Below are 72,089 nucleotides of genomic sequence, written 5' to 3'. Positions count from 1 at the left end.
AATACTTAAAATAATTATTGATTTTGTATCCAAAAATTTTAAATCAAGCCAATTGATATGTTAAGCTTAGGTATTCTGACATATGTTATTTAAATTTATAGGAAATATATTATTTTATTTATAGATTTTTAGAAATTAAAAATATATAATGATTTAAAACTTTAAAAATAATTTAAATGGATCCAAACTCGAACCAAACCCGCAAAGGTCTGAATCACACTCAAACCAAAATTTAGAAACATCCTAATAGGACTGAAATCTTTGACCCCAGAAATCCGAAACGCAAATCGATCAGAACCAAACTCGTATGGGTAACCGAAAGCCCATCCCTAGTCATTATTATGTATCGTATATTGTCATCATATAATTAATCATATTTATATGTACCATCATATAAATAATTACATATATTATATTTTTAAAACTTAATATGAAATATAAAAACCATAATTTGAGTTGGTATTTCAAATTGGACTTTGTATTGTATTTTTCTTATATATATGTTGACAACATTTTTTATAATGGTTATTGAAAAATAGTTTGGTAAAAATCTATTTTTGAATATATGTATATTTTTCAATCAATTTATGATATAAATCAATTTTGAATTATTATTTTGATTTGAAATATGTATATAAAGTTTAAATTTTGTTTTATGGTTAGTTTATAAAAAAAAGTTTTAGGCAATTAGATTGACTCATTTTAAAACTGGCTTAAATAGATAGTTTCTTATAATATGATGGACTTTCAATTTTTCTTAATAACATAAGCCCATTATTTTTTTGCTTAATAATACTATCCTTGTTTTCAAACAAAAGTAATGGTTATTGAAAAATTGTTTAGTAAAAATTTATTTTTGAATATATATATATATATATATTTTTCAATTAATTTATGATATAAATCAATTTTGAATTATTATTTTAATTTGAAATATGTATATAAAGTTTTAATTTTGTTTTATGGTTAGTTTTGAAAAAAAAGTTTAAATGATTTGACACATTTTAAAACTGACTCAAATATATAGTTTCTTATAATATGATGGACTTTTAATTTTTCTTAATAACATAAGCCCATTACTTTTTTGCTTAATACTACTATCTTTATTTCCAAACAAAAGTAATATTTTTTTAAAAGACTACAATCCATGTTACCAAACACTCTTATTTTTTAAACTCATATACATGTTTCCAAACAATCTCATTTTGTACTTCAGTTTTAATAAGATAGATTCCAACAGAAATAAAAGAATTAAATGACTAGAAACTTATGGAAACTAGCTCAAGTGGTATCTAAAGTCTAAACCCAAATGCAAATATATTGAGAAAATCCCCCAAAATTCCAATTTATTAAAACGATTTCTGATGATCGTCAGCTTCCCGGAGAATAACCAACATGTAATATTTAAATATGTTAAGCAAATCCCCAAATTTAAATTTATAAAAATGTTTTCTGATGATCGACAGCTTCAAAAGTAGGAAGTCTTTTTATCCACTTACGAAATTGCAATAAACCCATACAAAATTAAAATGATCGGATAACCCCATTTCGTCTACCCTTTTAATAGATTGACCTTTGATTTATTCACATTAAATTCATAAAAATTTTGATAAAAAAATTCATAAAATTTAAGTGCATTGGCGTCTGTAGTTTACAACAACCCGATATCATGTCTGAAATTAAAATTTAAAACCATTTTTTTCAGATATATATAGAAAATGTACAAGAAATGTTTATATACTCATCAATCTAAAATTCAAAAAAAAAGAACACAAATACAAATTCTAATTAATTAGCTTATACTACCTAATTTGGTAATTTTTATGTTTATATACACGATGAATGATATACACATTATGTACATCGTACATCGTGTACATAAATATAAAATTACTATACCGTGTAAGTTTATCCGATTTCTTATTGTCTGCATATGATCTAAAACATAGTTTTAATTCAGAAAAAGGATACATTTATGTTACTAAATTTAGTCTTTCAATGTTTGTAAATTGCACCGTACCGTAATTAATATTAACAAAAAATTTTACATATATTTATATACTTATATATTTTATTACTATTTGGATCGTACCGTATTTGTTTTGTATGTTGTCATTTGGACTCATAGAATTTAGCCAAGATGTGATCTTATCATGCAAATCCAAACTCCTTTCTTCAAAATGAAACAATTACAACAATTATTCAAATTACATTGATTTATATGTTTTGTTTCATGTGTAAGGTTTCGTCCCATGAACACAACGCACTAAAGAAAGTATACACAAACAACTAATTCCAAGAGAAATTCACGGAAGTAAATATGGATTCATGAACTATCTCTCTCTCCAGGTGTTGATAACAAGAGCGAGAGAGATCTTAAGAAAGCTAAAAACATGGAGTTTGAAAATTCCTTAAATCCCTAGAACTTTTCTCACTACGAAACAAGAGCCGATTTCATCTCAGATTTACTTCCCTTTAATCTCTCCTACTTTTAATGATTTTTTATTTCTTTCTCCTTTTGCCACATTTTTTTCTCCACCACTTTTGTCTTCCGTTTCTTATATAAGTTGTTATCAATCATGTCTCTCTGTTTAATATATGATACACTTAAACCTAGAAAGAAATAAAAATGTGTAGCAAGACGAGCATTGGAAACTATGGAGATGATTACTCAGGTTCGTGTCCCAAAAAACAGAAGAGTAATAACAATGGAAAAAGAAGAGTTCCTCGAAGAGGTCCTGGTGTCGCCGAACTCGAGAAGATCCGTCTTGAAGAACAACACATCTCTTCCTCCGCACCACTTCCTCCTCCTCCTCCTCCTCAGCCGGAAAAACCTCCGTCTGTGATTCATACGACCACCACCATGAGAGCCGGTCCGGTTTACCCGTTCCCGTCTTATTTTACAGCCGGATCTTTCCCTAGTGATCTGATCCCTCCGGCTCCAGTTTTCCAAAGGAATCACGATTCGTGTCTTCACTATCTCCCACCGGTAAATATTCAAAAATATATATTCAAAATTTTTAAAAATAAATCGATTTATTATTTTTGTTAGTGATTTATTTATTTTTGTGTGTGTGTTTACAGATGAATATACCGAATCCAGGGTTTTATCAGTTTATAGAGCCCCCTTCAAATCAACCATCTTGCCATGACAATGTCTCTCAATTTTCTGACAGCCAAAAGGCAATTTTATTAATTTTAATTGCGGTACGGTGCAATTTGATTTCAATTTTTAATAATTTCTTCTGAATATTATTGAACAGATCGTGGCGGTAAAAAGGCCATGGCAAGTTATGTCAGAGCCTACGAGATGTGACGTGGGACCGACGGTAACCATATCAAGGTCTGTTTTTTGGTTTAAGCTATACGTATCATATGCTTAGGAAAGTTCAAGTGTTACCTTAATTTTGACATTTTTTTATTTTTTTTTCAGAAATGGTAAACAAATCAAGCCCCTTGACCAAAGATTGAGAAATCATTTTCAAGATTCAGGAACCACATTTAGAAATCCAATCACCATTGATTCTCCTTCACCACCAATTATACCAAATTCTTCACTCGATTTCCCGCGCTTCATGCATGTAATGTAGTTTATTCTAAATGTTTTTATCAGTTTGGTTGACTTTCAGCTTCATTCTCATCCTCCTTTTCTTTTTAGTATGAACAGAAGGACGGGTTTAATCGTGAAAGCATGCCACAAAGAGGCGTTGTAAATGCTTCCTCAAACAGAAAACCGTTCTACAGTTTCCTGCCGGCGAATGAGCAGAGAAATGACGACCAAGATCTATCTATTAGCTTGAGAACCGAGAAATATGACACAGTCACTGATCATGGCATTGATCTTCGCCTTAAGTTGTAAGCAGTTGGTCTTTTAAGCAATCTATATTTTTTTTTTTGAAACTTCGAATCTTTACATCAGTTTGTTGTTTTTGGGACATTAAAACAAAGATCTGCCAAATATTTGGCTTTATATTTGCTTCTTTTTTTCCCATAATAGACAAACATAATGCAAGTGAAAGAATCTACACTACCTTAATTTCATTTTTGGCTAAACAGAGTTTCACAGGACTAAGCATGAAAAGCAATCGATTTGTATTCAGAAACCTTACTTGCATGAAAAGCAATCGATGTTCAATTAATTATTTGAAACTTTGAAGCATTTAGGAATTTATTGGAGTGTTTCTTGTCCCAATCAAATATTAAACCCAGAGAACAAAGTTGGCCTTCTTCAGTTATTGGAGTGTTCCCTTGGTGACAAGGATTAAAGTGAATCATTTGCTAAATTTCCGCAAACGTTGATAGATATTCATATCAACAAAGTCTGAAACATTATTCTATGTCGAAATGTTTTAACACCATAGAGCTCGTTAACATACAACGCAGACGGAACTTTAAAAATACTTACTGTGAATTTAAAGGGAAGAAAAGCACAAAATCTTCAGAGAGAGAAAAAACTTGGAAACATTCAGTGACTATATGTTAGAGGTGAGCGTTCCGTTCTTGTCTCGAGAATTAAAATGAAGATAGACGAGGACAAGTGAAAAGAAGTAGAGAGCAAATGCCAAGACACATATCCAAAACGGATAAGTTGATCTAACATAGGCCGGTACGCCTATTATGAGGCCAACTATCACAATAATCAGAACTTCAGTAGAGTAATCCCAAGTCAATCCTCTTGTGTATACAATCGCTAATATAATCGAAATTCCCAGCAGATTGTTCATCGTAACATCCTTGTATATCTACAAGAACAAACCACATGACTCATTTTATATACGGTTGTGTATATTGAAAAGCCAATCGCCATTGACCGTAGGCGTTACACATTTACTAGTTAATAATAAATGGAGTTTGAATGAAACTAACCTCAGAGAATGTATCTGATGTAACTCTAGCCTTGTCTTTCTTGCGACAGAAGTGAGCAGACAAAGCGTTTCTTAGGTTTCTTGCCAAAGGGATCACTACAAAGACAACATAGAAGGAAGGAACTCCAGCTGATTTAGACAAAAGCTCGATGTTCGCCATGAAAGGCGTTGCAAGAAATAGGACAATTAAAATCCCTACAATAACTTCAATTGTAGCTCTCATGGTTCTCTGGGAGAGCAACTTAGCTACAAGACTTTCCTTTGGTTGTTCCATCTTCAAAACTCTATCCTCCTGATGACAGTAACACTTCTTCCATTTTCTTAATCTGATCAAGCAGCTTAAATATGAAATGGGAAAAGTGTAATGTACTTACAGCTCGGTTATCTCTTTGACACTCGGTGCTATCGAAACTAAACTTGTACTGTTTGAGCCATCTTGAGATCCCTTTCTCGAATTCAATCTCATCTATCTCACCATCACTATCGCTATCGAAATCAGCAAGCAATGTTGTAGCAAGCTCATGTATGTCACACTTCATTCGTCCTAGCATCCCAAACTCCACAGTCAGATCCTTAAGCTCTGACACTTGGATCTTTCCATCTTTGTTTACATCTATCTTTTCAAACAATCTGCAGAACAACCAGTGACTAAGTAAGTTTCCATCTCAAAACCAATTAACAAATAGTCCTTATGCATAATATAAGGTCATAACTTAATGTGAAGCTAGAAATGTTGAGTTTCTTTTGGGCTTCTAACTTAAAATCAAATGGCGGTAAGTGCAGTAGCCCAAGTCTCTTATATATTATTCATGTCTAGCTAAAGTTCTTGATGTGGGAGGTTATATTCACACACTCTTTAAAGAAACAAGATGCTTATATTACTCATGTCCCACTGAAACCCTGATACTGGAATTAAAAGCTGGAATAAAAACCTGTGCAAGCTCTCTTTACTTAGTTGTCCATTTTTAATAAAGCTTTGGGGTGAAAAATTCTGCAAATGCTTATGTACTTCTGACATGAGCTCAAACCTTGCGCGATCTAAGCTCTTCTGTTGGTCTGCTGTATCAAAATACTACGGCAAAAGCGTGTTAGATTTGGCATTTATACTAAGATCATTTATAAAACATATGGATCTTGGAGTTTTGCATATACCGAATAAAGAAAGTAGACAACAGTTGCAGAACCAGAGATTATTAGAGTGATCAAAACTATACGATCTTTCCAAGATTTGGAATCAAATATCTCTGAAAGTGTGACCATGACGAAAGGCAATAAAGTCAGGAGCATGATCCCTGCCGCTTTCTTGTTCTTGGGATCTGCTTTTACGCCAGCTTCTGCATACAAAACCGCAAAACATAGTCCCCAAATTAGAATTTCCTGAAGAAAAGAAAGAATCAGGAGATTTAAAACATACCAGCAACGATCTTCATTATCAGTTGTCGTCTTGGCATCGTTGTGTCCTGTATGGAACGTCTTAAAAGTCATATTATGAAGCTATAGACTCAAAGTAAGAAGAAGAAGATCTTACAGAAGAGATTCTCTGGACTTCTCCTTTTCTTATGGACTGATCTGATCCCAAACCAGACAAACCAAAGACAACACAAGATCCCCACTGCATAGTCAAAGCAAAGACAGTGTATGCCACAGTAACTCCAACGTTATTATCCACCATTGAGTTTGCAATCTCACGGCTTCCCGTTAGTCCACTCGCTGAGATCAAACCCCAAAACAAAGGCTTAATCTTACATCATAGTCAAAAATAATAATAATAAAAGCTAAAGAAGAAAATGACTTCTTCTTACAGAGAATAAGAGCTATTCTTGTGAACATTGTAAGGAGAGGGAACACAATTCCGCCGTAGAAACCGACCTCGAAGATGACAAAGAGCTTAGTCCTTCCTTCAGACAAGAAGTTTTCGCCGATGATCAATAGACAACCAAAGGAGAAAACTTGGAAGACGTATCCGGCAACATTGTCTGCACATGGCAGAAACCCGTAGACATGAACACAAGCATTCTTGGAAAGGCGATTTGGCGGATCGAGAGTTAGAATTTCATAGCTGGATCCTTCTTGAGATCCATCGGAGAGCAAGATTGATTTATCCGCAGACAAAGAATTTAAAACACGACCGTTTACGGAAGAGATCAAAGCTGTTATAAAGAGAAAAGACAGAAACAGAGAAAGACGTGCCATGGAAGTAAGCTTGAAACAGAGTTTTTTAGTGCGCAGTTTGGTCGGATCCTTCTCTTCATACGCGCATATATACACACAGAAACTAAGTGATGGAACGTGATCTTTCTAGAGTGTTTAGTTGAGATAAATATTAACCATGCAGTAGTGGTAAGGATTGATTGGGACAAGACGTAAACCTCTCAGAATCCTGAGTTTAGTTTTATTGCAAACTAAGTTATTGCTGTTCAATTAGATGAAAATATATCTTAAACCTCATTAAGAAAAATTGGGACCGGACTAATCGTTGATGTTGTTCATCTAAGGATTAGTTAGGCTTCGATCCTGATACCCCGGGTCATTGAAAAAGAATATTAAGAAATTGACTTAATTAATTATCGAGTCTGAATTATAAAGAACGTGAATGGTACCACTCTTACTATTATTAGCGGATGATTATTATAAAGATTTACTCGTATGACCACTGACTTTTTAAGTTCTGTTGAAGTAACTTCTTCTTTCTTTTTAACGTGTGAATCATCAATCAGCAAATCTCATTTTCACAGCCTTAAATGCTAGTGCAAACACAGACCACTGCCAAGTTTGGTATATAAAAATTTGTTCATGACTTTTACTTTTAAGTTCGGTTGAACTAACTTCTTATTTCCTCAGCTCAACATGTGAATCAACCTGATGAAAAGTTAGCGATTAGCAACTTACGGGAATCAACGATATAGTTTGTTGTTTGTTTCTAGTCGCTAACAATAATGAAAAAAAGAAAAGAATATATTCAAAATAATCTTGGTTCACAAAGTGGAGGACAAATGTCGTTGTTACTAATTTTAAAATCGTTATTCTTTTGTTTTTGCTGTATTGTAAATGAAAGGAGGTGGAACTTAAAGAATGGGATAATGGCAAAGAAGGAATAAATACCTTTGTTTCCACTATATATGTTCTACTTCTTCCAAATTCTTATTCTGTGATGCTCATTTCTTTTCATCATACCATTTACTTTCGATTTATCTTCGCATAAACTGTAAAACAAAAGTCAAAACTCATCTTGCTAGGTTTAATCCCTTTATTATACCGTAATGTCTCACCAACTTAACGGCTACTTACACCTTATCAAAAAATGCATATATAAGACTTGCCACGTTTTAGTTAAATGATAGCTTGGTCAGAGGGAAAACGGCATATTTCACTATGAACTTGACATCTCTATTGCTCCATACATGAACTATTGGATCGAGCCAAAAGCACCACGAACTAACTTTTTTATTTTGAATTTCATACATGAACATTCTCAATCTGGTTAATTGCTACATAACCGGATCTGATTTCGGTTCACTTAGCTTTGGGTGCTGAGGTGGCACATACTAGCCTAGAATAGTATTGGCTGGTTTAAAAGCAGACCAAATTGATTTTTTTTTTTCAATTCGACTTGTCGTTTTGCATCATAAGTTTTGATAAAATCATCTTGTTGGTATTTTTTGCTTCCTCAACTCTGTCTTTCTGGAAGTACATTGTGAGTCCTCTTTTTCCACTCATACATACTCTACTTGGTTAAACTCATACACTATCAACAAAGATCCCAAGGAGAAGACATGGAAATTTGGAAAGCATAGCAGATGAGAATATCTGCACATGCAATGAATTCGTAAGGTGCAGACAAACATATTTGGTTAAAGTCATCTTAATCATGGCCGGTTCAAGAGTGAGTAACACTTGTTGCTTGTCAAAATTATCCGAGATAATTGTCAATATCGGGTTCTTCTTAGACAAGGAGTCCATGCCAACGATATAGGCTAGAAAGAGAGAAGTGGTGCAGGACCAGACGTGCCACTGAAAGAAATCTGTGTGACATCAAGTTGCAAAGTAGGATTCAGAACTATTTAAGTACGAGGAATCTAGCTAGGATTATATAAACCAAATGGTCTTCTCTTACTATAAATTTGGCATTACCGGGATCTAACTTTGTCGCATTAGAGTGTGACCGGCACCGGCTCCTCAAAGAGAGGTGCTTGTTACCAGTGGGGAGCTAGATATAGATTTTATAGGGGTCAAAAAATTTTATTAGACGAAAAGAGTCGTGCATGGGTCTTGAACTCAAGATATGGGGTCAAAGGAAGAAATTTTGACTAGTCCAGTGGAAGCCCCTTAGTCCAGCGGTTTAACTAAGGGTTCATTAATGTTTTTACACCATGAGGTCTGGGTTTCGAATCCCAGCAAAGTCGAATTATGCAGATTTATGGAGAAAAGCATATAGGATATCTTCGGCATGGCGCAAAGAGTACCGTCAAGGCATGGATCTCATAGGACGGTTCAGGATGATGCAGTCATGCGTAAATCCTCATAAGCCATGTAGAATTGCCGACTATAGAATCGTCTTGTAATATTTCTCATAGGAAGAAATTTTGACCATCTCACCACAAGAACAACACCAAAAACAAGCCTAAACCTAATTTTTTTTATAGATTTTCATAGGGGTCAACTGACACCCGTCAACCCAAAATGGCTCCGCCGCTGATTTTATATGACACAGATAAGATAATTACTATTTATAAAATATATAATAATTATCATATTATTTACTATTTATCAAATTTTAAAGAAAATAGGTGTTTTATTATATACTTCTTATGTTTCAAAATACTTGGTGTTTTAGATCAGTTCACAATTATTAAATAATTTTTATCTTATCTAAAAAGTAAGTTAAAATCTAAATTAAAAATTATTTAGTCAGTTACAAAATAGACCACAAAATATCTGGTTACAAAGATTTTTTGATAAAATTAAGAGTTATATTAAATGTATAAAAATAAGAGCTATTTTAAAACATCAAAAAATTTCTTAACCATCATATATTTTAAATATGGAGGGAATATGATTTAGTGTTTACCTTTTTTTATACAATACGGTTCTTTGTTTAATTGGTTAAGGTGTTTTTGTGTGACATACATTAACCGGGTTCAACTCCCAAGAATAACGAAATTTAATTTTAGCTAAATGTTGTCGCTTTGAACAATGATGTCATACTAGTTGTTTAAACAGTCGACTGGCGACTGCTATGGTAAATATAAATTTAAGCATAACTTCAAAAGTTTATATATTTTTTTGAATTTATCTTCACTTCGCAATAAAATATGTAATTCGTAAAAGAAAATACGACGAAAAAACTTCAGTTTGAAATAAGGTGTTTCCCTACTAAGAAGAACTATTCAGTTCATTTACCAGAACATCAAGGTAAATTTGATAGTTGAACTTGAACAACCTCATGTTTAAAAAATGAAGATTTGATTGCTAGATTCAAACATTATCTTAACAAAGATTCAAGTAACTAAAACAGAGTAGAATCTAATATCAGAAAAAGTTTGTCTGCAAGGCCAGGAAGAAACAAGAAACCATTAAAAATGAAAATGTTAGTAAGACTTTGGAAGAGAATGGCATATCTTATGTTTTTTTTTTTTTTTGATGTCATGTTTTACAATAAAAATATTTTTAAAATGTTATAAATATATTTGATGTGATATTAACATTTTGAAACATAATTATTTATATTGATTACTTTGTCTCTTTTGTTTTAGATTTGAATTTTTATCTTTGATTTTTTTTTTTTGCTGGCTTTATATATCTGGAATGATATATATAAACATTGTTGGATATATTTGCATAAAAAAATATATGAACCCCACAATATTAAGAGGACATCAAAGATCATTTTAATTATTTTAATTATATTTTGCTTATATTTTTCATATATATATATATATAGTATACTTGTTTTGCAAATTTTATGTCTTACATTAGCTTTTGTTATTTTATGCATATACTTATTTATCATACTTGTGTAACTTTTATATTTAATGATAAATATTTAAATTTAGTTGAGAATTATGTAAAAAATAATAATACTCTCTATGTTTCACAATATATGTAGTTTTACTGTTTTAGAGATAATTTTATTGTTTTTAGCATAGACTCAAATCTGAATCAAAAACAAACAAATTAATAAAGTACTTATAGCGATGCGCGTTGGAAAACATCAACGCCTTTCTCAAGGCGTTGATGTATGGGTCCTGATGCTATGATAGTTTCTGGTGCTATGGAAGCGTCTTCGCTAGAACCGTCATGAGTATCACATTACTCACGACTCCTAGCGTCCACCTCTTTAGTCCGCAACATCTCCTTCTCGGGGACTGGGTTGGTCGCAGGACCCAGTCCTGTTTCATCCTCTCGAAAGTTTCAGAATCGAACAGGATTTGTCTTCCATTTGCAAAAACAATTAAAGAGAGATACAAGACATCATAAACAATTTTGATTATTTTTGTTATATTTTACTTATATTTTGCATATATTTTTATATAGTATTATTTTGTAAATTTTATGTCTTACATTAGTTTTTGTTATTTTATGCATAGTTTTGATACTTGTGTATCTTTCAATTTTAAAGAGAAGTCTTTAAATTTAGTTGAGGTTTTATTTAAATAAAAGATAATACTTTCTACGTTTCACAATATATGTAGTTTTACTGTTTTAGAGATAATTTTATTGTTTCAAAATATATATAGTTTCACATTTCTAAGAACTTTTACTTTAATTAGGTATAAGGTGCCAATCAAACTGTATAGACTTATTTATGATTGGTTCAACTATATCTAATCTAAGAAGTATATATGATACATCGATGATCAGTGTCATTGTGAAATAAGTGGGAAGTTCTATCAAGTAGGTAAGTTGTAAATCTAGGAATGAAAGAATGATCCATGTGATCATCTCAAAGAGTGCTGAGACGAGACATGAAAGAGTTACAACCAAAACAAACACAGAGAACGATCTCAACTTGTTATAATGGCAAAGAAAACATTTTACCTAAAAAATAGTTTAAGGGATGTTCAAAAAACGACCTCTTTTGGTTCTGATTGGACCCTGCTTTCTCATGAAAAGTAAAAGCCAAAGAAGGTTAATTCGTTCGTCTAGTGTCAGAGGACTGAGGCGCCTCTAAAAAGCCAAAATAAGTATAGACAAAACAGAGACAGAAATACTCAAGGGAGGGTGTCATAGGGTATTTATCCACTGAAAGAAAATTACCCCAGTAGCCTCTTCCCCGGCTACGGCCACCACCACCACCGCGTCTTCCCTGTCCTCGGCCATGTCCTCTTTGACTGCCTCTACCACCACCGTATGAGATTCCTTCAAATGCTTTCTTAACAACCTGATGACTCGGCACACGTCCCTTCTTTGCGCCCACGTTATTACTTATTACCCGCTCCAGTTGCAGGCCGTTTTACTCTGTCGTTGTTAGCCAAATAAAACATACAAAAGATAAGATTTTCCACATAGGAAAAACAAGAAAAGAGACCTGCATATTGACTAAAAATATGACTAAATCTAAGACCAAAAGATGATTGTGAATTTGGTAAAAATAGGCTTCTACCCAGTTGTTGTAGAGGCTAACGTCTTGGTGGCTTCTTTCCAAGAAAGACTAACACTCTTGTCCCCTATAAACGAAGGCGCTTTTGCATGCAATACCTGTAATCATATAAGGACGGTTAGGTTTGCTTAACACTTCTTAATTTATGATCAGACTTTAAAGGTTACAGAGATTTGGCTCTGTTTTCACCTTTGTCATTGCCAATATGTTATTGCAAGTCCTAAGTCCAGTTGTTGCATTTTGCTTCTTCGTTTTCTGATAGCAAATTTAGTTACAATAAACCCCGAAAGAGAGATTGAGACGGAACAGGAAAAGACAGGACTGAGAAGTTACCACGCTTGACTTCTCCTTGTCTGTCTTGGCAGCCGACATGGCTTTGTTGTGCTCAGACGTTCCCTGAATTAGTTTCTTCATTGTTGCCTTGGTTAGATCCTCAACGCTAGCCAATCTGCAACGTCCGATTATATTATAAATGTAAATCCTAAATAACTAATCACATACTGATTCTTACAAGAAGAAAACATACCTCTCAGTGAATTCCTTGTAAGACTCTGAGACGTCCTCCCCGAGTCTATCCGATGGCTGTTTGTTGCATTCGGAGCGTATATGTTCAAACGGAAACGCATAAGTAAAAGAAGAAAGAAAAAGAGACTTGGCCAGCAGCTAAGAATATACAACAGGCACTCCACATATGTGAAGTTCATCTCTTCCACAGTCTTCCTGGCAGGCATGCATTTCTAAAAGTTAAGCGAGCGTGTCAATCTTCATAAGATAACAGAAAAGTTAACTAGGCAAGTAGTGTTAATATTCAAAATATGAGCCCGGGGTAGAATATACATCAGAGAAATGACAACACTAACAATTAAATATATTATATATCCCATATAAAATATGTGAAGCCATCATGAGATAAAAGTACCTTTAGGAGTTGAACTATTTCGGGAAGCATCTGACGTGCTACCTGAGCGGTTGTGTGTGGCGAAATCTCAGCCAAGGCTCTGACCAAATCAAGCTTCCTCTGCTCAGGCAGATAATTAAAAAAAAAAGCATTTTGTCAGTATAAAAAAAGCATTCTGGAGTAGTAAAAGAGATTTTACCAAAAGAAGGAAGAAGATAGACACGCAGAAATTTTGTATGAATAAAAAGAGAATATAGAGATTATGGCAATAAAATTACTTTGGCAGGTAGGATATGAGTGTTCATGTATTTAAGAAACTTGGTGCCTGGAGCACCTCTTTGTTCAGAAGAAGCTGAAGTTAGTAAAATTCTTGTTTCAAAGCATCTTGACTACTCCCTCCGTTTCTTAATGATATACTTTTTAGAACAAAAAGTTGTAAACTTTTGTGTTTTCTATGAAAAAAAGTTTCAAAAAGATGTATTTTTTATGTTTTCTATGAAAAAATTGTAAACTTTAAAAAAATTAATTGACTTTATTGAATTACTATTGGTTAAAAGTTATTAAAAACTGAAAATTACAGAAAACGATACATTTATTATGCAGTTTAATGTATTTTTTTAATATGTGTGAAAATACTAAAAAATCTATGTTTGTAGAACGGAGGGAGTATATAATTTCCAAGTACTACACATCAGTAAGTGATTACGCGTTTAAGCACACACCAATTAACCTAATGTGCCAACAATACCACAATCGAATGGTATGTCATTGTAGCATTTTAGGATCGAATCCACAAGGAACTAGTGATCTATAACACCAAGAATACACAAACTTTCCTAATCTAAGCAAACAAGAAGATGGATGATTTGTAACAAGCTAATATCCTAGAAATATAAACAAGGTGATCTCAAATCCAATCAAGAAATAAGTGCAAGAACTTTCAAATGCTAAGGATTGATCCATGGGCAATGATAATTGATATAAGGTGATCAAAGTTCAATCTAGAATGTTCAAACAAAACAATCAACAAGTCTATAGGTCTAGATCTCATTCAATATAGATTAATCCACTCTCGTGGCAAAAACCCCTATGCTAATCATGAATTAAACATCAACTATCGTTGGCTAACGTAATCAAGCATGCATGAATCACAAGTCTACTAACCACTTAAACACCTTGGACATCAACTGTCGTTGGCTAAGCATGTAAAAGACAATACTAAGCTCATTCAAGCATTTTAACAAACACCTTTCGGGCTTAAAATAGCTTAAGGTCTAGATGAGAGTGATCAAGTCTAATCTAGCATTAAGTACACTTAGCAAGCATAGAACAATGTTAATCAAGCCATAAACATCCTAAATCTCCACCTAATCATCCTAATCTATCTAACCCATGAATCACAAGGTTACTACTCACTAATCTCCATAAGAAACCTTAAACCCATGTAAGGATCAAGGCTAATCATGTTAATGAGCAAGAGAAATACCAATATAAGATGAAGTACTTCCTTAGATTATAAAAAAGATTCAAGCTTTTACAAGTTTAGACAAAGTCTTGAGAGAAAATGAGATAAAATAGGGTTTTTGGAAGCTAAAACTATTTATAAGAAGGCAAAACTCGAACTGGTTTAATTAAATTAAACCGGGTCAAACCCGAGTAAACCGGTCAACGTCTCAAAATCGCATCCGCGGCCATCGCATCCCGCTCCACCAAGTCGATATTGGACAGGGACATTGGCCTTTTCCCAGCGGGTTCATCATCCCGTTTCACTAAGCCGCTGCCATCAAGCTCGACATGTTGACGAGCGGTGTCTCTTACCCGTTACCACAAGCCGCGTCAATGTCCGTATCAATTCCCAGCAGTGACCTTCGACTGCTGCATCAAACCCGCTTTGATTCTTGGAATCGAGCTCCACTTCTTCTTCTTCGCCTTGACCACGCCTGAGCTGACGTCTCTCCTCCGCCATGGCTACAACTCGCGGAGGTCGTCGCTTCAAGCTTCGTCGTCACTAAGCTCTCCACTGAACCGGAACCACCGAGCCACAGCCAAGCTCAATCCGTCGTTCATCCATCGTCAACACCTCGCGTTAACCGTCGCGGCCAAGCTTCTCCACCAATGTCGCATTCTTCTTCCTCGTGGTTCAAGCCCGAGATTGAGTCGAGGCCATCCACCACAGGATTCTCTCTTCCAGGCCGTCTCAGCTCCTCCACCGTGCTCTCAGATTCAAGCCGTGTCGGGATCGAGCCTCGCCGAGCTCCATCGTTGCGGCCATCCTCAGATCGTGAAGCTCGTGAGCTCCAATGGCGACTTCTCCCATATTTACACAACAGGTCCTCAACGTTTTAGTTCTTTTCACGTTGGCCCCAAGACTTCTGAACGTGCAATGATATACTTTCAAATCAACCCCAATCTTTCATCCGTGCGATTTAGCCCTCGTGTAATTGCAAGATGGTCCCTTGGTTTTGGATTTCGTTCAAATCGGCCACAAACTCCATGACTTGCAAGAACAGCCTTACGATTTCGCCCCAAACTTCTCAAGTGTGCACATTAGCCCCTATTTATGCAATTATGCATGTAAATGCAATATTAATACTTAAATGCAACCTAGAATGATCATAATGAGCTAAAATATGAATCTAAAACCTATTAAAATCATGAGATATCAACTCCCCCACACTAGTCCTTTACTTGTCCACAAGTAAACTTTCAAGAACTCATGTTGGAGAAGTTTTGAAAACGGAACTTATTAACCAAAAGAACACTCTCTAGCTTTCAACTTGACATCCTAAGAAAAACATAGCAAATAGCATGAGCAGCTCTCTTTGTACACTCTAGCTTCTCAAGGCCTATCAAGACTCTTATGCCTCAACACAAGTCAATTACTCATCAATCAACAAGTTTTTTAGCCAACCCTCACATTCATTTAACAAGCATACAAGGTGAGTTCTTGCAAATGGGCACATGATCTCAATCATTTGGTTTGGTGAGAGCAGATGGTCTAATGTGAAGAAAGATGGGTTTCAAATGCATTTTTTTATAGTGATTCACACTCAAGAATAGGAGCAAGATCATTATGCAAAACTTATCTAAGAAAAGAAGCAATTTATGCATACAATGTTTTGTTCTCATCATTCTACCTCTTTCCTAAATGATTTCAAGCTCTACCCTTCTTCTTTTCATCATCCCAAAACCCAAAGATACACTCAACTTCACCTCTCACCCAATGAACACATTATCATTTTTTTATTCTAACCAACTAGAGATTCTTTTTTTCTCTTTTTTATTCACTCAGCTTTTTTTTCTTTTTCTTTTCATGTTTTTTTTTTCTTTTATTCTAAAGGGGATTCTATTTATAAACACAAGAGCTTTTTTTTTTTTAATCTCTAGTGGCTTTTTTTTTTCTTTTCTCACTCTTTTTGGTTCATTTCTTTTCACTTTCACTCACATCCCTATCCCAAGATCAAAAGAATTTAAGCTCACAAACCCAACAACCATCCTAGAGGCTAGCCTAAATGAGGTCTTAATGCTAGCCAAAGATGAGAACAACTCATTGTCGCTCCTAATACTCTCAAAATTTTGCACATGACATACTATCAATAAAAGGCCTCACTCAAGCAAATTAATGTTGGTTTCAAAGAATGGTGAGGGTTAATGGGGATGGAAGTGCCATTTGGGTTAACAAAGATTGGTACAAAGAGAGAAAGATAACCCAAATGTGTATAATATCCATGATCAAGTATGCAAATGCCCATATGCAAGAGAGATTAAGTTCATTAAACCATAGTTCATTTGGAGTTGGTTTCAAGAACAATGTCAATCATCAAGCAAACAACATGTTTCAAGAAGAGTTTTCAAGGCTCGAAGCTTACAAGCTTTTTCAAGAGATGCTTAAGCTACTTGATATGTTTAGCTAGGATGTCAAATTGAGTTCTAGACATGTGTTCTTTACAAGGTTTCTCCCAATGCATGAATGCAATCTAAATGCTTCTAGACTCAATCCTAAAGATGCAAATGGATCAAGTGAAACTACATGAAGATTTAAAAAAAAAAATCAAATTTTTATGAATTTTCTATGCAAATAAGTATTCACAATGCAATGCATGAGACTCATGGCAAGTAAACAAAACAGAAAATGATGTGAGATAGTAGACTCTCCCCCAAACTTACTTCACACAGTCCCTTATGTGAGAGTAAGCTCAAAGAAGAGATCCAAGGGAAAGAAATAAACATGAAAAGTAAATATGTACAAGGTTGGAGTGACACTTACTTGGAGTTATTGGCTGAATTGGGTGGTAGAGGACCCTTGGCCTCGGGTTTGTTTCACCATGGACATGGACTGAAGGGGAGAAGGCAAGTGTCTAGAGTCACAATGCTTCACATCAGCCAAGGCAAATAAGACTTGACCTGAAAAATCTCAACCATGCTTATTAAATAACCTAAAAAGAGAAGATAAAAAAAAAATATATACAATGGATAAACATGGAATTTCCTCCCAAGTGAGCTTGTTTTAAGTCTCTAGCTTGACTTTGTGTGTTTGTTAATCATAGGTATCAAAAGGTTGAGCCAATGCACCTTTGGTCCTTCTCCTACAAGAACAAGGAACCAAGTATGCAAAGGAGCACACTACTATCCATAGAAAATAGACAGATTTTTCCTCAAAGAGCTTCACTAAAGATGTGACATGAATTATGAAATGCTCCTTGAGGTTCAGATGGTCATGAGAATCAAATGGATATGGTGGAAACACACAGTCAACTACAGGCTCAAACAAGGTTTTAACAAAGTAGTCAACTCTATCTCCATCAATCAAGTAATACACAATGCTCACATTCTCATGATAATTTTTGACAAGGGGGTTTTCTATCCTAAGCAAGAGCATATCCACATCAAGTTCATCCCCTAAATCAGCAAGTTCAAGAAGAGGTCTAGGTTCATTAAGCATCAAAAACTCATACTCAAGATCAATTGAAGCACAAAGATAGTTCTTGTCAAAACAAACTTCAATATGATCTCTAGCAAGCTTTTCTATTCTCAACTCATCTAGCTTCCTAGTTTCACATATTAGATCAAGACATTCATTTATGAGCACAAGAGAATCAAGATCATGGGCAATATTCTCACCACAAGGCAAGCAAAGTTCCTCAAGTTGAAGTTCTAGAGTGGAAATTCTTGTACCTTCCAGCTGGGATGGTGGAACCCAATACATTACCTCTTTAAGGTCATAAGCAACATTGAACTCATACTGTGTAACCTCCCTTCCTTCAAGCTCTGCTTGATCCGTAATAAGCTCCACCCGGATCCTTCGTGCTAGGGATGTCTTTGCTGACCCCAGGTACTTCTTCTGAAGCTCGTTTAACGTCACAAGCTGTGCTGGTGTGAGTATACTTGCATCAAAGGGTGGTGGCTCCACATACACATATGGCTCATCTTCGATGTGATCTTCCTCTTCTTGTGGCTTCTCAAAACAGCTTGAAGCCATCACTCAAGAACAAAAGCTAGAAGTAAAGGTTAGTAACTATACAAAAGAAAAACAAAGCAAGAAAATAAAGCTAAGTCTCAAGAAAGATTGAAATCCTAATGATAAATCTACTAGTTCCCCGGCAACGGCGCCAAATTGATTACGCGTTTAAGCACACACCAATTAACCTAATGTGCCAACAATACCACAATCGAATGGTATGTCATTGTAGCATTTTAGGATCGAATCCACAAGGAACTAGTGATCTATAACACCAAGAATACACAAACTTTCCTAATCTAAGCAAACAAGAAGATGGATGATTTGTAACAAGTTAATATCCTAGAAATATAAACAAGGTGATCTCAAATCCAATCAAGAAATAAGTGCAAGAACTTTCAAATGCTAAGGATTGATCCATGGGCAATGATAATTGATATAAGGTGATCAAAGTTCAATCTAGAATGTTCAAACAAAACAATCAACAAGTCTATAGGTCTAGATCTCATTCAATATAGATTAATCCACTCTCGTGGCAAAAACCCCTATGCTAATCATGAATTAAACATCAACTATCGTTGGCTAACGTAATCAAGCATGCATGAATCACAAGTCTACTAACCACTTAAACACCTTGGACATCAACTGTCGTTGGCCAAGCATGTAAAAGACAATACTAAGCTCATTCAAGCATTTTAACAAACACCTTTCGGGCTTAAAATAGCTTAAGGTCTAGATGAGAGTGATCAAGTCTAATCTAGCATTAAGTACACTTAGCAAGCATAGAACAATGTTAATCAAGCCATAAACATCCTAAATCTCCACCTAATCATCCTAATCTATCTAACCCATGAATCACAAGGTTACTACTCACTAATCTCCATAAGAAACCTTAAACCCATGTAAGGATCAAGGCTAATCATGTTAATGAGCAAGAGAAATACCAATATAAGATGAAGTACTTCCTTAGATTATAAAAAAGATTCAAGCTTTTACAAGTTTAGACAAAGTCTTGAGAGAAAATGAGATAAAATAGGGTTTTTGGAAGCTAAAACTATTTATAAGAAGGCAAAACTCGAACTGGTTTAATTAAATTAAACCGGGTCAAACCCGAGTAAACCGGTCAACGTCTCAAAATCGCATCCGCGGCCATCGCATCCCGCTCCACCAAGTCGATATTGGACAGGGACATTGGCCTTTTCCCAGCGGGTTCATCATCCCGTTTCACTAAGCCGCTGCCATCAAGCTCGACATGTTGACGAGCGGTGTCTCTTACCCGTTACCACAAGCCGCGTCAATGTCCGTATCAATTCCCAGCAGTGACCTTCGACTGCTGCATCAAACCCGCTTTGATTCTTGGAATCGAGCTCCACTTCTTCTTCTTCGCCTTGACCACGCCTGAGCTGACGTCTCTCCTCCGCCATGGCTACAACTCGCGGAGGTCGTCGCTTCAAGCTTCGTCGTCACTAAGCTCTCCACTGAACCGGAACCACCGAGCCACAGCCAAGCTCAATCCGTCGTTCATCCATCGTCAACACCTCGCGTTAACCGTCGCGGCCAAGCTTCTCCACCAATGTCGCATTCTTCTTCCTCGTGGTTCAAGCCCGAGATTGAGTCGAGGCCATCCACCACAGGATTCTCTCTTCCAGGCCGTCTCAGCTCCTCCACCGTGCTCTCAGATTCAAGCCGTGTCGGGATCGAGCCTCGCCGAGCTCCATCGTTGCGGCCATCCTCAGATCGTGAAGCTCGTGAGCTCCAATGGCGACTTCTCCCATATTTACACAACAGGTCCTCAACGTTTTAGTTCTTTTCACGTTGGCCCCAAGACTTCTGAACGTGCAATGATATACTTTCAAATCAACCCCAATCTTTCATCCGTGCGATTTAGCCCTCGTGTAATTGCAAGATGGTCCCTTGGTTTTGGATTTCGTTCAAATCGGCCACAAACTCCATGACTTGCAAGAACAGCCTTACGATTTCGCCCCAAACTTCTCAAGTGTGCACATTAGCCCCTATTTATGCAATTATGCATGTAAATGCAATATTAATACTTAAATGCAACCTAGAATGATCATAATGAGCTAAAATATGAATCTAAAACCTATTAAAATCATGAGATATCAGTAAGTCTGAGTTCATACCACAAAGATTGACAGAGCAATTTGTAGGCATGATAGATATCTGTCAATATGATCTGAATCTAAAACCTGCCAAAATAATATTTGAACATCAGAGGTGATTCCACGTAATTGAGGTCTACACGAAACCTTCAGAGACCCAAACTTCCATGACTACTATCATCACCATCTAAGGGATGGAATTTGCTTATGTAAATTTTTATTACTCGCTTTCTACAGCCAAATTTGCATCAAGACAACTGTTGACCTCTACCCTGTGGTCATTCCTAGACTGTGCTGTATACTGGAGTTTAGAAAAGTAAAACCTGGCTTCATTAAACCATTTCTCACATAGCACGTACTACCAATGAGCCCTCACATCAAAAGTTCACGTAAGATTATCAACTGAAAGTGCAGCACACCTTAGAATCATAAATGTAACGCTTATATATCTTTAAAAAGATCTTTTCTGAGGGGTGAAGTTTAAAGCTAGGACAAGTATCCTAAAATCAAAAACTTGCAAACGCTACCGACTTCTTCATTCCCAGATGACAACTACTTGTGCAACTAAACATCAATAAACATTTTGGAAGAATAACCATTACGGTCATCAAATTAAAGCAAGAAACTTATGTTCATCCCCCATAGAATGTGACACAGGAAACTCACATTGAACTTTGAATTCAAATCAGCCTGTCTCTTTCTTGAGGAGCTTTCCCTCCAAATATACTCAAAGTTCGCAAGAAATCCATAAACATATTGAATTCTTCTCCAGATACATCTCCTAGGCTCTGGAAACATCAGAAGAGGCTATGATAAGAAAGCAAGACAGAGAAAGACCAAAGATATGATCCAACCTTTTTAATCAGGTCGGTCATATGTCTTTCTATTTCTTCTTGAGGCTTTAACAGTTCTGCTTTAAGAGGGAACACCTACATAGACATACAAATCTGTTAAAATAGTACTATAAGATATACAAAAATTTTCCAAGAAATTCCTTGAAATATTCCTATTAGCTTTGCATTATCAGCATATTTTCATTTCACTTTTTTCGAAGATAAACAAACTCTCTCAAAACTTCAGAAAATAATCAAATAAAAGCCACTTTACTATCTATGTGCTTATTTTGGATTAAGCATCTTAAGTCATTTTAGGAGTATATTTTGAACACGATATTAGCAATAGAACCAATACATTATGTGCAATATAAGGCTACTACATTATTCATATCGGCAGATAAAAAGATCAAAACAGGTCGAACTTGATGGTAAAATAAAACAGAGAGTTATGAACTTCGTTAACTGAAACCGAGATAAGATAGAGCGAGAACCTCTAAAACAGAAGAAAAAAACAAAGATGTATAAAAAGAGACTGACCTTGTCTCTGATGAAGTTTAAGAAATTTTCACGAAGTAGACCGTCAGTAGTAAGACTTGTCCCAATATGCTTAAACGACGCAGTCAAAGATTCTACACCAAAAGGTGAAAATTAATGAGACATAAGTAGTTGCTATGGTGCTACAATAACCACCAAATATCAACATAACATATAAAATATACATGTAAGAATCTGAGAAAGCTTGAACCCAAGTTAGTTATTTACACACTTATTTTTAAACAAAAAAAAATGAGTATAGAAGAAATCACATTACCCTTGGTATCCAGCCGAAATAACGACATAATAAATGCCTTGTGCACAGCATCACGCTCCACCTATTCCTCTATTTGTATCATAATACTCCAATTCAGAGATGTTCATCTATCACATCATCTGTAGGAAGAGTAAGGACACATTATACCCCGATATCAGATTCTTCGAGAAGATCAATGTAGGCATCGAAAGCTTTGGTTGCGAGGCCAGTGAAGAACTTGAAGTAGCATGGAATCAGCTGCGCACCAAGCTGCTTGGTTTTGATGTTGGCCTTTGTCAACTTGATAATCCATTCATAATCTTCAACATTCTGCCAAGCCATGAGAGTAACCGATGAAAGCGAAATCAAGCGAAAACCAATCACAAGAGTATCTCTTTTCAGACCGACCATACACGGATCATAACCCTAAACGTAGCCGGACCTTAGACTTCTCCGTAGATTGGCTGAGGCGCTCGTCGAACTCATAAAGCTTCTCGATGTAGTTGGGGATAATGTTCTGACATTTCGAGAGGAAGCTGAGATTGAGAGAACGGATGCAGGTGAGTAAATACACAGACGAAACCTATTAGTCTATTACACATAGTAGTGAAAATAAAAAGCTTCCGGAGAAAGATGAAGAATAAGATGAGATTTTACCGAACCAGGATTCTGGAAGGTTGATACTTATTAGTAGCTTTTCTGTAAAAGGCCCTCACTCGGTTCGTGGGCCATCCTGTTCCATCTGTTAATTTTTCATATTATTGTTTGCTGACCATGCATTCACCACATGACCTTTCCTCGTACTTTGGTCTCAGTCACACGTATCGCGAATCATTTCCCGATAGGTCACCCATCCTTCCAGTACTTCAGTTCAAGCACATTTAACTCTGGAGTTTTAAATGGATGTGTGACGGAAAAGTTAAGTCAACTATGGTGACATAGGTAACCAAATCAATTCTCTTAATCTTTTCCGTATATCACAACTCGGGATGTTACATTTTCCTTAGTAAACTCGCCAAAGGGTTTCTGTGAATTTCAGTTCCCTTGACGAAGAAATAGTTGGATTGTGACATCCCCCTTAAATGACGTCCGTTTCTTTGAACGGTGAGCTTTTGACAAAACGACACCCTTGTTTATAATTTATTTCCAATTTGCCTCAAGTATTTAGAAAACTGCAAACTAACCAGCCAGATTTGGCCATAACTCGGAACGAGGAACTCATATCAGGACCACAGAGACGATTGTTCCAACAATACGATGAAGCTTCTATTCTCGAAATTAGCGCCTTGTGAAATTTAACCATGTGTTCTGTCTCTTTAAACAATTGAAACAGGCAAGACGTGACATGTGCGACCGATGAAGGCTTGTAAGAATGCAATTTCTTCCAATTTCTACCTTGGTTATCTCATACGCATTGGTATAGTGTGTGTTGGGTTTAATCGTACAGTTATTGAATGTCATCGAACCTTTAATTGGTTTTAGGTTGGAAGCCAACCATATATCTTATCATGTTAGAAGTTTCGATTCTTGGAGTTTCTTTCAAAGAAATGAAGTTACAGATTAAGCTTAGAATTCACCACCAGCTGGATCTGGACAGGGTCAAGTCTACTTTCCCCTAGTAAGTTCACCTCTATCATGATTCATGACCAACAAATTTGTTATTAGACTTAGAATGTCTCCTTTGTTTATTAATCTCTTTCTATAACATCACACAATATTAGTTAGACAAATTTTTAGGTTTTGTTTTCATCACATACGAAAATAATATAAAGACACTTTACAATCCACCTTCTTTTTTATGCTCCTAGTCTTCACTTAAAGACCACCCCCAAAGTAAAACTGTCAGCTTCTTTGCACCTCCAAGAATGTAATTACAGAACAAAGGTGTGTTTGCACTTTCTTTGTAAAGATGTATTGCTCAAATTCACATGGACAAAGCTGCGTAGAGAAGTTGGTTCCAAGTATCTGGCAACCCGGGAAGGCACCAGTGGCTGCAATCATTTCCTCCATCGCCACCATAAGTAGAAGGATGAGCATCTTTTCTCAGCTGAGACAGCGTGGTGATATCAAGCAAGGACACACGGGTTTTCATCGCTCCCAACACTTTTGACACAACTCCTGCAGATGCAGGCTGGCCACTTGGGTAATTTGATCCACCCAACGGCTGCATTTGCCCAGTACAACTTTTTCTCGGCTCGTTCCATTCCCTTCCCCTGTCACCCACAGGAAAGACATAACATCAATTTAGGTTTGTGTCTGAACGCTATTTTCTCAAACCATAGCTAATTAATGACACAATCTTTAGTAGCTAACATTGATTTAGGTTTTATTATGCATTCACATCACAATCTTTAGTAGCTATAACATAATTATATTGTTACACTAGCAAATTATTACATGCAGTGAGTGGCGAGTTAAATAGACTTACTCGTAGTGAGTGGGAGAAATGCCTTGGAAGAAAACTTTGGTTTTGGTGGTCTCGACGTTTTGGTCAACCCATCGACCCCAAGTGCTAAGTCCTTTGTAAAATGCATCAAGACGGTTCATGTCTCTCACCAAAGACGACCCATCTCTAATGTAATCCCACCTAAAAAGAAGAAGAAGAAAGATTCAACACTAAGAATGAAGGATATAACGGGTTTAGATTAAAGACGTGGTTATGTTCTTGGTGCGCACCCTTGAGAATTGCCTTTGTGAGTCCACCAATGCCAAGAATTGAAGACAAGAACGTCCATGTTTTTCCAAGCATTAGCACCTCCTTCAATAGCTCCAAGGTTAAGAACACGTCCTACTTTCTCTTTGGCTATATCCACTATGTATGGTGTTCTATATAGATATAACGTCACTCCATATTCCTGTTTTTATTTAAAATTTAAAAAAAAACATCAGAATCAGGGATTATATTTTTTTCAAAATAGCTATTTCCATCAAAAATATATATTAAATGAAAGAAAAAGGTTTTGCAGAACAAAGAGAATAGTAAAAAGTAGACAGAGGGAAAAGGAAAGAACAAGTTGGACTGTTGGAGTTGTTGTTAGTGTACTTACTTTACGTATTATGTCCTTTTGTATTTGTTTTATTGTTTCTATGGTCAAATTGTTTCTCAATGAATAAAAAAGAAATGAAATCTCATAGCACAGTGGCAAACAAGCTGGGTAAAACTTTCTCTAATTTTTTAAACAAATAAAATGGTAAAGAGAATGATTAAAATTAAAGAAGACATGTCACTTCATATTGTTTTCAGTTTTCCACTTGATGAATGATAAAAAAAACTTAGCACAATTCTGGTAAAGATGAAAAAAATCTTTCGAAATAATTAAAACAAATCAAAATTTCACTAAATAAGAAAAACACGATATGTATCCATCGAAAATTATCTATACCTATTTATACTCTCGTATGTAACACTTTTCTCATAATGTAGAATTGTAGATGAAGAATAAAATAAACTTTTCTATTAATTATAAAAGGGATATTAGGCAAGTGGATGTATGATAATAAGCATTTGGCACCAAACAGCTTTTTCAATTCTTTTATAAATAATATATAATATATAGTCCGTGACTAATAAGCATTCAGTAGTTATGACAAGCCAATTCATTTTCGTTAATGACAACTATTCCTCGTGGGGATTGGTAATTAGATTTTGTATTTATCCGAAGAACACAGTTTTATAATTTTATTAAAGAAAAAGAGACCTGGAAAGTGATAGTAGAGAGTGGGGTACGCTTGAGAAAAGTGTACTTGGCGTTTGGTACCGACGCATGTATCATACATCCTAACGATTCCCACATGTTAAGACTCAGTGAGTCTCCCACGAACATGACTCGCTTCCCTCTCCATCTCCTCAGAAACGCCGCACCGTCGAACCTAATCACGTAATTAACCAAAAACATAAGTAATTAATGTTAATCATCATGCGTTTACATTTTCCTATTACATCTCGTTGTCACTTTACACTATTCTTGCAAAAATACTCCACTTAATCACTTTTAAGATAAAAATACTTCTTTTTCATTTCTAAACAGAATATAAAAGATCTTCAATGAAATGCTATACAACACCAACTTCTAATTATTATACAATATATAACGTACATAGAAGATTACGTTGATTACAATTGTAAAATTTTAGCAAAAAAAAATTGTGGTAACTAGAAAAAATGTTCTAGACTGTGCATGTAATGAGATTATAGAAATACCCACCAATCAAATTCTTGTAAAGTAGAGTGTTTAGCTCAATTTTAAGGTTTCGTTTAAAACGTTGGACATATACAAAACTAAAAGTGCATAGTTAAGTAGAAACCTTGGGATGCTGCAAGATGCAGGTTGCCATGAGTACTTGAGGAACTGTTTGTCAGGTCGCTTGCCACAGTTAAACTCGCCGTCGATGAAAGGACACGAGGATGTATCATAGAAAGGGTAAGAAGCATCAAAAACCCATCGGCCTTGGAAAAGGTTACATCCACTCCTCTGCTTCTTCCCCCTCAGTGACGACAACCCACCTTGCGCCGTGCTGTTGCGGTGGTCGGTGTTCACGAGGAGTGTATTGTCCGAAGCAAAGGCTTGCTTGGATCCCGACAAGATAAACACTGATAGAAGTGGAAGAAAAAGGAGAGAGATGAAGTTGAAACCCATCTTTTTATTAAACAAGTGTCTTAAGGTTTTGGGTTTTTGTGAAGAAGCTTGTCGATGGGTTCAAGCTTTTATACACCTATATGTGTACGTCTATACAAATTATTATGATAAAATGTTTATATAGATAATCCTTAATATATGCTTCAATAAGTATCTATATTTTATTGTACACCATTATTCAAAAAACAAATTCCAGCCTTGCTGCGCGTTGGACTCGACTCTAATCTATCCTATTAAAAAAAAATCTATCTTAAAAAATCTACTTACAAAAAATTGTTGAACCTATTTATTAATTTATAAAAATCGTTATAGTTCCAGATTTAATTTTTAGCTGTAAAAGTAATGTATGTATAACTAGAGAACACCTATTTATTAATTAATTAAATTTTTGGTGTTACCTAATATTTTTTTAGTTATACTAACAATAATTAATGCTCTCTAGTTATACATACATTACTTTTACAGCTAAAAATTAAATCTGGAACTATAACGAGTTTACTTCCTAAGAAATTTGCAGCTAATCTCGACATGGATCCGCAACTACAACGAGTAGATATAACTGACTGGTAGTTCACGTTACTGGTAAAATCAAATCCGGGGGGGGGGGGGGGGGGGGGGGGGGGGGGTCAAAATCAGGTTCTTGCTAGTCACGGAATCTCCCACAGCGATCCATCAAGCAATTCGTCCCACAAAGAAAAAAGTTTGGACCGTGACAGTAGTGTGGTCAATGTTTTGTGAATTTTTTTTTATGACCCTGTGAAAATCATTTCACCAACAGAAAAAGGTCGGACACTTTTTGACAAAATTTGAATATTTAAAATTAAACATTAAAAATTATGCCAATTATTGATAAAATATTGTGTGTGGATGTAACATATTTTCCCTTACAATTAAATTCAAACGCATGCAAAAAAAAAATTAGTAAGATTTAGAGCGTTAATTATTTTAAGAATAAAATTATGCATCTTTAATGTAAATTTTGGCTTTTCCAATTGAATTATGGATTTGGCGTAGTTGGTATCCATTTCAAAAATGTATACGTAAATATTTTGAAAATATGTGTATAATATATAAATAATAAATAATAAATAAGTAATGAACTATCATACGTATAAATCATATAAACCACACAAAACTGAGTACATTATATATAATATAACATTAAAGATAAATAGTTCGAACATCTTTTCACTTTTATTTTTTCGAAAGTTATCAAAATACTGCTTCCAACTTATTTTCGAATAAAATATTTTATAATTTAAATTATCCAAAATTAATTCCTCTAATAATATTTTTTTGAAACACCCTCTAATAAATTAAATTAATCATTTAATATTTTAGTTAGACTAAATTATCATATATTTATTAATTATTTTTCTTGTTACGTTATAAACAAAATATGTTTCTCGTATTTCCTTGCATATATTTCCAACGTGTTTTCATCCCATAACGTTTTCAAAACGGGACAAACCTTGACGAAGTTTTCATGTAACCTAAATGAGAACAGCTATCTAGGAAGCTTCATAAAATTGCATAATTTGCTGCGATCATCTTTTATGGGTCTTTATAATATAGCTTATTGCCTGATAATGGAAAGAATATCTATTATAATACGGGATTTCAGACCGACGTGATTATGTCGTTGATCTCGTTTAGCAACAAAATTTAATCATTTTGTAGAGGATGACACTAAATAAAATATCGGAAATGTTAAGTCAATCTCAATGATTAGTTTAAGCGTTAAATCAGCGCTTTAAATGATACTTGATATGAGAAGAATGCAAAGTAAACTATAAACTAGTTAGGTACATACCATAGCATCTTTATGTGGTCGTATTAAATTAACAGTACATTATGTATATCTCAAGCTTTTAATACTAATTACCAAGATAATCAATTATTAAAATGTTACATGAAAAACTTCGAACTGATAGTCGGCATCGACAGCCCACTTTTTCAATCGGTGTAGACAGTTCATGTCAAGCTTTTGGTTAAGTTATAAAAAAATAGAAGCAAAGATGAGTTTTCACCGTCTTAGGTTCACAAGTCACATGAAGAAAACACGTATGCTGGGGAGTGTATATATAACATAATACATGTGAATGGTATGTGTATGGCAGAGAGAAAGATCGTGGAAGGATATGGGGAAGACTCATGAGTGGAAAGTGGAGCAGGCTTTGTCTTTCTAGGGAATCTAAACATCTTTTAATCTTTTTATCATATAGTACTGTATAAATTTTCTGTATGTATGTAACTTCTGTTTTCTTTATATATAAATTCAGTAACTCCAACCAAATAGCATCAAATATGGGTGTTTTGGCTTAGCATCAAATTTAATGTTCTGATATTTTTATCTTTAATTATAACACCAAATTTCACACTAAAAATAATAATTCATGTTGTTATTTTATTTTTTGGTTGTCAAAATATTATTATTTTTAATCTAATAAATACTAATCATTTGCTGACAAAAAAATATTAATCATTTATCATTGACTAATTATATTTCAAATAAAAGATAAACTGATATTTTTTAAAGTATTTTAAATTTGTACCATGTTTAAAAATTATTTATCACATTTAACTTATAATTGTAACTATTTAATAAATAGTTCGATATGCATATTATATTTAATAAAAATGAAAATATAAAAATATAATATATTTACTTTTAGTTACAATATGTAACTATTTTATAAGTATGTTTTACTATTATATTAAATGATAAATAAAATATAACATTTAATGTTGAGTTGTTGTGAAAATAAAATGTAAGGTAGAAAATAATATGATATATTCAAACTTACATTTTTGACCTAATTAATAACACTAATGTAAATGTATTATTAAACTAGGAAATATAAAGATATACTATTTAAATGTTTGGTATAATAAATAGTATTATACCAATTTGATGTAATATTATTATTCACAACACCAAATTTAGTAAGATTGTATTATTTTTGAAATTTTACTGAAATAAAATTATATCAAATTTGATATTTCAAATCGTAAGTTGACATTACAGATAAATTATCTACGATTAGATTAGTTTACACAAATATCTTAAATTCTAGAAGACTAATATTTTTCAGCCCAAAATCATTAATTTTTAAGTGATGTATAAAATTTTAGGTTTGGCGGTAGAAATCAGTAGTTTGGATGTGATTCTTATAAAGGTTTGTCTGATATTATTTTAAAAATAATTAAACATCATCACAATTTACTTTGACAACATCAATTTTTCCCTATTGTTACTTTGTAAGTAAAATTTCGAGGTTTGATATGCTAAATCTTTAGATCAAATATTAAATATGTTAGTTAAAAGTTTAAAATTATTTTTAATATTTATCCGACTAAAAAGTAACTAAGTAAGCACATTAATCAACGTATGTAGTATTTTCTTGGGGCACGGTTCCACGAACGAAGGTTTTTTTTTGTTGGACTGGACATTCTGCTGGTCTGCAGGTCACGGGAACATTTAATCATAATCATCAATCGTCACATGCTTTTTACGCCATCGCGTATTATTTTATTTCTGTTAAAACATTATGCATCATACAAGATTTGGACAGTATAAAGACAGTTAACATTTTCTGTTTCTTGGTATTTTAGTTGTTTCATTTGTCTTTTTTTTTCCTATTATTAATATGAAGTATCTCAAATCTATGAAATGATTCATATTAATCTAAAAAAAAAGTGTAGTCGATGGATTGCCAAAAAAAAAAAGTGTAGTCGATGGATGAATTCTCTCTCTCTATGTCTACGTAATCACACATGTTTAATATCGTAAAATTATTTCAAATTCAGATTGCTTAATTTTCCAAAATCCACCTACAACTAGATCATCCATGTGTGATTTAAAATACTGTCATAGTATCTTCTTCATTTGTTTTAGGTCTTTTGAAATACACTTCTTATATTTTATTTTTGTTAGTATTTTTAGTATGTCGAATTAGAAATTACCTTATTTACGCGAAGAAATTTCATATCACTGTATAAAGTCACCGATACTATATAAATTGTACCGTTAGTGTAGAAATAATATTACTTACAATCATTTCTAGATATATAAATAAATTTCATTTACATCAGAAAGTGCAAATTAAACACCTCCAAATAAAAACTTTTTTCCATTTAGGTATTGTCTGACTCGGTCATGACTTTCATGCAATATGTTACCCAAAACTCATTATAGGGGGGCGCTATTATATATTGTTGTTTTGATTAGTTATTTGATACACTGATTGATTATGTTTATATATAATTTATTCATATCCCCGCCAGTTTAATACATATACTATTATTGTGCGATTTCTGAAGGTTATAAAACACCCAAATATATTTTTTTGCTGTCAAGCAAGTAGAAATTTGTACCAACCATTTATTCCCCTGTAAACAATCATATCTCTATATTGCCTAATAATTTCGACTCTAATTCTCACGCAATGTTCTCAACTTTGTTTTATTAGCTCTTGAACTACACCAATTATTGTATTGTATGATCATTCGATATAATTGTCTCTTTTATTTATCTTTCTTTCTAAAATATGAGACTTACTTTTGTAAACCCATTCAACAATGTCACTACACATTTTTTAAGAGTGATGTTTTCGTTAGGAGATCCAAATTAATTAGGTCCAGTTTTATTATGATATATTGCTTAGGATAATGTATATTTCCTCGATAAAAAGTTCGATTAACACCATATAATTAAGGATTTATTTGTGAAATAGCTAAAAAATAAAGGGAAATTTGTTTTTCAGAAAAAAAAGATAAAAAGAGAAAAAAAGAGAAAAAAAGGTGAGAGAACGTTATTTTGCTTAGTGAGTGAATTTTGGATATTTTGGTGTTATACCATGCAATTTCTCCATGATTTTTTTGGTTAATTCTAGATGAAAAAATCATTCATGTGTGTTTAGGACTGCCTCTTAAATTTTGGAAACCGTAAACGATATATTGAATATTTTAATAATCTTTTTTTTTTAAACAAATTTAGAAACTTACATCTATCTATGAATAATAACAGGGGGTTGGGCGGTGCGGGACAAGCGGATTGGTTAGTGCGGTGCGGTTTAAGAGCGGATTGTGTTAGAAAAACACATACTGCAGAACAAGTGCGGTTCGTCTAAAAAAAGCAGTTTAAAACAAAATATGAATGGTGACATATATCATGAATAGTGTAACTGCGGTATACATATAATATATTTATAATTAGAAACTAAAAATAAGTGATAGTAATATAATTTTATAAATATCTTTTTTGTTTGAAAAATATTTTATATATCTGAATATTCTGGTAATTTATTTTTATAGGAATTTCAATTTATAAATAGTATTTAAAAATTATTTGATTATTTTAAAACTAAATATACTTAATATTTGTAAGTACATAAATGGAAATATAAAAATTTGGGTATGTATTCAGTCTTGATTTGATTTCAGTTTGATTTTGGTTTGGTTCTGGTTTTTTAATTCTAGAGATATAGGATCTGTTAAAATAACTGGTAGGATCCAATTTTTTTCAATTTTTTTTTAAAAATATATATTTAATTAGTATTTGATAAAATATATAATATATTATCGTTAAATGCATGTAAATATTCAGAACTATATATTTAGCATTTTTATATTGTCTAAAATTATATTAGTTTTTGTTTGGAAATAAAATGGTATAATAAATAAGAGAAACATTAAAAAAAACTATGTATATTTATATATATGAAAAAACCATTGAACAGCTAAAAAGTAAAGTTAACCACACCTATTCTTCTTCCTATTTTTTATGTGTGTTCCATCAATACGCCATATGCGTTTGTATTGATATTTTTTTTACTTTATACTTCGAATAGTAACTGCGGTTTGAGCGGTGCGAGACAAGCGGTTTAACTGCGGTACAGTTTTAACAGTTATAAAAATGTATAGATATATGGTATATGTTGAGATTTTTGTTACTGTAACTGCGGTGCGGGACGGGGCGGTTCGTAACATTCGAAGCGTAAAAACAGAATGTTAAAGTTACTTATCCCGCCTAGACCGCAGTTGACATTCATATTCATAGGCTTCGAATGTTACGAATCGCCCCGCCCCGTACCGCAGTTAACAATAAAAAAAATTTCTACATATACCATATATCTATACGTTTTTATAACTGTTAAAACTGCAACGCAGTTAAACCGTTTGTTTTCCGTCGTTCAACCTGCAGTTACCAACCTATGTTATTTTCTTCAAAAAAAAATTAGAAGTTTGAAATGACCGGTCATCTGTGCTCTTTAGATTGGATGGCATAGCTACAAATGTCGTTATCTTGAGTTTTCAATAAACATTGTTATCGATTTGTTAACAAGACATTTGTGCACGAATCTTCAAGGAAGCCTCTGCAAAGTTGACACGTTGGGTTTGGATATAAGTAATGTATTTTGTCTTGCAGAGTATTTTGACTATTTAGTTCCCTAAAAAGATTTATAAGAGTTCGTACATTATTATTGTCTCTCCATGTCACGGACGGCGGCTCTCGTGAGACTTTATAGCTCATATAAAGGACAAAATTAACAATGTGGTTCAGTCAGGGGGTTCAATGGTTGACCAACAAAAAAAATTACGTGGATTAATATTTTTTAGAGGTTCAGAGCATGATTAACGCTAAAGAATTCCTTTTTTTTATCTGATTTAAAAAAAAAATTTAAAAACGAATCTCGTGGACCGCCACGTGTTAGTTGGATCCGCGAACAGTCGCCTCTTGAAAAAAGGAGAAGGAGCTGGTTTTTATCAACATCGTGGGACCCACATCTTAAGAACCCACTTAAGAGGCATGGTTACTGGTGGTCTTAGATATAGATATGGAATGGTGGTCTTAGATATAGATAGATATGGACATATGATAAAGAAAAAAAAGATTGTTCCACAAAAAATATCATTAAAACATTAACGTATTATACATTTTTAAACCAACGAATTTTAACGTGAAAAAGAGAATTTTGTTAGCTTTTCCAGACTGTGTAGATGGTCATTGACTCATTGGTCATCAACTTGCAATGAGTATGAGTTGACCTACACATCACCAAAATGTTATAGTATAATTGCAAGAATACGATGAATGTTGTGTAACGAGGCAAACCATGCTATATGTGGGATATAAATTCTGGAAACCAACCAGCTAATGAACATGGATCGATGAAAGATGAAATGATAGTTCAATAATCAAATATAAAAGCCCTTTCTCAAAAAATAAATAAATCAAATTTAACAATTTACTAATGAAATGATCGTTTTTTTAGCAACCTTAAAATATACTAATGAAATGATCGTTAAATTAAGCACTTTAACTATTTGTTGTTATCTATCTATTTTTTAGTACTTCATCCGTTTCGTTAAGATATATGTTTTAGAAAAAAAATATTTCACAAAAATAGTTTTTTACGTTTTCTATATAAAAGTTGTAAACTTAAAAAAATATGAATTTATTGAATTGCTATTAGTTAAAATGAATTGAAAATAAGTTGTTCAAAAAAAGGTATTGAAAATATAAATTATAAAACAGTGTATTTATGATAATGGTTTTTGCGTATTTTTAATATGTGTGAAAATATTAACAAATCAATCTTTAAAGAACAAAACTAGTATTAAAATGAAATTAAGAAATCAGTTTTTGAGATTAGCTTCTTGAAATCAATTATTCTACTACTCCATTTCAGTGGATTTACAATGTAACAACAGCTGATTCAAATACAAACAATTACTAGAAAGTTAATTAGTCATCAATTAGTTACAATTTCTTATTAAATATAAATATTATATTAACTTTATTTCTACATGTAATTTATGATTTATGCAACTAATTAGGTGTAGAGTAAAATAATAAACCTCTACAGAAAATAACAAAATGTGATGAAAAATGCAACAATTTACAAAAACAAATCCCCTTCACGTCCATAAAATTTTTTGGTCAAGTAAAAAAACATATGATGATATGAAGTTTCAAAAAGAAAAAAGATTTTTAACGTTAAAACCCCTCAATTAAGTTTGTTTTGGGTAAAAACACCTAAACTAAGTATTTAACAAAAAAAAACTCAAACTAACGTTATTTAATGAATTATACCCTATCAGGTCATAGTTACCATTACTACCGGTAAATATTTAGTTTAGGGGTTTCTACATTAAAAAAACATAGTTGAGGGATTTTCCTATTAAAAATTAAAAAATAAAAAAATAAAAAATTTATAATATTATTTAAAATATAGTAACCTTTTTTTTTTACAACATAAGTGAGAACTAAGTTACTGGACCGCACGATTCAGAAAGCCAAACCGAAAGTATTGAATCGATATATAACATTGCTGAAGGAAAACTCCTCGCACCATATGCAAGCTTGTCCGCTATAGTATTTTCTTCTCTTGAAATATGTCTGGTCTGGAAGTTAAAGAAAAAAGTCTTACTGCGTCTAAATTCTTTATATAATTTTTATTAAATCTTATGGCTTTTACATTTTTAGTTTATACATATATAATGTTGATGTTAAAAATACATCAAACTCATATATTTACAAAAAATTAAAAATGCTAATTTTAAAATTTTAAGTTACTAATTTTTAGATAATATTATAAAATTTTGATGTATTATATTTTTAATGGTAAAACTCCTCAATTATGTTTACTTAATGTAGAAACCTGTAAACTAAATATTTACCGGTAGTAATGGTAATTATGACCTGTTATGATTTAATTCATTAAATAAAGTTAGTTAATGGGTCTTTTTGTTAAATATTTAGTTTGGAGGTTTTTATCCAAAACAAACTTAGTCGAGGAGTTTTAACTTAAAAAAAACATATGAAATAGATGAACCATATGGGTCCCATGAAGCTCGTTTATTGGGTCCACACATGTCTCTCCAATGAGTGGGTTTTAGTTTGGTGGCCAACGTTGCTTCCAGACAATGCTAACTTAAGTTCAGTATCCACTCGTATATCCATTTTATATGGTATACGGAAATTAAAATGGATTGAACAATTAATGTTTTTATTTGTTTCTTATATAAAACGCAAATCATAAGGCTGGTTGAACTGATTAGTTTTTCTTACGGTGTTGTTTTATCAGAAATTATTATATGGTTAGAGAATTCGATAGATATATGTCATATAAATTCAACTAAAGATATATCAACTACATAAAAACTCTATAAATTAATATTTGATAAACTATAAACATCGTAAATTAATAATTATTACTATCTTTTGAAACAGTATAAATATGACATAATTCAATAAATATATTTTTTAAAAAACATTTATAGGTAAATATATGATCTGATTAAAATCATAAATTAATAATTGTTATAAAAACTAATATAAGGTAAAAAACTAGTAACATAAAAAAATGTTGTATTTTTATTTTTCTTCTTAAATGACTTTTATCTAAAAAATATCTTTACATCCATAATAAAAAAACACATTTATGTTTTACAATATGTAATTTCAATACTTAAAAATATATCAAATAAGAAACTGAAGACTCCAAATCTATAAATTTTATTCAGTATCTAATACTGCGAAATCAATTTTTTTCTTTCGAAAATTAAATATATATTTTATAAATATAAATCTAAAAAAGAATTTTTTTATTAAATTAATAATTCTATAAATTAGTAAATCAATATATATTCCTGACATTATTACTTTATAAAAAAAATTACTGAAGGTAGTTTTAACTGTTGGGTCTATGTCATGGGTTATTATTTTTGGAACAATTTCTGAATTTATATTTCAACCGACAGTTACCGTACCCTTTGGAAAATGTCTCTTAATTTGAAATGGCATCCACAATCATAAGAGAACCTTAGGGTTCTTAACTTTGGATATTTTAAAAAAAAACTTGGGATATTTAACCAAAAACAAAATTCTCAAATGGTGAGATTTTCATCCAAAATACCTCAGTATTCTCATTTCAAGTACTTTGGATGAATAACTCTTTTTTTATCAGAGAATATCTCTATTTGAGATGCTCATTCAATTAATACTAGGTGGTTGTCCGCGACTTCGCGGATATAAAATTTATATGCAAAATTATAATTAAGTTTATAGTTTTATAATTTGAATAAGGATTCTAACTATTAAAAGTAACATTTTAATTTTAAATTGCTTGAAAATAAAAAGTTTTGATATTATATAATCTTAGAAAATTATTGCGATATAATTTTAATTTTATAAGTTTTAACCTAAATTTCTAAAAGTCTTCTTATGGCATAATTTGTAATTAATAAAAAAGCGAACACTAATGAACAAAAAAACTTATCTTATACCACTTTCTATTTTTGCATTATTTTGTACACCACTTTGTAAAATAGTTACAAAACTTTCATATTTTTTGTCAAACCACAAATCACACTTTCTCACAAATTTTTTATTTAGGGTTTAACATGTCCCTCACAATAGGTTAACCAAACAAATTAATTATTAAACTCTCAACAATCATCACGCTATCTTATCAAACATGATTCGTTTAAAAATCATTATTTTCATTTAGATATCTTATAAAATATTATTTTTATTAAAAAAATTAGTTTAATATATACCTATTTTAATTAAATATGATTAACTAATTATGTATCAGATAAATAATATTTAAAATTTTAATAATGTGATGTTATTATTTTAGACATATGAATTTAATATTAATTAATGCGAGATTCAATAATTTTATTATACCGCAAAAATACATATCATTATTTTGTAAATAATTTTTTTTTAAATTCGTTATATTTTCCATCTTTGACCTTATCAGTTTTAGAACTTATCATCTATATTGATCTTTCTTACTCAATTTGTCTTCAGGTTATTAAAACACATGAGAATAATTAATTAAAAGTCATAGTAATACGTAAAACACATGTATTTCGGAAACAAATAAAAAGTTAAGTACTTAAAAGTATAAAATAACCAAGAATTTAATCAAGAATACAACAAACAATTTTTTTTATTCTTCACTGGTGTTTTATTTATATATCCTTACTTTTTTCCTATTAAAATAAATAAAGATGTCAATATTATTCTAATTGAAATTATATTAATAGTCTTAACTCTAGTCTCGTATTAATATATTGTTTCCATTTATATTATGATAAACTTTTTCGTTTATTAATTTTACTTTAAAATACTTACCATATAATTTTCTGTTGTAAATATAAAAATATTTTAATCATTTTTGAAAGTGATAACTCAACTATACTATCAACATTTGTCATAGAAAATGACTGATTTTTTTAAAAAATGTATATTTGACTGTTTGCATTCATTGGACAAAAGTTAAAAAATATATATAGTGAGTAAGTATAAGAAATATTATTAGGCTTAGATTAATTATTTTTCTGTAATCTATGATTTATTATATCCATTATTAATTGAAAAATGTTTAAAATCGTTTATATAATTATTTATATATTATCATATGTATTTATATGTATATTCTATATCTATATAATGTATTATATGATATTTAATTTTTTCTATAGAAAATTATATTAATTCATCTATCTTTAGCATGTTTAATTGTTTGTTTGGTAATATTGATTAGATTAGGTAATTTTAGGATTAGTTTCCTTTTTAAAGCTTCAATTAAATAAATAAAAATTCAAATATCAACAACCAATCATATTAATAGAATTAATTCTAAATTTCACCTATGAACGACACGTAAGCGAAATCCGCTTAAAGGACTTCTCAATTAATATATAAGAAGATTTATTTTATCTTTTACTAGGAGGTGGTCCGTGCTCCGCGCAGAATATTGTTTTATTGTTTTTAAATATGATTTTCTGATGACGTGGTCAGTATTTATTTTTGAAGAGTATTATTTGATGGTTTATTATGTTATGTAGTAGGTAAAAAGTTAATATATTATGTTTTTGTATTTTTAATAATGTGTTGTTGTATGTATAATACGATTTGTTAGTGGTGAAGTGGATTTTTGATGTAAAACATATTGAATTTCAATAACTTTGTCTTAGGCATTTGTTGATTCTAAGATTAACGACATCAAAATTATATTTTAATTTTTCACATTTTTGAATATTACTCTTTTAAGTGTTTTTTGCACTCTCTCCCATCTTTTGGCTTTGAACAATCACCATCTATGTATTTTGTTTACCTCTCATGTGTGCAGTGCTTCTCACCATCACTGAAAAGGACTCTTCCATGTTCTTGTTTTTCCTCACCTTCTTTATCTATGAGAATATCTGATATTTGTTATAGATCATGCATATTAGTTCCATGTTGTGCGGTTGTTTCTTACGGCGTTGTATATTATTTCAGTCAATATTGGTCATCTTTTTCCTTAGGTTTTGGCGACGATTAGAAACTACATCTCGTTGGGTTGGATCAGAGTTTAGTTGTCATTGATGTTGTTTTCCTCGTTGCTGGTTTGGCGTCAATTGTCTCTGCTCGTCTTGGTTTTCAAGACGGGTTTTTGGTGATATGACTTCTGCTCTTTTCATAGCTCGAGGATTGCTCCGCGGTTTCTTGATTTCATTTTGTCTCTTTTTATCTCGTTGTTCTCTCATCTCATTGCACCTTTTATTGCTGATCACGTCTCTTGTGGCTCTCTCCCTTTCGCCATATTTGCTACTCCAGGTTTGGATAGTATTTTTTTTCTGTGTATGCTTTGTATGCTTGGAAGATTATTTATGGTCTCAAGCTTAAGATTTGGTTTTTCGGTGGTTGGCTTCTATTCTCCCTCACTCAGGTTGTTTATCTTATTCTCATGCATCCCTTTGTGTAAGTGTGCAGAGTTAGTCTTTTGGAGCTTTGGTTTCTTCTATTTAGAGTTTTGTAGTTCATCGCTTGCATGAGCGCTTACTATGTTTTTGTTTAGTTTGTGAGGTGCTTCTTATCTCTTAGCTGGTGGTTGTGTTTCCGGTGCTTTAGACATGCGTCCTTTTGTTTCGTGGTGACTTTGTTCTTCCGATGATTATTTTTTCTCTGACCCGCTTTTTTGGTTTATTGCGCTGGTACTCGATCACGATCCTTTGTGTTCAGGAGATGATTTTATCTCATATTTATCTTTTTACTTTTTTCTGAAATCTTTTTGTTCTAACCAAGACATTCTATGGTAAGATGACATAGGTTAGTCTTCTTTGTTGATCTTTTTTAAGCTCCAAACCTTTATTGAGTTAGTGTTACTATGGTATTTTATTTTATTTTCTCTCTGAGTGTGGAAGTTTTATGTTTAGATTATGTGTTGCACTCTAATTTCTTCTTATTAGTTTGGTCATTTTATATTTTTAATAGTTAAATAAATATATAATTTATACAATTAAATAATAAAATAACAAAAATTTATGTTATGTTTAGTTGTGAATAAATTAAATATATAAAATATTTTTATTATTTTATTTATTTCTTTAGTCATCTTGAATTTTAGTGAACAATAAAAGAGATTATCAAACTTCATACGATAATAGTTAGTGCGAAAAAGATTAGATAGTTCATGATTAGAAAGTACTTGGCCAAATTGCAATAATGTAAAAGAAGAAAGACCTAAAATGTAAACAAAATATATGGATGACACATGTCGCAAAAGTTCTCTGCCACTTATCAGAAGAAGAGAAAAAACCAACTTTATATATATAGATAGATTAGATATTCAAAGCTAAAAACTTCTCTAATAGAAGTTCTCTAACATATTAGATTTATGAATAAAATTGTAACTGAAATCTATATAGAATTTAAAAGAAATCCTGGAAACTGTTTTGCATAATTGTAGATAGTGATAGTCACGTAGGAAAGATTTCTTGTAATTCTATATTGGCTGGCTGTGCTAAACATGCATGCTGGGTTAGTTAGGTAAGATATATCTTTCTTTATACAAATATTTGGTAATTACCATTTAATTATATAGATAATTAATTATGTGAATTCAGTGGAGACTTTTTAGTAAGAATATAATATTAACAAACATGGAAAAAGCTTGGTTACGCAGTTTCTCTTCCTTGAGCAATCAATTACTTCCTTCTCGAGTTCATAATTTTTTTTTTTGCTAACCGAGTATTTTCGCCCCACCGAATTGGTCCAGACTAGAGATTGAGGTGAGCATGGACGCTGTCAGAGCGTCACCATGTGGCTCACCGTGTAACAGTATTCGGTCTCGGATGCTGCAGCCCATATATAAATTCTGCAGTTCATAATTGATAATTTAATATAATATGGAGCATACGCTTTACTTCAAATCTAATGTTTTGTTTGAAATACATTCTAGAAATCCAAAAGATATCAAAACCTGAAAACGTTACATATACAATTGGGTATACAGTAGTTAAAAAATCTTTTGTCAATCAATTTAGAATTTAAATTCAAACAAAATGAGATGGTATTAATTAATAATTTAAATATTTTAAGGAAATTCAGTGATATTAGATTTTATATTTTTATAACATAGCCTACAGATTTTTTTGTCAATATGAAACTAAGTTAATAGAAAAAAATATAATTCAGTTTGGTTAGCTAAATCGGAGGTAATAAATGATACAACTGAAGGAAGACATTGAGCACCACGTTCATGCTTGTCTGTCAAAGTGTTTTGTGCTCTTGCTATATGTTTAGTTATGAAGTTGGGGAAGAATTTTTTACAACGTACAAATTCTTCAATATATATAATAAAAGTTGACCATTCTTTTCGTAAAAACATTATCTTCACCAACTGAGAACAATCTGTTGCAAACACCACATCTGAGATTTGCAGGGTCTTCATGCACTGCATCTCGCCAGATCAACACCTCACATTTAGCATGTAGCGGTGGTAGACTTCAAAGGATATTCATATCCCTCATAATTTGATCTCATAAATCTCTCTTGTTGCAAAACTATCATTGACCTGAGAATTGATCTTGTTCCTTCCAAACTCCATCAATATAACACTGTGATATATCTACGAACTACTTGGGATTGACTTGGTGGAAAGGACAAAATATCCTTTTGAGATCTTAATTTGTCACTTTGTGCTTCTACCTATATACTTCCTTGTATTTCTACCAAATCCAAAATGTCATTTAGATTTTAATTTTGTTTAAAATAAATATTATTCCGGCCTTTCTATATATACCACATGATCCATACAAAATGACTACAATCATGATCTTTACAAGTCTCTAGAAAAGATCATCCCATATTCGTGAACACTGAAAATCTTGGAAAAATACCGCAATTTGATGGAATGCTTAATAGAGCCCATGTTTGTAATTATGAGCATTAAATATTTTACCGGATACAAGACGTCGTGAAAAATCCCAGTTTTCAATCTTTCAAGGAAACGATGTGAATCTCACGTTCTTATGATTCATGTCAATGATTAAAAAAGGTAGCCGATTCTCTAGAATTTTGGGTCCAGTCAAGCGGAACATATATTGATGATTGGTCGAATAAAGCTAGCTAGAAAACATTTTGAATTGGTTATTTTGTTCTTTGTAATCAGAACTGTAATTTTTGTTTCCAGGTTGATTTTATAATATATATATTATTATATTATACTTTTAAAACAATATATTTATATGATAGTTGTTTACTGAATTGATGAAAGTAAGAGTATGAAGAATTCAATATTGCTTAGAAACTCGACTTTGGATATCAGAAGTTTGGTAAAAAACGTATGATCATGCAATCCCGAAATTTTTTTATAAACTATCATGACTGAGAGATATTTTGAACAAGAATTTATCATAAATGGGGCTTCGAACAATGCAAAAACTTGCTCTCTTAATCTCTCCAACATCTCACTAGGGTTTCATTCATCCTCTTTGTTCCTCCGGCGCCGCCGTGCCTCTTGGGCGGTTGCCGGAGCTCATTCGTATTCCTCTGTTCTCCGTTTCTCCTTGTGTTCCTCTGTCTTCTTCCTCGTGTTTCTCCTTGCGGCGGAGGTCAAGTTCTTTCGAAGCTTTCCGGTTCAGATCTGGAGGTTTTCGGCCTAGATCTGGAGGAGCACGTTGTTGTTGGTGTGCTTGAGGACGGCTCGCCGCTCTCTGTGTCTTCTCCTTGGTATCGTGTCGAGATCTCTGTCCGGTGATTTTCCCTTGCTTCGGTAAAGGTCTCGTCGGGTCGTCAGCGTGTGAGATGCCGGGTTTCTCTCGCCGGATCGTCTCTCTATCAGCTTGGCTGCTAATTGAGGAGTTGTGTTCGTCGTGGAATTAGGGTTTGAGATTCGCGAATCTCATGTCTCTCTCCTCCTGCTTTGTTCTCTTTCGGTGGTCTTCGGTAGAAGCGTGTGGAGTCTCCTGTGGTGGGTGTCGTTTCTCCCTTGCGGTGGTCTCTGGTGGCGGCACGTTGGAGTGGTTACCGTCTGTGGGTTGCTCTGGCGCTTGTGGTGGTTAGCTTCTCTTCAAATTTGGTGGGCTCGGTGGTGTGGCGCTCCTCGCGGTCGACTCTCTCTCCCCAGGTATCCTAGACTCGGTGTAGCTGTGTTGGAGTGTGTTTGGGTCTGTTGGCAAGGGTTGGCTCTAATTTTGCTTCCGGCTTTCTAACTTGCTTGGTGGTGCGCCTCTGGAGGAGGTGTTCTCTCCCGGCCCCTTTGCTCTATATGGGTTTAGTGGTTAAATGGGTGTACACGGTCCCGGGTTGGTGGACTGGAGGCAGCAATCTTCAGTTTCCTTCTCCGAACGACGACATCTTCGGGTTGTGGGATCCTTTTCGTGCTGCCAGTGAAGTGTCTCTTGGGTGAGTCAGCGGGTTCGGGATGTGATTCTTTGGACAGGTTATGGCGTGTGGGTTTATTGGAAGCTGCAGGAGCCGTGTGTTTCAAGGTTTGAGGGCGCCTTTTTCTCCGGTAGCTCGTGGCGACTGATTGCTCGTTCTGTTCAGGCCTGGCTTTCTCTGGTCCTTCGTTGCTACGTTGAAGTCTCAACCCGAGTCGCGTCTCTTCTGCTTAGTTCTATCGTTGTTTAGGTCTGGTTGTATTAGTTTAATTTATGCATATTCTGCTACTAGTTTCTATGTAATTCTGTCAAAAACTTAAAAAAATTGGTATAATATTTAACATTTTATAAAAAATAAAAAATTTATCATAAATGTTAGCTTGTCTTGTTTGATTGAGCCAAAGTACGAAATATGAAGCTGATTTAGTTCATGAATAATTTTTTCACATCAAATAAGATCTAAGGAATTGAAAAGTTTTAAATTTTTTTTTTTTTTTTTTTGTAACTTGGCATTCTTATTTTTGTAGCTAGAGACCCATAAGTTTAAAAACTTTTCTTTCTCTACATTCCATATCTTCTGGATATTTATATACGAAGTTGTGGACTAGAAATTGGAAGATAATGATGACAAATCGAATGAAAAGAAAAACAAAAAGTCAACCAAGTTGGAGTAGTGGAAGTATGTGGTGGGATTTATTAACCAACTTACAATACATCAACATATGATATTGCATGTCTTTGTTACGTAGCTGTGACTGCATATATGACAACACCTCTCTTTTCGAGGACGTACATCACCAGGACCTGCCCTGTCGGTCGATTTTAATAGATACGAACTTTTCTTTGTTTTTACGTTTACTTACATCTCTCGCGCAATTTACCTCGAATTCGTCAATTGTACCATATTTGAGCGATTTTTTCTTTGTTCTTTTCTTATTTTTTTGAAAAAAGAAGACTTTTCTTTGTTGATCTCCGTTTTGAAATCTGGCTGAATGACAAATAAATCAAAGCATGTTTTATTTCCTACTTTACTACTAACAAAGCACAAATCAAATTAGAGGTGAAATGCTGGTCGCTGATTGTTGTTATCTTCCTAGCATCAAAATCTATCATATCTAAGGATATCATGTCTATTAGTGTAGACTTCTTAAAATTTAAAAATAGATTTAACCAAGTAGCAAGTAACAGTTTAGTAATAAAATATATAAATATATGACATAATTTTCTACTTTCTGAATTTAATTTAATATCTAAAAAATTCATTCTCATTTAGATATTCTATTTTGTTTTACAACAAAGTAAATGATTTTGGTGATTATAAGAACATCTCTAACTCATCTCTATATTTATTTTTAACATCATTTATAAATATATCTACTCCCATCCATCTCTATTTTTGTTCTTAAAATAGAGATTAATATGATATTTATGAAAATAAGTAGTAATTGTTATTTTCACACTATATTTAAAATAGTGATATTATGGAAGAATACACTAAAACAAACTATACTTCTGTTATATAGATTTTTTTTTGAACACACTACTGTTATATATAGATTTTCTATTTTATAGAAAATTGCAAACATAGGGAATGATTTATGAGATTAGTCAAACTTCCGTCAAGAACATCTTTAGTCACACTATCTCTAATGAATCACTTTATTTTAATTTTTAAAATAGAATAATTTTATAATTGAGTTAGATTTTATTCAAACGGTACTTTATTTTAGAATGAAACTAGACTGATGAACAAAAAATAAATAAATTATTTTTTATAGAATAAATCTATTTTTATTTTGTTATAGAGTGAAAAATAAAAAATAATAGAAACATTTTTACTCTGAATTCTATTTAAGAGTGAAACATAGAATTGAGTATGAAACGCTATTAAATTGTCTCCAACCATAGATTAGAGTTCTTACAAGTAAAAAAAATAAAAGATAAAAATAAAAAATAGAAAATTTTAAAACCCATTAAAAACTTTAAATAACACACTGTCATTCAACTAACATTTCATCTATTAAAAAATTAAAAAAAACGATAGACATTCTGTCGACAACCTTTGCATCAATGATTTAGAAAAACCATATACATGTGGTTTGAAATATTAGCAAATCCATTTATCCTCATACTTTTCAAAATTCATGTAACCACCATCACACTGTGTGAACCATCTTCTACCAAAATATATTTAAACATAAATATAAAAATGATTGTCCAGGTACAACAATTCACTGAATTCAAAATACAAAGAAAGACAACACACGCAAAATAGGAAGGTCAAACCTCTGAACAATGTATAGGCCGCCGAATGCAACATGGAACATATAATATACTCGTTGTCAGACGAAATCCGAAATAGATAAGACAAAGTTATGTTGGAACAAGAAACCATTTTTTTAGAATACGTAGAAAAAACACCATTTCCTAGATAACTTTTCATTCGTTTGAAGCCATTTCTTTGATAAAATTTTCGATGTCATTTAATCGCTAAAGATTATATATGAATGAATCAACTAGGAAAATTTGAACATAACTGATCCCTCATAGTTTTCATGTTTCCATGATTTTTCTGTTGATTGCTTTATTTTTTCGGATGCAGATTGCTAAAGAAATTGGGTCAGAAGCCCAGTTTCAGAAGATGAGCTGGTATGTTTCTTGATTCAAATGTATATCTGCTTACTCACCACTTAGTATGGGTTTCATTTGGAATCTATAGCTATCCAATGTAGGTTAGATCAATTCTACACATATAGTACTCAGGGTCTGGTTTGAAGTCGGAACTCTGGTTGGTAGGAAACTAGGAATAGATATCTCCACCTCGGCTAGGTTAGGTGAATGCATCAGGGAATGGTTCCATCTTATTGTTAACCACTAGTCTCCTTATGAATGAGAGTATGGTGTTGAAGTAAAATGAATTGCTTTTAGTTCATTATTTTCTGAAGATTATGGAAGATAACTAGATTAGGTTGCAGAAACACACATTAAGATACTCTAGGATGCACAAAAAGAAAAAAAAAAACAAGTGGGGCAAATGTTGTTCTTTGGCTGAAACATAAAAGAGTTTTAATGGTGTTCTCATTTTGTGACAGCAAGTGACGTTGATGAGAGCGCAAGCCGGGGTGAAGAACAACATAAGGAAGCTGAACTTGAGCATCATACGCAGTGGAAACAACCACGTCATGCACGTGGTTCTGTTCGCGCTACTCTGCTTCTTTATTCTCTACATGTGGTCCAAGATGTTCAAAAGATGAGCGGCTCATGGTGGCATTACGTATGATACGCTTGTCGCTTGATGACTAATGTTGGAAGGTTGTACAAATATCTTTTAGTTACTGACATTTTGTGGTTCTTCTCGTTCTCTGTTATATAATTACATAATTTTCGGAATGAGACAATTGTTGGGGACATATGAGACGATTATTGGGCTCATGGGCTTAAGTATAACTCTTACAGTGTATAAAAAAAAATTAGGAAGGAAGGAGATAAGAAAAGAAAAGAAAAAATTCAATGGCTGCTTCACTGGGCTTATCCACATCCGTTGTAGCTTCGGCTTCGTCGCGTTTATGGCACCCTGCTTCCAGCGCCGGGAAGATTAGCGTCCCTTCCGCTTCGCTTTCTCTCCGCTCTGGTTCTAGACGGACTCCGTTTTTCTCTCGGCTCTTCTGCCACTTCCGCTCCCGCTTCTTCCCACCTTCTCCACTGCTCGTTTCTCTCTTCATCTCTCTCCCTCTCTTCTACATTTTCTGGTTAGTATCGTCAATACATCTGTAGAACTGCTTTTTTTTTTTAGCTGGTCCTATTATTTTCTAGTTGTTGTTTTTTTTTTTTGTTGAATGAAATGTTAAAAATTTATTCAAGCAAAAAAGAAAAAACCATTGTTACATCTTGTGTATCCTTATTTTGCAAGTTTGAATGAATAAATGAGTCAAATAATGGAAGAAAAAAAAAGAAGCTCTAGCTAATGTGGTAGAGATATGATTCTTGTAAATAATCTATCTCGGTGCTACAATGATTGATATTTTGTTTCCATGTGTGTTTCAGGTTTGTCCATTGCGTTTGATCTCAGCAGTGGAACAAGTGGCCTGAACGGGCAGAAACGAAGAGGGCTTGTGGTGAGAGCTGGGAAAGCTGCTCTGTGTCAAACAAAGAGAAGCAGGTCAAGAAAGTCTCTGGCTAGGACTCACGGTTTCCGTTTGAGGATGAGAACCACTAGTGGTCGAGCCACCATCAAGCGCAGACGTGCCAAGGGACGTTGGAATCTCTGTCCTAAGTCCAACCCTAGCAGCGGCAAACGTGCTTGAAAGCTCTCGTTTTGTTTCTCTCCTCATTCTCTCTCTCTGTAATCTTGTTTGATATGCTTTTTTCCGCCAGATGATACAATGACAAGCATGATTTCGATGAGCTCTTTTATGTATTCTTGATTCGTTTTAAAATCAATGTTCTTGGGATCCTCCATTATATCCACAACAATAGTACTTACTTCATTGAATTTGAACTTCAAAACCAAAAACCACTATGGAATCATGAATTCATGATAGAAGCTAGCTTCCTGTGTAGTAAAAAGTTCCAGATACAAGAGACAACAACTGATGCACAATGGGATTTGCCACTTTGTTATCTCTTGCAAGTTTCGCCAGTTTGTTTTGTTGCGTCTATCAAGATTCGCCACTTTGTTTTGTTATCTTTTTCATTTTAAGATCCACTATGATTGTCCCAAGCAAAGTAGTGTCCAGAGCTATTTTTTAGCTTGCTTCTCTGTTTCCACCAACCTGTAGTTACTAATTACTATCAAGTACTAACCTAAAACTTTTTTTTTTAAAGCTCAGGAATTTTTATTAAGGATTAGATATAAAACTAAATTTGATGTCAAGAAAAAGATGTTAAAAAAAGAAGAAGATAAAACTAAATTCAGATTTAATAAAGAGTGGAATAGTGGTAAAACTAAAGATTTATTAAAACTATATTGTTACCCTTTTCAAGTTTTCATGCTCACATCTCAAAATAGTGGTAAACATTTATAAATTTCGTATTTCACTGGCAACTACAGAAGACATGAAAACACAAAGATATATGTTCGGGTCTAAGTCCCAAATGATAAATTGGTCATGAGGAATAGTTGTATTATAAAAACAAAATACATGATCAATACATTTTATATAGGCATTGAAGTAGTAGCTTAATGTAAGATAACACAAAATATAGACAAATTATCTTCTAAACCAAATTTTCAACCCTAAATTAACAAGCACTTACAATTATCTACAAGATTTCTTATTGATCATTGGTAACCTATTTGATCATGTCATCCCTCAACACCAAACTATTGGCATGCAGTTATAGAGGAATTATGGGCTACTCCAGTAACAAATTGTCAAAACCGAAATATCAAAACCAACCGAGTTATGATTTTATTCTGTTCGGTTCAACAGATTTCCATATCTGAATAAACCAAACCGAAAACTGTTTCAACCCAAACATGCTGACTTACCAAATTTCATCAATAATTGTCATGATAACTATATCGAAACCGGTGGGATAACCAAATCAACCATATAGATTGACAACCCTTGTAAGTTGTCCAAACTTATCTCCAACTGATGAAAAAGGGCAATCAGTTTTCTGACACACATTCCAATATCAACAAGTTATAGTTAAATCTAACAGATTGTTGGGGATTTCGACAGGCTAACAAACTTTTCATTGGGAATCCCATTTTTAGAGATTAACAGTTTCTCATAACCGTATCTATTTGTTTTCATAATACTTTTCACAATGTGATTATGTTATCTTTCATATCTTATTTTGATGACATAAAAGCAAACCGCAACTTGCATAGATAAAAAAAAAAAGAAAAAAGAAACTTGCAAAGATTACTGCAAGACCTTTTTCCGTTATAAGGAAAGCCGTTATACGTAGCAATATAACGTTGTTGAGAAAATAATTTTTTTTTTTTTGGTGTAAACTGAGAAAATAAATTAAGTGAATGAAATCAAAGGAAAGAGCTCAGCTGCGCTTCTATTACTCGTCTTCTAAGCTGACGATGGTGATGACCAAATCATCACATAAGCTCAAGAACCCGTCACCTTTTTAAAGGCTTTACGCCACTGGGAAACGGTTACTTGTTGTCATGTTACTACAATATAGATATTATTTTTCTGAATACCATATGACAAAGTTAACTACCAAAACGTAATGAACTAGTATATATTTCTATACTCGGAGAATATAATACCCAACTCCACAAGCTACAATTGGTCGTATGTTTTCATATATTGTACTCTTTTATAATAAAATGGTGACACTATTTTGTAACACAAAATGGTGATACACTTTGTCTTATTAATTGTACATTACATGAAACAGTAAAATGAACATCAATGTCAAGCTAAGTTTTGATGTAGATTCAGACCACAATCAAACAATTCATTAACCAAACTACATAATGTATGATATTAAATCATGTAACCGAATTAGTCAAGCAACCGGATAAGAAGCATACTGAGCTACACCACACATGCCTTGAGGCCACTCCACATCTCTACGGAGTCTAATGTAACCTCTCTCTCCCCAAGTCTCACCCCAAGAGTTCTTAGCCAGCCAATACTTAATCCCTTCCGGGCTCGTCCCGTACCCAACAATAGTCACCGCATGTGTCACGGTGGTACCACAGTCAGGCGCATTGTACACTCCGCTTGAGTAATGGATGAAACTGTCCCCCCTCCCAGCAATTCCCACAGAGACGGGCTGTCTCGATACTGCCTCGAGCAACGCACGCTCATTGTTTTGTGGAACGTCTTTGAACCCTGTGATCTGCATGGCGGGTTTGGCGTTAGACCCGCAACTCCCGTCTTTCACTTTGTAAGGGTATGCGTCTTCTGAAGAAATGCCTCGGTTTGATACTATATAATTGAAAGCGTTTTGCATTGTTCCGCCATTGCAGCCATTGTTACCCGGTCTGGCACAATCTAAAAGTTGCTGTTCGGACAGTGATACGAGATTTCCTCGGGCAATCTTTGTCAGACCTTCTACCGCTGCAACCGCTGAGAACGCCCAACAACCACCTGTCCATAGAAGGGTTATTTGATTGTTATAAAATGAATATCGCATTGGTAAAGTCTATAAACCTAGAATGATCACCCTTACTTGGGTACTAAGTTTTGTACTAATCCAGCCATTTACTACATTGTTTTCCAATCTGTAGAGACTATTTATAATATATATAATTCCATCAAGCTTACCACATTCTCCTTGCACTTTGACAGGTGTTACAGCTCCTTCCATTCTCCAGTCTTTGCTATCGCTGACAAGATTACTAACGTTCCAATTCCAAGATGACATTGTTTCGTTAATCCCTTTGGATGGTGAAGTTACGTTAATGTCACTGAGACCGGTGTGGGTGGCTAGGAACTCCTCTTCTGTCCAATCAGTGAAATCGTTGACACCAAGTTTGTAGCTTTGATCCCCCTTAGTATTGAAGTTCTCAATGAACTCCAAGTTTTTCTTGAACACTTTAAGCCTCGTCTGTTTCTCGGATTCGCTGCTATAAACTCGAGAGAACTGGATCATCCATTGTTGATGGAAATCAGCAATGGACGACTCGTGAAAAGTGACACGAGATGTGGCTTGAGTGATCCTAAGATCCACTGAAATAATAGTTAGAACCACGAACACATACGGCAATACCAATACCATTTTGATCATTATGGATACGATAAGTAAGAATTCTCAGTTTACACAAAAACGTATGAATTTATTTTTCTTGTCTTGAATTATAAAATATGTAAGTATATGGCTTGTTCTGCTGTGGTGAGGAAGTGATAATAGGAAGAGAGGGTATTTATAGAGTGACGGATAAGTGTTGTTATATGGGAAGCAAATGCAAGTTGGCTCTATTGTGGTAATGGTAGTTGCATTCCTTGCTTCGAGATCTTTGGCGAAACAACTTTCCTTAATTTGCATTGGTAAATTGCTACTAGCCTACTAATATTAACTCCTTATTTTCACAAAAATATCATTCTATTTTTTTTTCAAAAAGAATGTCATTCTACATTTCAAATGTGATTTTTACATATTTTTTCCTTCTAAATAACCAACAAATTTGTACTCAAAAACATTTTTATTTTATTAATATACATTAAATAAACATATACTAGTATTTTCTTGAAATTTTTAATTTGTCAAATGTATCAAAATAACATTATTTGTAGAACATAGAAAATATATCACCACGATTTCATTCTCAATATTAATAGATAAAACTTAAAATATATAGAAGGAGATGTCACAATAAAAATCACTTAAATTTGTTAGTATATCCTACTAAAATTAAATATTTAAAAGTCACTTAAGTTATTTTTATATAGATGTCATTCCTATATGAAAATATCATAAAATTGTTTAGTTTGATTGGTTGTTCGTATTTTAATTTATTTATTTAAAATATAAAAGTGCCGTTCCAATACATATATGCGTGTGTGTGAAAACTAATCGTAGAACCATCTAATATCTATTGCCCAACAAACAAATAAATCTTATAAACAAATCTTAATTGTAGTATATATCTTGACACATTGGAACAAATGCACAATGCTCAAAGGAGTAAAAGAGGTTGGACTTAACAACAAGTGCTAATAATATGCCAACAAGTTGTAGAGAGAAACTGAAGCGCTTGTGTTCCACGGATCGAAGATATGATTCATCTTGCTTAGACCATTCAGTCGAGTTTTTAGGCTGGATGATGCTAGAAAAAACTGGCAAGGTAGAAAGGATTGGCTGCAATTGGAAGAGGAGTTGATCGAAGTCCGTTAGGATCGGATTGTATGAACTCATGGTCTGAACAAAGCTAGGATCTGATCTGTTTTTTGAGCCATTTAAGCTCGGTCAGTGGTCTTATTTTCAGATTAGGATCGTGAATTTCGAAAGAGTTCGGACAGCTATTCAGACAATGCGGAATTTTTAGACAACTGCTGTTGGATTCGGACAAAACAGTTGAGCTGGTCGGCTAGACATCAATTGTCGAAAATTAGACAAAATGGTTGATATTATCGGCCGAACTAGGACAAGCTGATTTGAACAAGGTCAATATGATTCAGACAAAACAGTTAAACTTGTCGTTTTGGACAGTCAACTTGAGCTTGAGTGTTCAACTACGTAAATAATTCTAATTTTAGAAAATTTGGAAATGGCCTAAATCTGTTCGAAGAAGTCGGTTTAAACTCATACTGGCGGTGCGAAAAGTTGGGTCCGGTCCTTTCAGAAACACTTATCCTAGAAGTTGCTCATTTTCGTTAGTCAATTTTGTTTCGCCTTGTAATATGTATTCAATTTTTATGATACATCTCAGTGATGCATATCTATGATCAGTTCTAACTAGGTGCTGTTGATGCTCAGTATACCAAAGCCGATTTGAGCCATAAATGAAACAACAAGTTTTTTTTTTTTTTTTGATGAAAGAAACAAAGAGTTTAATAATTACAATAAAAAGAGATACAATATATAACAAATGAATATACACTTGAGTAGGATTTTCAAGAGAGAGTGAGAATCATATCAGGACAATATGAGACGAAGTATCTCACCAGAATACTTGAAAGATTTATCAGTCTCTTCCAGACAATGATTCTTTTCTTCTCTCGTCCACTCCTGGGCAACTTTGTTCAGCTTTTCCCTCACGTTCTGCAGCAACTGGGAAAGCTCGCCGTCCCATTTGTAGAACTCAAGTTCTCTACCTTCGAGTATTCTCTCCGCTACCTGTCAAAATTTGTAAAAGCTTCAGAAGAATGTCTCATATCTTTATCTTTCCAAGCGCATAAAGTAAAGGTTTTTTTACCTTTCTCCCAATCATACGGCCACCGGCACTGTGGGCAAAGTAGATGTTGTAGAAGTGACAAATGAATGCTTGAGGATCCTTTTCTGCTAAATCCTTCAGATACTGAGAGTATGTTTTACCAGGAGCAGTTGGTTCTGGAATCTCGTAACCTTGTTCCTTGAACCACTCCAAATCAATGGCTAATTTCTCTGATCTTTCCAATCCTGTGTTCTTGAATTCAGCATCTACAAGAAAGAAAAGAAGAACTTACTTTTGAATAAAACAAAGTTTTTTAAATACTAGGAAATTCAGGAGTCTAATCCTTCAAACCCGAAACCACATCATTTTAAGTTAATAACTTTTTGTCAAATAAATAAAGATTTTTTCACAACTAAGATCCAAATCATTCAAACATTAATCACCAAAGTAACATTAAAGAAAAAAAGGCTTACAAGTTGGGGAAGTGGCTTGAAGTTCTTCGAGAGTGTCATAAACAAATTTACTATCAACCAAAAACCTCAAGTAACCATCAACAGTGGGTTCCCATTTAGCGACAGGACGCTCCTCAGGAGATTTGGTCTCTTTCTCTCCTTCCTTGGCTTGCTCTTTCGTGTGAAGTTTCATTGCCACAAACCTCATCTCCTCCACAAACCCTTTTGATTCTCCTGGATATCTCTTTTTCTGCTTCTCTGATGCTGCCGGCGCCGTCGTAGCTGCAATCACCACCGACGTCTTGTTCGTGGACATCCTTAGATTCTGATTCCCAGGGCGAGCGAGAAGTGGCTTTGGTGGGGAAAAAGCGAAGTGGAAGCTGGTAAGTTGTGGGTTCTTGAAGATGCTTAGGGATGGAGAGATCGGAGCTAGATAAGCCATAGTTGATCGAATAAAGTATTTGGTTTCAGAAGGAGGCACGCAATGTGTTGCGTTTAAGAAATAGAATAAGAGAGAGGGACACACAATCAATCACCCAATTGAATTTTTAAAATAGGTTAATAAGTTTTTCTTTCTTTCTTGTCGGCCAATTTTCCATTAATAGAAAACGTCCAATGAGGACAGTACAAATGTGGTGATGCCTTAAACCCAACGAAACCCAATAATGATTGCATTTAAAATTAAAGCTAGAAGGCCCAAAGATACACCCAACTGAAGTAAAGATAAGGTTTGGCTAGACAACGTCACGTGTTGACAAGTTGGGAATGGCACAAACGGTGCCGGAAGTTCTCGACTTCACTATCACCGCCGGCACGAATGGTGTGGTGCCTCGATAAGAAAAAACATTCGTTATGGTTATGGTAGCAATTTAAGATTTAGCCAAAGATTTAGAGTTTATCCAAAAGTTTTAGGATTTAAGATATAGAGTTTTTTTAATAACATTAAAAAATATTAATTGTTTTTTGTAACTACCACTGCTTTATATTTATTTTTTATTCTAAAAATATAATATAAGTTGACAACATTTTATTTTTTTTTTAAAAAAATATCAAATATAAAATAACAAAATCATATTGTTGGCTTTAATTATCAAAACATTCTCTCAAACAAACAAATGGTTGGCTTTAACTCTGTTTCCGATCTAGAACGACCATATTATTTCATAAATAAAATTTTTTCACAGATTATAGTAACTTTGTCCTGCCGCAGGATGGACAGAAAATCAAGAAAGACAACTGAAGGATTTTGTTACAAAAATTAATAATTATCGTCATAAAATTTCATCATGGCGAAAAGATAATCAACCATACGGGAAGGACAAAATTAAAAATCTTCAATATGCACTTGAGGAGGTCCAGTCAGATAATAGTAGATCACAAGAGGACATCCTTGAGGTGTCCAAAAAGTTACAAGTAGCGTATAAGGATGAAGAGGAATATTGGCATAAGAAAAATCGAAATATATGGCATTCCTCTGGAGATGTCAATACCAAATTTTACCATGCTCTAACAAAGCAGCGTAGGATTCGTAATAAAATAGTGGAACTCCATGATGACCTAGATAATTGGATTACGGAGGAAAATGGGATTGAGAAGGTGGCGGTGGATTATTTTGATGGACTTTTCAGTACTACAAACCCAACAGACTTTGACAATTTTCTGGATGAGATAATACCGTCTATTTCTCCCCAAATGAATCAGATACTATTGAGAACATCAACATAGGAAGAGATTCGCTAGGCTCTATTCATGATGCACCCAGAGAAAGCGCCAGGCCCGGATGGAATGACAGCCCTGTTTTTTCAGCATTCCTGGCATATTATTAAGAAGGACGTGGTAGAGATGGTGAATAATTTCTTGGTTACATGCAACTTGGATCCACGGTTAAATATTACGAATATTTGCATGATTCCAAAAGTAGAGAGGCCTACAAGGATGATGGAACTACGGCCGATAAGTTTATGCAATGTGGGTTACAAGATTATATCGAAAGTTCTGTGTCAACGACTGAAAATTTGCATTCCCCGATTGATTTCGGAGACAGAATCGGCTTTTGTGGCATGAAGGTTAATATCGGATAATATTTTTATAGCGCAGGAAATGTTTCATGGTCTGAGAACAAATAAGTCATGTCAAAATAAGTTTATGGCCATTAAAACGGATATGAGCAAGGCGTATGATAGGATAGAGTGGAGTTTTATTGAGGCCCTTCTTAACAAAATGAGGTTTGATCCTCGCTGGATCACTCTAATGGTGGAATGTATTTCTTCGGTTCAATATAGGGTCCTCCTCAACGGCCAGCTGCGAGGCCTTATAATTCCCCAGCGAGGTCTACGTCAAGGGGATCCATTGTCTCTTTATTTATTTATTATGTGTACTGAGGCTTTAATATTTGTGAATATCAAGAAGGCGGAGAAGGTGAAACAATTAACCGGTATGAAGATAGCGAGAGCTTGTCCGATAATCTCTCATTTATTATTTGCCGACGATAGCCTTTTCTTTTGTAAGGCAAATAGAGAAGAATGTCAAACTATTCTAAGGATTTTAAAAGAGTACGAAGCTGTTTCAGGGTAATAAATTAATTTTCAGAAATTCTCAATTTAATTTGGACACAAGATTGAAGAGTCCAGTCGGCAAGATTTGAGAGATATTCTAGGTATTCAGAATTTAGGAGGAATGGGATCTTATCTAGGGTTACCCGAAAGCCTTGGGGGATCTAAGGTCCAAGTGTTTGGGTTTTATTTCAAGAACGCTTGAATAATAGGGTAAATGGATGGACTTTTAGATATTTTACTAAAGGTGGAAAAGAGGTGATCATTAAGTCGGTGGTTACGACTCTACCAAATCATGTCATGTCTGTTTATCGATTACCAAAAGCCACGGTTAAAAAATTAACGAGTGCAGTAGCTCAATTTTGGTGGAGTCCAGGAGGGAGCACAAAAGGCATGCATTGGAAATCATGGGATAAGTTATGTCTCCCTAAAGACAATGGTGGTTTAGGTTTTAAGGATCTTATGGATTTTAACACGGTGATGCTTGGAAAACAACTGTGGAGGCTGATTGAGAAGCCAAACACTCTTTTCTCTAGAGTATTTAAAGGACGGTACTATTAGAATGCTTCACCCCTTGAACCGATCCGATCTTACTCCCTGTCATATGGCTGGAGAAGTATGATCTCTGGTTTGTAAAAGACTAATTAAAAGGGTGGGAACAGGTTCATCTATTTCGCTATGGAATGATCCTTGGATCCCAGCCACTCGTCCGAGACCAGCAAACAAAAATCTTCACAACAGTTACTCGAATCTCACAGTGGATTCCCTCATTAATTTGGAATCCCGAACTTAGAATTTTGAGGCAATTAAGGCTTTGGTGGATCTTCATGATGCACAAATTATTGAAAGTATTCCATTAAGTAGATATCAGATGAAAGACATGAATGGATGGCATTTCACTAATAATGGGAAATATTCTGTCAAATTAGGGTATCAATTAGAACGGGTCTATCCTGACAAAGAAAAACCACCAGATTTTTATGGACCCACAGTGGATACGTTAAAAGCTTTCTGTTGGGAAGTGCGGTGCCCGCCGAAGTTATAGCATTTTTTATGGCAACTCCTTTCAAGTTGTATAGCGGTAATGAAGAATCTTCGGGGGAGAGGAATACAAGGGGATATTTGTTGTGCTCGATGCGGAGACTCGGAGGAATCAATTAATCATGTGTTTTTTTAATGCCCTCCAGCACGTCAAGTGTGGGCATTATCTAAAATATCATCGAATCCGAATTTTTTTCCTACTTGTTCGTTTTTTGGTAACATGGATCATCTCTTTTGGAAAGTTACTCCAAAGATGGATGACCACCAATTCGCATGGATATTATGATATATATGGCAAGGTCGGAACAATAAAGTGTTTAGTAATATTGATCCAAGGGAAACATTTAGATTAACATAACTGGAATCGACACTTTGGGCTGAAGCACAGGTAATCACTGATCAAAGAAGGGAGAGACAAGTACAGACCAGACTTACATTAGAAACTACATGACGATGGTATTTTATAGATGGTTCGTGGAAAGATAATGAACTATTTTCGGGACAATGATGGTATAGTACCTTACCGGGTTTTGATGGTTTATTAGGAGCAAGGAATGTAAGGGCGTGTCTATCACCTCTTCACTTGGAGGTGGAGGCGTTGATTTGGGCAATGGAATGTATGAAGAACTTACGACAGTTTCAGGTTGCGTTTGCAACGGATTGTTCTCAATTGGTGAAGATGGTTTCGGAACCAGAAGAATGGCCAACATTTGAAAGCTACCTGGAAGATATCAAGCTTTTACGAAGAAGCTTCCTCAACTCAGACGTCATCCATGTACCCCGAACGGAGAACCTAAGGGCGGATAAATTGGCACGTAGTGCTAGGAAACAACCGTCTTTCGTCGTTCATATGGATGCGGAGTTGCCGATTTGGTTTACAGAGTCAATATGAATCTGTGAATATCTTGCTGTCAAAAAAAAAAAAGTAACTTTGTCATTAAGTGTGTCACTTATGGAACACTTGCTCATGTTTTCCAAGACTTGTAAAATTCTACAAATGCAAATGTTGTGTTCTGTGTGTTACAATTTTGGCAAATTAATTGGGAAGTAGGTAATATATTGTACTAATTTATAATAAAAAAATTGTTGGAGCTGATATCCCCCTAAATATTCTGCTGCCATTTTTTTTTATCATTCTAAGGTCGATTGAAGCACGTGACTAACATTGATGGGTTTTTCAAAGTTATTTTTGAACCCAATGATGTTCCAGAAAATGATGCTTTCAGAAAGTGGTATATAAATTCATTTAGTGATTTTTTATAAGAAGGTATGTTTAGTTTGGTAAATTAATTCTTAGTTATTTCTCTCTATAGGATTGCAAATCAGGAGTTGTGAAGACCCATTTCGCGGCATCTTGGTTTTATCAGGTTTTTTTTGTTTCTTTATAATTTGTTTCTTTCGTATTTTATTTTTCTATTACTTATGTTTCTTTTAATAATATAGTCATAATTTTTATTATGAAATAAGTAATTATTTTTCCTATGTTTTGTTTTGTCTTAAATTCATAATAAATTAATAAAAATTATTGCAAACTATTATATATTTTTACATAAAATATATATAATTTACACATAACCAACTACACAAAACAATCTTTTTCAAAAAAACACTTAAGCTTACATTATATATATATGCACAATTTCGTTCCATATATATCAGTAGATTTAATATTTGTGCCTATAATTTTTAAATTTCTAATATCTGTATATTAAAAAAAATCTCTTTTGGTTACTCACCCCGCATAGGGCGTGGATTATCACCTAGTAATAAGTTTATATGATGAAAGCAGTGTGACTGTTAGAATTTAAAATTGTTTTTACCAAACATGATAAAAAAAAATAATCCGAGTACAAAAGTAGAATCTTTATTTAATCAAATGTAAAATTAACTTAAAAGAATTGTAAACTTAATATTTATTCCTTATGATAAAACCAAAAAAATCAAGAAAATTATTTTACAATTCTACCATTTGAAAGTTTGCATTTGACAGAAAGAAGTCTACAAAGTGTAAACTTCCTATAAAATTACATATTAGACTTATTTCAAAGTTTATGTTGTAATTTGCTATAATAATAGTATCTTAACTATGTATAAAAGATATGTTATTGATGGTTTACAAAAAGAATAAGTCAAATGAGACTGATCAATCGGTTAAAATTTGGAAGATAAATCAAAGACAGAAGTGAAAGGTAAATGAAATATATTAATCCGTTTGAAAATTAGAGATCGTTAATTTATTTCTAAAGTTTATTACATTCCAAGCATAAAGATAACATATCAAACCTAAGATATTTTTTAGAGAAAACATTATGATACACGAGTAAAGGATAATGGCTTTTCTTTAATAGACAATGCAAATAATCTCATCATGAATATATCGATGTTAAGGAACAAAATATTTATCCTAAAATATTCAAAATAATAGTGTACTATGTCTCAAAATGTGCTACAACTATCCTAAAACTCTCCTTAATGTGGTTTTTACCAAGTCTACTTTCCACATTGGTAAATTACTATTTAGTAAAATCGTCATATATATATATATGAATCATCACAATTTCATTCTCAATATAGATAAATAAACTCTAACAATATATATATAGCCATTGAATATTTATTATAATATCCATAAATCGATATCAAGTTATCAACCCAGCTCTGTAGAGCCTATTTAGTAAAATCGTCATGGTTCAAGCCTCTATTTGGTCTGGTAATTAGATAAATGCGACTTTGATCCTTGAAAATTCAGCTGATTTATTTACCAAATTTAGACTTTAGTTGAATTAGGCCCACTAATTAAATATTAGATCCACTTATAAATGAAATCAAAGCACCAAATTATTAGGTAAAAAATAAATATAATTTCTAATTTATATTAAATAATATTTTGTTTTATGAAAATAAGACTAATATAATTTTAAATTGAATATTTTTAAAATTATACAGCTTTAATTAATAGAAACAAAACTATTAATAACATTTCTAAATTATTTTTTATGAATATAAATATCCCACGTTTTCTAATTTTGTTTCAAAAGTTCATGTCTATTTTACAAACATACAAAACTAACACGATTAATTATATCATTATGTTACAAATATTTTAAAACATAGAATATTATATTTGATAAAATTGTATATCACTTTCGTAAAAAAATATATTAAAATCGTATTTTCAAAACATGGATCAATAAAGGAGTTGTAACAATAAAACTCATTTTAATAAATTAATATATTTCTATTTATTGACTAAAGTTAGATTGTAGTTTACATTGCCTTAGTATTGAGGTTCTCAATGAATGCAAAGTTTTTCTTGAACACTTCCAGCCTCGTCTGTTTCTTGGGTTCATTGCTATAAACTCGAGAGAAATTGTTCATCCATTGTTGGAAGTAATCAGCAATGGATAGTTCCTGAAAATCCAAAAATATCCTTCATATATATGCACATGCTTGACTACTTCTTGTTTTATATTTTTAACATTTTTGCATTGTAAATATATTGATATGAATTTTTAGTTACAAGAAGGGTAATAAAAGTCTAAAAGTGATAAAATTTGATTTTGTACTAAGAGGACAATAGCATAGATTAGTTGTTCATTTTTTCCAAATTTCCCATATTTATATCCTCTAAGCTTTTATAAGATTAATACTCATGTTTCATTATGCAAGTTTATATTGATCACAAATTTAGCTTTTCCATTTTCTTTTTAAGTAATATATATATATATATGATTATACAAAGTTCAAAAAATATAGATAAAATTTAAAAATAAGAACCAAACTAAATATATTGAAGTAATCTGCATTTAGGCTAATTTAAAAATATAGGTGGTTTATTTCAGAGAAACATATTCAACTCAATATACATAAACAATCCAAATTCATGCAATAAAATAAGAGATCTAATTAAGAAAATATAATATTAGTTAGAAAAATCTTTATTTTATTTTATATGTATACATTACAAATAACTCAAAACTAAAAAACAATTTAAAATGAAATAGTAATAGTTTGTATTATTTATTAATAAAAATATTGATATGTGTTCATACAAAAAATTACTGGTTATGTTCATTTATGCAACTCTGAAACGATAATAACCTATTTGTTTTTAAAATTAACATATAATTAATTTCACATAATGTTTTAAAATATACTATTATACAAGATAATAAAGCAAACAAAAAGCAACTAATAAAATTAATCTGATTTAACCTACTTAGAATAAAAACAATCACAGTTCATTTTAAAAGAGGAGATGCAATTTAATACCCAAAAATAATCGAACCAGTCAGATTTGTTATAAACAAAGTCACATTTCTATATAAATATTTTATTTATTTTTCATGCATAAAAGGTATAAAACACTTATAACTTATAAACAAAAGTAAGGAAAATGTTGACCAATTATTATGATTTTTGAAGTTTAATATTTATATCCGTACATGTGCACGTGAGAATCACTTAGTATATTTCTATTTAATGAATAAATTTAGATTTTATTTTACATATCTATTCTTGATAAGAAAGTAACTTTTTTCTTATCTTATTAACATTTTCCATTCTCAACTTAAATGTCAGTATATTTTCATCGGAAATATAGTTGTTTGAAAAAGTAGATATCATCCCATATTAATTATCAAAATTGTCATCATTCTTATTTCCTATGAGAAATTTTTAGTAAATTAAATTTTTTATTTCAACATAGTTGGGTAAAGATTTTTTTTATATTTATTTTCAGACAAGCAGATCTATCAACTTTATGGTAATAGCATATAGTGCAAGGATATTGCTAACATACCCATAAATAAATATTATTTGTTTAAATTTTGTATTTTTTTTTATCAAACCAAATTTTATAAATAAAACTTAAACTCCAATCATGGAGAAATTGTTCAAGTACAACAAAGCAACCATACTGGTCAGATAAACCGCTGCATCAAAAGCTATGCGGGAAACATAAACACAATGGATAGACGCATACATAGCACATAAGCAACTTAACATAGAAATACCTAAATTGCTAAAAAGTGAGATGAAGCCATGGGAATCAGAAGACACACGCGGTGAACTACTGCCCGAACAAGCTGCAGCATCAAATGCATGAAAGGCAGCAACAAATTTGGCTACAGAGGTGACCACACACCATCTTGATGAGCCTGAATATAGAGAGGAAATCCTCAGCATTGATGGAGCGTGAAATTGTATGAAACTCCACAGTCCGCCAACCAAATCAGAAGCTAAAAACCAAGATTGGGTTTTATGAAATCATCTTCTAATTTTCTGTAGCTTATTCCTGAAATATTAATTAAGAAAACCAATATACAGATATATTGCAATAAACGCAAAAAGAGTAGATTTCGAATTACGACCTCATACTGAGGTAAATGGACCTCATACTGAGGTAAGAGAACCTCACACTGAGGTAAGGGAAGGCTAAACCAAAGCCTAAAAGCCTCATACTGAGGTAACGGATGGGTAAAACCACGTCTAGAACCATCATACTGAGGTAATGGAGGAGATTGAGACCTTGAATTTTGTTCAGTGAGACTTGAAGTGCAACAGAAACCAACCAATTTTGACTCTATCAAGGGGGTCACGAAGACTGTATCTTTCAAAACAAATCCTAAGAGCAAAGAGGGAAACGAGACTTTCTCCAGAGGATATAGTAGAACTGAACCCTGCAGACAGCAGTATGGGGGAGCCAAGGCATCACAAAGTTTACTCCTAAGGACACGAGCAACAAACAAGCTGAGCTAGAGGTCGTCGTACCAGAAACATGAGGAGGCTCTGCAATTTTGAGGGTGAAGGAGAACAGATCCGGTGCACCAGAGTGGTCGTGGTCGGGAGGGTCTGCAATAGTTATTATCTTAACCTTTAAAACGTCTGGAGGATCTGGAGGTTCCGGAGGGCACATAGGAGAAGGAGCTTTAAGAGGAGGGTCTGGTGGTTCTGGCGGAGAGGGAGTTTTAAACGGCGGATCTGGCGGAGGGAAGGTTTCAAACAGCGGTTCAATCTGTTCCACCGGAAACAGATCTGGAGGTTCTGGCTTCGAGGGTAGTACAGGAGGGCTCTTTGTCACTGAAACGCAAGCAGACTCTGAGACATTGGAACGACGAGTTATCACCAGAGGCAACGAGCTAGGCGTGGGAGAGGCAGAGGCTTCACCTCTCCGAGAAACGCTTCGGGTCATCCTAGGTGGAGTCCCAACGAGGAGAAGCATAGCTTCTCAATGGGAGTTTCGGACATAGGCGACGGTGGAGAAGAACTTGCAGTGTGAATCCATGGAGATCGGACGGAGACGACGACGTCTAGGGTGGTGTGCCAGAGACAAAAGTCTCTAGGGCGAATTCAGGCGGTGGTCTGTCTCTCTAATTTTGTATAATTATGTTAATACATATCATTTCTTAGTTTAAGTTATTTTAGGACCACATGTAATCATTTGTGTGTGTGTTGGGGAGGGGGTTAAAACTTAAAATATATCTATCTTTTTTGGAATAAATATTTCTGGAGGATTGTCTTTCTTTTTCAGATTATTGTCTTGGATTTTCAATGCAGAGTTAACAAAAATTCAGTTTTAATCTTACTTATTTAATGTATTAGTAGAAATATAAAATTTTGTATTAAGGTAAGGAATAAGCTAGGAACTCCTTATTCTTCAAACACAATGCCCCTAATAAGACCGGTGTGGGTGGCTAGGAACTCCTCCTTAGTCTGATCCGTGAACTCGTTGACACCAAGTTTGTAGCTTTTATTCGCCTTAGTGTTGAAGTCCTCAATGTATTCCAAGTTTTTCTTGAACACTTCCAGCCTCATCTGTTTCTCGGCTTCAGTGCTATAGACTCGAGAGAACTGGATCATCCATTGTTGGAAGTAATCAGCAATGGATAGTTCCTGAAAATCAACACGGGATGTGGATTGAGAGATCCTAACATCCATTGAAAGAACCGTTAGAACCACCAAAACATATGACACTCCCAAGACCATTTTTGATGTGGTGTGGCGAAGAAGTTAAAATGATGAGAGTTGTTATTTTGTGGTGATGTTATAGTCTGGTTAACTTCTTTATATGGTGTTCAAAAAAAAAGATTAACTTCTTTATATATCTTTGACTGAATTGCTTTCCACCCGTTTTTTTTTAGCAAGTCCACCTTTCCTTTTTTTATAATCCCGTTGATATGATTAACATTATTTATGTTTATCATGTTATTTTGCCATCTCACAGGAATCTCTTTCTCTTATTTAGGAAAGTAGTTTATATATATCTATACTATTATTTGAGAAGTGAATTTGCTTACTTGTCATATTTTTCATAATTTTAGATAATTCATTCTTATTTAGTTTTGTATATAATTATTATTATGATATTTAAGATAATTAATAAAAATTAATATATTCTATGATATATATACTATTATTTTTATAATATATATTTTAATATATATAAACACTTATCATGATATTAAGGACATTTAATTAATAATAAATATTATCAATATTTACCGATAATATCATAATTACATTTATCTTATATTTAATTAATCTTTCTAATGATTAATATTATAGCAAGTTTTCTGATTTTAATTGGAAATATTGATCTAAATACAGATAAATACATTATTGACATTAAGATTAAAGGTAAAGCATCGTTGAAAATACGAGGTAATATATAAATTGTATAGTTATGTTAACTATTAGGTATATAATATTAAACAATCATATTCCTAACCAAAAATAAATTAATTTGTATATGTACATGACAGAACATCAAAATCACAAGTTAATTTCTCCTAATAATGAATTTCTCCATCAAATCACAAATGTTATTAAAATAATATATTTAAAATCAAGATGGTAATATTATATAAACGAAAAATTTAAACTAACTAAAATATAAAACTTCTATGAAAGCATGAAAAATTAGGATTAAAACATTAGATATAATTAAAATTTGACAAATATAAACATAATATAAATATAATCTAAGAAAATACAGAGATAATTATGTTTTGAGAAATAATTTTCCTTATTTATCATGTTCTCCATACTTTTAGGTTTATGCTCAATTATTAATTATTAATCTTAATAAATAATCTTAGTGATTTAGCTGATAATTTATCATTATCCTGAGAATAATTAATAAATTCTAAAGATAATATTAGATTTATATTATATTTACTTTAGAAATATTAAAATACTATATAAAAGTTTATATTATATTTTTTATTAATATTAAATAGCGTCTATATATATATGTACATGTCACATAAGGTAAAATGAATCATTTACCGTTTAAGGTAATTTTCTTAAGACAATCAAAATCATTCATTGTGATAATTTCTGTAAAAGTTAGCAAAAAAAGTCAAAAGTATTTATATTATTATTTACGAAGTAATTTACTCTTAATAAATAATTAGATTATATTTTTTAATATATAATTAACAATAATTTAAAAATGATTTTCATTAATTTGATAATCATCATTATCTAAATATATTTTATATTATGTTATCTACAATTATTTTACATCATAATATTTGAAAAATAAATATATATATATATATATATATATATATATATATATATATATATATCCATGTATATATGAATGTTTTCAAGTTTATTTTACGTAGTAAAGGATAATTTATTAAAATAAAATTTTTTTATCGTATATAAAAATTTATTATTTAATTGATTATTAAATATTTCAAAAGCATGAAAATAATAATTGGTTTTGAATTGATAATATATGTATTTACAAATTTTTATAAAGTTATTAAGCCCGCAAGTACGGGCAAAATACCTAGTATATATATAAAATATTTATAAGAACTTCCGAATCAACAAACTAATAGAGAAATTAAATCTATACTATTATTTGCAAAGTAATTTTCTGTCTTCGAACTCTCACGTTAAACGATTGAGTGGTTAAAGTCATTGTTACCCTAATTGAATGATTAAATTGATTTGTCAGATTAGATTACTGATTATAATTTAATATTATAAAAACTAGTCAAAAAATTCATTAAAATTGACATTATAAAAATTATCTAAACATTAAATGTATTTTAAAAATAAAAAGATAATTCTTATATATTTTGTGTTGTTATACGAAGATAATATATTTTAATATATTTTATTTTATATGTATAAATTAAAATAAGTCGAAACTAAAGAACCATTTAAAATGAAATAATAATAATTTGTATTATTTTTAATAGAAATATTGATATGTGTTCATAAGCTTTCAAAAGTTTACAGGTTATGTTCATTTATGCAACTCTGAAATAATAATAACCTATTGATTTTTTTTAAAATTAATTAATTTTTTAAAATTTAATTTTATACAACATAACTAAATTAAGATTCGCGCCTTGCGTGAGATGAACATTGTATATTTAAATTATTTTACCTACTATATGTACTTTTATATATATATTTAATAATTAAAATGTTAGTAACTATTTACGTATGAAATTAAATTGGTGTATATACGCAAATAAATTTTATTAATCCAAACAATTAGTTTGTCTATTTATATTGTATATAATTAAATTTAAATAATATATACATAGATATATATTATATTTTCAATATTGATATATGATAAATGATGTGTTCTACTCATTTGACTTTTCGATGATTTGTATTTTTTTATAATAAAAAATTTAAACCACTAATAAAAAAGCCTTTATTGTGCGATGTTTAAAATTTTTAGTACTTTCTAACTTTTAAAACATTCAATGCAAAATTTAAAATTTAAATATAAAAGTGTCAGTATTAAAAGATTTTATCAATAATAAAAAATTGTTCGATGTAAATTTCAAAATTAAAATATTTATGTATTTTCTAAGTTATATAGTTTAATTTTAAAATATATTAATATATATATATATATATATATTTTTTATATAATACATTTTAATAATATATTTATTAAATGAGATTTCCAATTTATATGATTTTGTAACAATTTGTATCTTGTCATTAAAAAATTGAAACCATGGATCATAAAAAAATCAATGTGAGATTTTAAAAAAAAATTCAAAATATAGAAAAAAATCTAAAATTTTATTATATGTTTAATATTGTTGTTTAAATTATTTTAATAAATTTAAAGTTAAAAAAATGATATAGTGTACACTAATTTATATTAAATCTTTATTATTCAAAATCATTAATTGTCATATATATTTTAGTCACATTAGGAAATTACGTAATTTTTATTTAAGGAAAGTATTGAAAATATTAACAATTATTTTATGGTTAGTTTTAATAAAAAGCTTATTATATATTTAGATGAACCAACTTATTTCTCTAAAACTTTTAAGAATCATTGTGGTGATGACATGTGGCTACCTCAAATGTTGTAATGCTTCTCTTTTAATATATAGAGGATAAAGCAAAGGGTGAATTTGTGAGATAACCATAATAGAAAAAGAATTAAGAATATAGCCATCTCTTGGTAATTGTGTCAATTGATTACATAAGTGGACATTTTTCTTCTTTCCAACAACATGAATACAACACACCGGATAAGAAAAACTATTTTATTTATGATGTGTATATGGAATAGATAAACAATGTTCACACAAAGTGTAATGTAGTGGAGGGAGGGAGGGAGGGAGAGAGGAAAGGAGAGAGAGGGAGAGGGGAGAGGGAGAGAGAGAGAAAGAGTCAGAGGGAGAGAGAGAGGGAGACGGGGAGAGAGAGAGAGAGATATATAGAGAGATAGATAGATGAATCTATACTGTATGTTTATGATAGTATATAATTAAAATCGCGTTAATGAAATATCTTATAAAATTTATAAAATATAAATCTGTTTTGAAAGTTTCAAAACATTTTATGTGAAGAAAAAAATCTATGTTTTTAATATGTAAAATACAAAGGTTAATAAGTGTTATATCAGAAGTTGAAATCAATTAAAAAGAGAAGGGAGAAACATATTTGTAAGAAGAAGAAAAATCAACAAAAAAAATGTTCAAGTAAATGTGGTAAAGGGTAATATGGTAATTATTACACAAATATCATAGCTTAAGAGTTGTTATGTGTAGAGAATTAATTTTGTTGTTGGTTATGTATATGTGTGCCAATTTCCCTAAAGCAAACAAAAAGCAACTAATAAAATTAGTCTGATTTAGCCTACTTAGAATAAAAAAAACAATTACAGTTCAATTTAAAAGAGGAAATGCAATCTAATACCTAAAAATAATCGAACCAGTCAGATTTATTATAAACAAAATCACATGTCAATATAAAATATTTTATTTATTTTTATGCATAAAAGGTATAAAACACTTATAACTTATACACAAAAGTAAGGAAAATGTTGATCAATTATTATGATTTTTGAAGTTTAATATTTATATATGTGCATGTGCACGGGAGAGTCACCTAGTATATTTCTATGTAATGACTAAATTTAGATTTTAGTTTACATTGCTATTCTTGATCAGAAAGTAACTTTTCTGATCTTATTAACATTTTCCATTCTCTACTTTTATGTCAGTAGATTTATCATCGGAAATATAGTTTAAAAAGTAGATATCATCCCATATTACTTATCAAAATTGTCATCATTCTTATCTCCTATGTGAAATGTGTAATAAATTAAATAGTTTATTTCAACATTAGTTGGGTAAAGATTTTGTTTTATTTATTTTCAGACAAACAGATATATCAACTATATGGTAATGGCATATAGTTTAGCAAGGATATTACCATACCCATAAATAAATATTATTTGTATAAATTTTGTATAATTATGTTAAATACATATCATTTCTTAGTTAAAGTTGTTTTAGCACTACATGTCATTTTGGGGGGGGGGGAGTTAAAACCGAAAATAAAACCGAAAAATATATGTGTATTAGATATATATCTATCTTTTTCGGAAAAAAAAATATTTATTGAGGATTGTCTTTGTTTGTCAGATTATTGTTTTGAATTTTCAATGCAGAGTTTAAACAAAACTTAAATTTTAATCTTACTTATTTTAAAATGGTTAAATTTAAATAATTAAATTTGAAATCTAAAAGATATGTGTATCACTAATAGAATTCCATATTGTCATTGTCATCTCTCAATTTTTCTGAAGCGCTTCTTCATATCGAGATGATTCTCGTCTTTTCTGTTCTCTCTCTCTCATGCTTTGGCTATTTTGTAATTTTATTTTTGGAAGATACTCATGAAACAAAGACGATGCGGGTGTTTTAAGTATGTATAGGGACATTCATCGTTCTCTCTCTAGCTCCAACTTGTCAATAACAGTTTCAAAAAAGAAATTGAGCTCTGGGGCCGGTGGCCTTAGTGCCATCGGTCGCCATCCCTTTTGTTTTTTGTTTCTTCGACTTATGGTTGGTTTCATTTTTGGCCTGGTCCGACTGTAAATTCATATATTCGGACTTTTATTTTATTGTTTATTGTATATTTCTGTAAATCTTCTTTACTCTGTTCATAAAGTTTAGCACTGAAAGATTGAAGGTGTTCTATCTTTACCAGCCACTTGTTCCATCTTTCAAGTGTGTGTAAATCCTCGCTTTGTCATATAGATTGACCATTTGAGCATATAGGTTCTCCTTGGGTGAAGGTTCAAGACGATGCTGTTGATTGGAGCAGAGTACGGCGATTAGGAGCTTTTCGTCGCGTTATGATGAGCCAATCAGTGGAGGACTCAACTACCGTTGAAATCGTATGCCTTTAAGCTTCTTTTGGTCATCATCAGCAAGGAGACTAGCTTTGTACATCTTCGACTAAAGGAATCTTTGGAGTTTCCTAAGCGTAAACATCAATACTATTAAAATCAATACTATTAAAAGGGAAGGAGTTTTAATAAATCTAGTTAAAAAAGTTGTTTGGACCCTTTTATTAACTAATAATATTTTGATCTTACTTTGATTTGGACAAACAATATGTTACCTTAAATTTATCTAACAATCATTTAGTCAAAGCTTTTATTTATTGGACCCATATATTTTTGTAAACGAAAAGATTATACCATATATATACTACCACATAAATTTGGTTCACGAAAATATAATATCACATACACTTTATTATACTTTTTTTTTTTTTTTTTTTTTGTCATCAAAATACAGACTCATACTGACTCTGTGAACCAAACTGGGTGATCTGCATCCATGTGAACGACGAAAGACGATTGATTTCGAGCACTGCGTGCTAGACTATCCGCCTTTGAATTGTGCGTCCGTGGTACATAGATGAGCTCTGATCGGGTGAAGCTCTCCCTCAGGATCTTGATATCTTCCAAATAATTTGCAAAAGCTGGCCATTCCTCTGGTTCCGAAACCATCTTCACCAGTTGAGAACAATCCGTTGCAAACGTCACTTGAGATTGACGCAAGTTCTTCATACATTCCATTGCCCATAATAATGCTTCCATTTCTGCATGGAGAGGCGAGAGAGTAGCCCTCACATTTCGAGCCCCCAACAAACCATCAAAACCTTCCAGAGTACTGAACCAACCTTGTCCTGAAAAATTAAAACCCTCCTTCCACGAGCCATCCGTAAAACACCATCTTCCTGGGATCGCCGGCAGTACCGTAGCTGCTGATGGTAATGGTATCCTCTGATCATTCTTTACTTGTGCCTCAGCCCACAATGTGGATTCTGTTTCAGCCAATTTTAGCGTGTCCATAGGATCCATGTCCAAATTACTGAAAACCTTATTATTTCTACCTTTCCAAATGTACCAAAGTATCCATGCAAACTGATGATCTTCCATTTGCGGAAAAACTCTCCAGAATAGATGATCGATGTTTGTAAAGAGGGCGCTCGTTGGAAAAACATCTGGATTTGATGGTATTTTCGAAAGGGCCCAAACTTGAACAGCTGGAGGGCATTCAAAAAACACATGGTTTATAGATTCCTCGGGAGCTCCACATCGTACACAACCAATATCCCCTTGCATTCCTCTTGCATGTAAATTTTTCCGAACCGCTATGCACCCTGTCACCAATTGCCATAAGAAATGTTTTAGCTTTGGTGGACACCTTATTTTCCAGCAGTAAGCCTTCAAGACATCAACCGTTGGCCCAATCAGTAAAGGTGGCCTTTCTCTGTCAGGATAAATCCGTTCCACTTGATATCCTGATTTAACCGAATATTTACCATTTTTCGTAAAGTGCCATCCATCTTTATCCACCTGTTGAATCCTACTTAGTGGGATACTTTCTATTAGTTTTGCATCCTGAGGATCCACCAAAGTCCGAATTGCCCCTAAATTCCATGTTCGCGAGGTAGAGTCAATGAGAGACTCTACTGTAAGGTCCGGGTATAAATTGTGTTGATTTTTATTTGCTGGTCTCGGGCGAGTGGTTGGGAGCCATGGATCATTCCATACAGATATGGAAGACCCTG

The 72,089-nt window shown here is 32.7% G+C and overlaps 6 protein-coding genes and 1 pseudogene across 13 annotated transcripts; 2 read left to right on the top strand and 5 right to left on the bottom strand.

The window, feature by feature from the left end:
• The first annotated feature begins 523 nt into the window (after nt 1-523).
• Nucleotides 524-4,069, top strand: LOC106422015 (protein SPEAR4-like). The gene is made up of 5 exons (XM_048740100.1): nt 524-2,989; nt 3,085-3,207; nt 3,264-3,343; nt 3,434-3,581; nt 3,659-4,069. Exons 1-5 carry the CDS (start codon nt 2,630-2,632, stop codon nt 3,857-3,859), a joined length of 912 nt encoding a protein of 303 aa, XP_048596057.1. The 5' UTR covers nt 524-2,629; the 3' UTR covers nt 3,860-4,069.
• A 242-nt stretch (nt 4,070-4,311) lies between these two features.
• On the bottom strand, nt 4,312-7,271 carry LOC106421967 (sodium/calcium exchanger NCL). 2 transcript variants are annotated; one of them, XM_013862806.3, is made up of 8 exons: nt 6,668-7,271; nt 6,394-6,575; nt 6,280-6,325; nt 6,018-6,196; nt 5,798-5,937; nt 5,240-5,495; nt 4,867-5,157; nt 4,312-4,742 (listed from the first exon to the last, which is right to left on the bottom strand). In XM_013862806.3, exons 1-8 carry the CDS (start codon nt 7,056-7,058, stop codon nt 4,473-4,475), a joined length of 1,755 nt encoding a protein of 584 aa, XP_013718260.1. In that variant the 5' UTR covers nt 7,059-7,271; the 3' UTR covers nt 4,312-4,472. The 2 variants fall into 2 exon arrangements, with proteins under 2 accessions (XP_013718260.1, XP_013718259.1); XM_013862805.3 differs by having other exon boundaries at nt 6,018-6,199; nt 6,668-7,269.
• A 16,957-nt stretch (nt 7,272-24,228) lies between these two features.
• LOC106367421 (protein trichome birefringence-like 38) lies at nt 24,229-27,295 on the bottom strand. Its single transcript, XM_013807192.3, has 5 exons — nt 26,873-27,295; nt 26,266-26,437; nt 25,244-25,422; nt 24,996-25,154; nt 24,229-24,780 (listed from the first exon to the last, which is right to left on the bottom strand). The coding sequence occupies exons 1-5, from the start codon at nt 27,202-27,204 to the stop codon at nt 24,492-24,494; spliced, it is 1,131 nt and encodes a 376-aa protein (XP_013662646.1). The 5' UTR covers nt 27,205-27,295; the 3' UTR covers nt 24,229-24,491.
• A 19,977-nt stretch (nt 27,296-47,272) lies between these two features.
• Nucleotides 47,273-48,325, top strand: LOC106367420 (annotated as a pseudogene).
• LOC106367418 (ervatamin-B-like) lies at nt 48,224-53,141 on the bottom strand. Its single transcript, XM_013807189.3, has 2 exons — nt 51,114-53,141; nt 48,224-50,936 (listed from the first exon to the last, which is right to left on the bottom strand). The coding sequence occupies exons 1-2, from the start codon at nt 51,574-51,576 to the stop codon at nt 50,350-50,352; spliced, it is 1,050 nt and encodes a 349-aa protein (XP_013662643.3). The 5' UTR covers nt 51,577-53,141; the 3' UTR covers nt 48,224-50,349.
• Nucleotides 53,142-53,292: 151 nt separating this feature from the next.
• On the bottom strand, nt 53,293-54,685 carry LOC106367419 (heme oxygenase 1, chloroplastic-like). Its single transcript, XM_013807190.3, has 3 exons — nt 54,136-54,685; nt 53,705-53,928; nt 53,293-53,625 (listed from the first exon to the last, which is right to left on the bottom strand). Exons 1-3 carry the CDS (start codon nt 54,554-54,556, stop codon nt 53,425-53,427), a joined length of 846 nt encoding a protein of 281 aa, XP_013662644.1. The 5' UTR covers nt 54,557-54,685; the 3' UTR covers nt 53,293-53,424.
• A 7,839-nt stretch (nt 54,686-62,524) lies between these two features.
• LOC106367417 (leucine-rich repeat extensin-like protein 5) lies at nt 62,525-64,149 on the bottom strand. 7 transcript variants are annotated; one of them, XM_048740098.1, is made up of 3 exons: nt 63,480-64,145; nt 63,237-63,388; nt 62,525-62,947 (listed from the first exon to the last, which is right to left on the bottom strand). In XM_048740098.1, exons 1-2 carry the CDS (start codon nt 63,928-63,930, stop codon nt 63,249-63,251), a joined length of 591 nt encoding a protein of 196 aa, XP_048596055.1. In that variant the 5' UTR covers nt 63,931-64,145; the 3' UTR covers nt 62,525-62,947; nt 63,237-63,248. The 7 variants fall into 7 exon arrangements, 5 of the variants coding, with proteins under 5 accessions (XP_048596055.1, XP_048596056.1, XP_013662638.1 ...); XM_048740099.1 differs by having other exon boundaries at nt 62,525-62,866; XR_001273851.3 differs by having other exon boundaries at nt 63,237-64,141.
• Nucleotides 64,150-72,089: the final 7,940 nt, after the last annotated feature.

Source organism: Brassica napus, chromosome A9 (genome assembly GCF_020379485.1).
Source record: "Brassica napus cultivar Da-Ae chromosome A9, Da-Ae, whole genome shotgun sequence".
Lineage (NCBI taxonomy): Eukaryota > Viridiplantae > Streptophyta > Magnoliopsida > Brassicales > Brassicaceae > Brassica > Brassica napus.
This window is presented reverse-complemented; position numbering and strand designations above follow the sequence as displayed.

Coding starts and splice junctions, on each gene's coding strand:
- LOC106422015 (XM_048740100.1), top strand. CDS start 2,630: ATGTGTAGCAAGACGAGCATTGGAAACTATGGAGATGATTACTCAGGT. Junction 2,990..3,084: donor GTCTTCACTATCTCCCACCG/GTAAATATTCAA, acceptor GTGTGTTTACAG/ATGAATATACCGAATCCAGG. Junction 3,344..3,433: donor CCGACGGTAACCATATCAAG/GTCTGTTTTTTG, acceptor TTTTTTTTTCAG/AAATGGTAAACAAATCAAGC.
- LOC106421967 (XM_013862805.3), bottom strand. CDS start 7,058: ATGGCACGTCTTTCTCTGTTTCTGTCTTTTCTCTTTATAACAGCTTTG. Junction 6,576..6,667: donor AAGAATAGCTCTTATTCTCT/GTAAGAAGAAGT, acceptor GTTTGATCTCAG/CGAGTGGACTAACGGGAAGC. Junction 5,158..5,239: donor GTCAAAGAGATAACCGAGCT/GTAAGTACATTA, acceptor TACTGTCATCAG/GAGGATAGAGTTTTGAAGAT.
- LOC106367421 (XM_013807192.3), bottom strand. CDS start 27,204: ATGGGTTTCAACTTCATCTCTCTCCTTTTTCTTCCACTTCTATCAGTG. Junction 26,438..26,872: donor GCATCTTGCAGCATCCCAAG/GTTTCTACTTAA, acceptor TTACGTGATTAG/GTTCGACGGTGCGGCGTTTC. Junction 25,155..25,243: donor CACAAAGGCAATTCTCAAGG/GTGCGCACCAAG, acceptor TCTTCTTTTTAG/GTGGGATTACATTAGAGATG.
- LOC106367418 (XM_013807189.3), bottom strand. CDS start 51,576: ATGATCAAAATGGTATTGGTATTGCCGTATGTGTTCGTGGTTCTAACT. Junction 50,937..51,113: donor CAAAGTGCAAGGAGAATGTG/GTAAGCTTGATG, acceptor TTCTATGGACAG/GTGGTTGTTGGGCGTTCTCA.
- LOC106367419 (XM_013807190.3), bottom strand. CDS start 54,556: ATGGCTTATCTAGCTCCGATCTCTCCATCCCTAAGCATCTTCAAGAAC. Junction 53,929..54,135: donor TCAAGCCACTTCCCCAACTT/GTAAGCCTTTTT, acceptor TCTTTCTTGTAG/ATGCTGAATTCAAGAACACA. Junction 53,626..53,704: donor GCCGTATGATTGGGAGAAAG/GTAAAAAAACCT, acceptor AAATTTTGACAG/GTAGCGGAGAGAATACTCGA.
- LOC106367417 (XM_013807184.3), bottom strand. CDS start 63,930: ATGCTTCTCCTCGTTGGGACTCCACCTAGGATGACCCGAAGCGTTTCT. Junction 62,948..63,479: donor AGAGCCTCCTCATGTTTCTG/GTACGACGACCT, acceptor CTTGGTTTTTAG/CTTCTGATTTGGTTGGCGGA.